The sequence below is a fragment of the Sorex fumeus genome, unplaced genomic scaffold (assembly GCF_029834395.1).
Source record: "Sorex fumeus unplaced genomic scaffold, SorFum_2.1 ptg000167l, whole genome shotgun sequence".
Lineage (NCBI taxonomy): Eukaryota > Metazoa > Chordata > Mammalia > Eulipotyphla > Soricidae > Sorex > Sorex fumeus.
The window spans coordinates 995,328-1,067,416 of NW_026606224.1; the positions used below are offsets into that span (position 1 = coordinate 995,328).

Sequence of the window (72,089 nt, forward strand, 5' to 3'; positions counted from 1 at the left end):
TTTTATTAAATTATGTATCTGGTGTGGGATATGAATTCAATTCTACTTTTATTGTTGCTTTTGTATGCGGTGCTGTTTTCCCAACACCATTTGTGGAAGAGATTTTATTTGCTACACTCTATAGGATGGAATTCTTTCACAAAGATTTGCCCTAAAAGATCTAAGTTTTTTTTCTGGACTCTCAGTTTGATACTAATGGGCTGAGAGTTTATATTCATGAAACTCAAACGTTAATTTATATAGTTTTATGATATTACTTAAAGCCTGTTCCCCAGGGGATGTCACAGGCCTTAGTGAGGCACTGTCAGCACCAGAACCTAGTTTTTTCTGCTAACCGACCTCTGTCCCTCCCAGTTCCACTGAGAAAACACCCCAGGCTTTGTGGCTGTCTGAAGTTACTAGAGTCACACAGCCCTAGCTGAATAGTGTGAGGAACTTCACCATATCCATGTCCAGATGACCAGAACTTACACCCTTAGCTCTCACAAAGCACCGGGAACAATGAAAACTTAATTATATTGTTTTAATGGATGTGGACTGAATCTAGGTAAGAACGTCAGAACATCCGATATTCTGTGAGTGTGTGGAGAGCAACAATCCTCTCAGTGCTCTCTGACCTGAAGAGAATACTGACAGGGAGACTCAGGAATCTCAGTGAGAGAAGGAAGGAAACAAAGATCACTCTCCTTCAAAATGAGCTGAACGAGAGAAAGAATGGACTCCATGGCCAAATGTGGAAATAGAAATGATGCTGAGGTTGTGTGTCGTGTGTGTAACTTAGCAACTGTACTTGGTGCTGTCATGAATACCACTATGATCATCTCCACTAGTTGATGCTTTTGGGTTTCCAGGACACATATAACGTACCCAAGGCTCATCTTTGTCAAAGGGGAGGTGCTGAGCTCTGGTGACTCTCTGAAAAGGCAGTGAGGAGTCCAGAGTCGATTTTGTTCAACGTTGTGCTTGTGAAAGGAGGAACCACATTGTAGGACCTTGCTGTGTCCACAGAGGATGAGTGAAGCCCTGCGCTGTGAAGACACTTGAGGTGTGTCCCGACTTGGAACCTGCAATGACTCACCCACATTGATCACAATTCCACCCGAGGACTCACCGACTTTCTCGGCTGTTTTTGCACACAACATTGAAGGTGAGTTTGTGTTTATGACTGTGGTTGCCTGTGATACATGTTTCATGTCAACAACACGTGGTTACTTAGTTCAAACACATGGTCTATGTCTTCTTGATTCAATTTCCCTCCCGTAAACTAATTATTTTGAGTTCAATGTGAAGCCGAAGTTTCCACCCACTTCATGCTTTTAGTTTATCTGTTTTTAATGGCTCAATCATTGTAAATGAAAATATGACCAGAATCAAAGAATAACAACAACAAAAAAATCTGAGGAAAACATCTGCTCACCTCGGCTGATGTAAGATATATAAAACATATACCAAGCACTTGTAGCTCTTTTTTTTTCCCTTTATTTTATTTTATTTTTTTTAAAGTTGTAGATTTACAATATTTTTTCCTTTGGTTTCAATCATACAATGATCAGATACCCATCCCTCCACCAGTGCCCATCTTCCACCACCATGGATAATATCCCTCCCACCCCCATCCCCCCATCCACCCTGTCTCTGTGGCAGGGCAATCCCCTGTGTTCTCTCTCTCCTTTTGGGTGTTGTGGTCTGCAAAAGAGGCATTGAGTGGCAAACATGTTCAGTCTAAAGTCTACTTTCGACATGCATCTCCCCTCCTGGGAGGATCCTCCAAACATACTTTATTTGGTGCTCCCTTCTCTATCTGAACTGCCCTTTCCTCTAGGATACCCGGCTGGCCTCTAAGTTATGGAGTAATCCTCCTGGTGCTGATCTCAGCTATTCTTGGGTATTAATCTCATACTTTGTTACTTTATATCCCCCAGATGAATGCAATCTTTCTATGTCTATCCCTCTCTTTCTGACTCATTTCGCTTAGCATGATACTTTCCATATTGTACCACTTGTATGTAAATTTCATGACTTCATCTTTTCTAAGAGCTACATAGTACTCCATTGTATAGATGTACCAAAGTTTCTTTAACCAGTCATCTGTTCTTGGGCATTCAGGTTTCTTCCAGTTTCTGGCTATTGTAAAGAGTGCTGCAATGAACAAACAAGTGCAGATGTCACTTCGACTATACATTTTTGCCTCTCTGGGATATATTCCCAGGAGTGGTATTGCTGGGTCAAATGGGAGCTCAATTTCTAATTTTTTGAGAATCGTCCATACTGTTTTCCAGAAGGGCTGAACCAGTGGACATTCCCACCAACAGTGAAGGAGTGTCCCTTTCTCGCCACATCCACGCCAGCATCGGTTGCTTTTGTTCTTTTGAATGTGGGCCAGTCTCTGAGGTGTGAGATGGTATCTCATTGTGATTTTGATCTGCATCTCCCTGATGATTAATGATGTAGAGCATTTTCTCATGTGCTTTTTTGCCATTCGGATTTCTTCTTTGAGAAAGTTTCTGTTCATTTCATTGCCCCATTTTTGGATGGGCTTGGATGTTTTCTTCTTGTGGAGTTTAACCAGTATTTTGTATATCCTGGATATCAGCCCCTTGTCAGATGTGTATTCGGTGAATATACTTTCCCATTCTGTAGACTGTCTTTGTACTTTAGTCACTGTTTCTTTGGAGGTGCAGAAGCTTCTTAGTTTAAGATAGTCCCATTTATCTATCTCTGCTTTCACTTGCTCGGCCAGTGGCGTGGCATCTTTGAAGATACCATTAGCTTCAATGTCATGGAGGGTTTTGCCAACTTTATCTTCAATGTACCTTATGGTTTCTGGTCTGATGTTGAGGTCTTTAATCCATTTTGATCTTACTTTTGTACATGGTGTCAGGCAGAGTTCTGAGCCTATTTTTTTGCATGTAGCCGTCCAGTGATGCCAACACAATTTATTAAAGAGGCTTTCCTTACTCCACTTCACATTACTTGCACCTTTATCAAAGATTAGATGAGCATATGATTGAGGAGAGATGTCAGTGTATTCAACCCTGTTCCATTGGTCTGCAGTTCTGCCTTTGTTCCAGTACCATGCTGTTTTAATTATTACTGCTTTGTAGTACAGTTTGAAGTTCGGGAGGTTGATTCCTCCCATTTTCTTTTTCCCAAGAATTGCTTTAGCTATTCGTGGGGGCTTATTGTTCCATATAAATTTCAAGAGTGTTTGCTCCATTTCTTTGAAGAATGTCATGGGTATCCTTATAGGGATTGCATTCAATTTATACAATGCTTTCGGTAGTATTGCCATTTTGACAATGTTAAGTCTCCCGACCCATGAGCAGGGGATATCTTTCCATTTCCTCATGTCCTCTTTTATTTCCTGAAGTAGCGTTTTGTAGTTTTCTTTGTACAGGTCCTTTACTTCCTTAGTTAAGCTGATTCCTAGGTACTTGATTTTCTGGGGCACAATTGTGAATGGGATTATTTTTTTCATGTTGCTTTCTTCTCTCTCACTGTTTGCATATAGGAAAGCCATGGACTTTTGGGTATTGATTTTATAACCTGCAATTTTACTATATGAGTCTATTGTTTCTAGGAGTTTTTTGGTGGAAGTTATTGGGTTCTCTAAGTAGAGTATCATATCATCTGCGAATAGTGAGAGCTTGATTTCTTCCTTTCCTACCTGAATGCCCTTAATATCTTTTTCCTGCCTAATCGCTATTGCAAGTACTTCCAGTACTATATTGAACAGCAGTGGAGAGAGTGGGCATCCCTGTCTCGTCCCTGATCTTAGAGGGAAGGCTCTCAGTTTTTCCCCATTGAGGATGATGCTTGCTGTAGGCTTGTGGTAGATGGCTTTAATTATGTTGAGGAAGGTCCCCTCTATACCCATTTTGGCTAGGGTTTTCATCATAAAGGGGTGCTGGATGTTATCAAATGCTTTCTCTGCATCTATTGATATGATCATATGCTTTTTATCTTTTCTTTTGTTGATATGGTGGATTATGTTGATTGATTTCCGAATGTAAAACCATCCTTGCATCCCTGGGATGAATCCTACTTGGTCATGGTGTATGATCTTTTTGATGAGTAGTTGGATTCTATTTGCTAGTAGTTTGTTGAGAATCTTTGCATCTGTGTTCATCAGGGATATCGGCCTGTAATTCTCTTTCTTTGTGGTATCTCTGTCTGCTTTTGGTATCAGTGTGGTATTTGCTTCGTAGAAACTGTTCGGAAGTGTTTTTGATTTTTAAATTTTGTGGAAAAGCTTAAAGAGCATCGGGAGTAAGTCCTCTTTAAAGATTTGGAAGAATTCACTAGTGAATCCATCCGGGCCAGGACTTTTGTGCTTGGGGAGACTTTTTATTACCATTTCAATTTCCTTGATGGGGATAGGTCTGTTCAGGTATTCCAGGTCTTCTTGGTTCAGCCTTGGGAGTCTGTAGGAGTCTAGGAATTTATCCATTTCCTCGAGGTTTTGATGTTCCGTGGCATAAAGCTTCTCAAAGTACTCCCTGAGGATCCTCTGAATTTCTGTGGTTTCTGTTGTAATGACCCCCTTTTCATTTCTGATTCGGTTTATTAGGGTTTTCTCTCTCCCTTTCTTTGTGAGTTTTGCTAGAGGCTTATCGATCTTGTTAATTTTCTCAAAGAACCAGCTTTTGGTTTCATTGATCTTTCGGATTGTTTTTTGAGTTTCCATCTCGTTAATCTCTGCTCTGAGTTTTATTATTTTCTTGCTCCTGTTCGGGTTGTGCTCCTTTTTTGGTCCTTCTCCAATCTCTTAAGCTGTGAGGATAGGTTACTTATGTGTGCTCGCTCCTCCTTCCTGAGGAATGCTTGTAGAGCTATAAACTTTCCTCTTAACACAGCCTTTGCTGTGTCCCATAAGTTTTGGTAACTCGTGTTCTCATTTACATTCGTTTCTAGGAATCTTTTGATTTCCTCTTTGATTTCCTGTCTAATCCACTCGTTGTTCAATAGTGCACTGTTTAATTTCCAGGTGTTTGATTTAGTTTTCTGTTTTTGTGTGTGATTTACTTCTAATTTCAGCGCATTATGGTCTGAGAAGATTGTTGATACAATCTCTACCTTCTTAATTTTATGGAGGCATGTTTTGTGGCTCAGCATGTGGTCTATCTTGGAGAATGTTCCATGGACGCTTGAGAAGAATGTGTATTCAGCTTTTTGTGGATGAAGTGTCCTGTATATATCTACTAAGTCCCTTTCTTCCATTGTTTCCCTCAAATGAAGTATGTCCTTGCTAAGCTTGAGTCTGGTTGATCTATTAAGAGGTGACAAAGCAGTGTTGAAGTCTCCCACTAGTATTGTGTTGCTATTGATGTCTTTTTCCAAATCTATGAGTAGTTGTTTTAAGTACTTTGCTGGTCTCTCATTAGGTGCATATACATTTATTATTGTAAGTTCTTCCTGTTGTACAGATCCTCTGATCAATAAGAAATGGCCTTCACTGTCTCTTATGACCTTCCTCACTCTGAAATCGATGTGGTCTGATATAAGGATGGCTACCCCAGCTTTTTTATGGGAGCTGTTTGCCTGTAGGATTGTTTTCCAGCCTTTGACTCTGAGTCTGTGTTTGCTTTGACTATTGAGATGCATTTCTTGCAGGCAGCAGAATGTTGGGTTCAATTTTCTAATCCATCCTGCCACTCTATGTCTTTTAATTGGTGCGTTTAGCCCATTGACATTGAGAGAGATTATTGTTATGGGATTTTGTACCATTGTTCTGTTAAAATTTGGTATATTTGAGAGGCCTTTCTTGCCTTAAAGTAGCCCATTTAGTTGTTCTTGTAACCATGGTTTTGAGTCTATGAAGTTCCTGAGCTGTTGTTTGTCTGTGAAACTGTGTGTTGTTCCTTCTATTATGAATGAGAGTCTCGCTGGGAAAAGTATTTTGGGGGAGGCATTTATTTCATTGAGTTTTTTTACTATGTCCCACCACTGTTTTCGGGCCATGAGGGTTTCATCAGAAAAATCAGCTGTGAATTTTAAGGATGCTCCTTTGTAAGAGATTTCTTTCTTCGATCTTGCTGCTTTCAGAATTTTGTCTCTGTCTAAGGTTTTGGTCATTTTGATCAGAATGTGTCTTGGGGTATTTTTATTCGGATTTCTTCTAGCTGGTACCCTTCGGGCCTCCTGAATGTGGTCACAAGTTTTCTTCAGCTCTGGAAATGTTGTAGCAATGATGTCTTTGACAGTTTCTTCTTCATCGAGGTTTTCTTCCTGTACCTCTGGGACTCCAGTAATTCTTATGTTACCCCTCTTGGCTTCATCACGATCTTCTCTTGCCATCTGTTCCCGAATTGTGAGTCTCTTTTCCATTTTCTGCTCTTTTCTGGAGAGTCTCTGAACTTCATCTTCGAGCTCACTGATTCTGTTCTCAGCAGCTGTTACTCTGCTGCTGAGGCCTTCCACTGAGCTTTTCAATTCGCCTACGAGATTTTTCAGGTCTGACATTTCTGATTGCATTTTCCTCATTTCTGCCTTCAGATCCTCTTGTCTTCTATTGGCATTGGTTTCCATTGTTTCTTTTAATTCCCTAAGCATCCTAAGTAGCTCCCTTCTGAATTCCTTGTCAGAGAGGTTGTCTAACACTACAGTACTGTTGGTGTCATCTGGGCTAGACTCTTCAATATGAAAGTTTGGTGGGCTTTTGCGTTGCTTTACCATTGTGAGAGGTGTGGTTTAGTCCTTCACGTTCACTGTTACTATTCTGCTTTGATATGCAGTGTGAGTTAAGATAGGCTTATGAGTTATTGGCTACTGTGTTTCTAGTGGCTGAGCTAAAATAGAGAAGTTTCCATCTAAGAAGTTAGCTTATGGTTCCTATGGCATATGTTGTGGGAAAATATTTCGTGGCCGCGTTAGCGGCCGCAGCTCCGGAAAGAGTCCCTGGCACTAGGCGAGGAGTTGGGAAAGTCTCCTGTTTGGAATTGGAGCCGTTCAGCTTTGTTGCCCAGAGCTGGGCCTCTGTGCCCGTCCCACGCAGATCAGGGATTGAAAACCGGCTGTCTAGGGACTGTTTCTAGCTGCGCGTGCCCAGAGAGGGACCCGAGCCCTTGGGGGCGGGCTGTACCTGTTGGAATTGGAGCCGTTCAGCTTTCTTGCCCAGAGCTGGGCCTCTGTGCCCGTCCCACGCAGATCAGGGGTTGAAAACCGGCTGTCTAGGGACTGTTTCTAGCTGCGCGTGCCCAGAGAGGGACCCGAGCCCTTGGGGGCGGGCTGTACCTGTTGGAATTGGAGCCTTTCAGCTTTGTTGCCCAGAGCTGGGCCTCTGTGTGCACTTGTAGCTCTTACACCAAAAATAAACCCCATATAAAACAGGGATTTTAAAGAAATACATCTTTAAAATAGACTTTGATGCAGAGAACTGCATAAATAAATTCTCCCTGACACTATTCAGAGAAATGTAAATTAAAACAATTATGAGATATCACCTCAAACCAAGGGAGAAGGATGACTCATGTGATGATGACAACATTCTGCGTGTGGGTTGTCCTTGTCAATCGTGTGCCCTCCCCTCTCTCCCTCTATCTCTCCTTCTCTCTCTCCCTCTTTCTCCCTCTCTTTCTCCGTGTCTCTCTCTCCCTTTCTCTCCCCCTCTCTCTATCTCTCCTTCTCTCTCTCCCTTGACTCCCTCTCCCTCTCTCCTTACCCTCTCTCTTCTTCCACTTGCATTTCTCTAAGTAAATCTCTTTAAAGAATACTCTGGTGCATCACTGAAAAAGTCAGGGTTCTAGTCATGTGTCCAATAAAAGTTAACTATTTTATCGTATTCATTCCTACGCCCCAGGCCCAGGCCATTGGTGCCGGTGGGTGGGAAGGACACAGAGGGGCTGGATGGGCTGCTGGTACCTCTAGAGGGACCCAGCAGGGCAGGAACCGCCACAGGAAGGGAAACACGCAGCGGCCAGGCCTGGGGCGGAGGTGGGGGTAGCTGACAGCTGGGCCTGGGCCTCCCGCAGGCGGCAGTGGCCGGGCCGCTGGCCGCATGGGGCGCGTGGGGCGTCGCATGTCCTGCCCGTGCCTTTCCGCACTTTGTGTTCCCAGGAGCGCATGGGGGTCAGGCCTGGGGCTTGTGCTAAACGCGCTGTCGCTGGGGAGCCAGAGAGACTGCGACCACCCACGGAGGCCAGGGTTCAGAGGCCCGCGCCAGGCCAGTCTTCCCCCTGGTGGAGCTGAGGGAGCCCCCAGCCAGGGTCGCACGGGGACCATCCGCAGGGTCTCGCGGCACGTGCACCCTCCTCGCCACGGCCAGAGGACATGACGCCGGAACTCGCGGGCCCAGAGCCAGAGATCAGACCGGGGGCACTCGCCCCGCACCCGCAGATACTGCCCGACCCCCGGTGGGTGTCAGCTCTGGGCGCTGCAGCACGCCTGGCCAGTGGGAACATACTGGAGGGGCCAGGGGGAAAGCAGCTCCATGCTGCCCTATGAATTCAGACCCTAAAGTGCAGCTTTGCGATGAGTTTCATTCTTACTTGGGAGAAAAGGTTCACACCGGTTTATTGCCCCAAGACCTCAGATCATGCACTTTACTGGAAAAAACTGCCTGGGTGGTCTCGGGCAAGAGTTGACTGGAGCGATAGCACAGCGAAAGGGCATTTGCTTTACACGCTGCCCACCGCGTTCCGTCCCGCTAGGAGAGCCTGGCGAGTTACCTAAAGTATCTCACCCACAGAGCAAAGCCTGACAAGCTACCCGTGTCATATTTGATATGCCAAAAACAGTAAAAACGAGTCTCACAATGGGACGTTACTGGGCCCGCTTGAGCAAATTGATGAACAATGGGAAGACAATGCCATAGTGCTATTCATTTATTTACTTATATTTTTCCTATTAATGCAGTTATAAAATAAACTTGTTGGCCGCTGTGTTCGACTTATGCCTGGGTTTTGAAAAAGTCTTCATAAATTTAACCAGTTTAGTATATTGTTGTTTATATTAGACTCTTAACTTAAAGACTTAAATCCTCTTTTATTTTGATGGTTTTTATTTGAGTGAATTAAGTGCTTATTGAATTACTTTTACATAATCTCAGCAAAGAACATTCGTTGTCACCTTTCAATTGTTAGATATATAACTACTTGATTTGCCAATGAGCCTTGAATATGGCACTTTAAAAAAATCTCAGGGCTAGGACGAAGGAGACGTTACTGGGTTCTGCTCGAGGCAATCAACGAATAACAGGATGGTTGTGATCTTGTAATCTTGTGACTTGCCAATATTTTCCTAGGATGCATCTACCTGAGCAATTCCAGAGAACAGAGTCAGAAGTATGCCCTCAGAACTGCCAGGTGTGGCTCAAAACCAAAACAAAATGCCCAGAAAAGAATATGACTGTGAACAAGTCTTCTGAATTGAAGTCCCAGGATTCAATCCTGTGTTAGAGACACCAAGAGGCTAAAGCCCCTGAGAGCAGAGACTCTCCCTGCAGGGTGGGGACCGGGCTGTAGGGGGTACCAAGATCCAAGACCAGAGTTGCAGTCATGAAGGTGTGCAGTGATGAAAAGGGCTTCTCTTCAAAAACACGAATACTGTGTGACTGAAATCAAATCACAAACAGCTTTGTAAAGGTCTATCTCAGAGATTTAATAAAAAAATAATAAAAACCTTTTTAAAAACCAGAAAACTAATTTTGCTTTGTTGAGTAAACTAAAATAAAGATAAGTATTCATTCATTCATCATCCTGTTATTCGTCGATTGCCTCGAGCAGGCCCCAGTAACGTCTCTTTCATCCTAGTCCTGAGATTATATTCAAGGCTCTTTAGGAGAATGAGACCCATCATTGTTACTGGTATTTGGCATATTTGGTACGCCACGGGGAGTTTGCCAGACTCTGCCCTGTGGGCAGGCTACATTCGATAGCCTGCAAGTTTGTCCAAAGTAGGAATGAGACAATAAGATGTCATAAAAAGTTGTCCTGATAAGATGTCGCGTGGCCGCAAATGCGGCCACGTGGTTCCGGAAGCTGGATTTTATAGTCTCTGAGTCTTGGCCGTTGATGGGATTACACGACACCAGGGGGCCAGGTGGTGGGTTTTACCCCCCGTACTGGAATTTGGAGGATCTGGATGGAGGATGCTTGACTCCAATCCGAGTAGGCTTGGAGATCTCGGCCCCAGAACCCGCGTGGATTTGTCCCTCTGCCAGTACCTTCATATGTGCGGAGAGTGGTCTCAGCATGGTGGTGGCTGGTCCTGGAGGTCTTCGGCTGCCGGAGTCCTGGTCGGGGCAGGGAGGAAAGCTCAACCCGCTCCCCTCCAAGGGGCCCCGGCGAGGAACAGCCAGGCGCGGGGGCAGGAGACACAGATAAAGATAAGTATAGGACACAGAAGGTTAAATTGTGCATACTTAACCGTTTTGGGAGGAACATTTATGATATTGATAAGGCAGTAAAACCTGTATGCAGGGGGCATTTCTGGACTTCTTAATATTCCCAATGGAAATCTCTGGGGCATTAGAATGGTTTCATAGTCTCACTGTAGTATCCCTTGGGGAGTTACAGGATCCCAGAAATAAACTCAGAGCCCCGGTGTGCCCAGATTTGTCCAGACCATACAGATGTGGATCGCTGAGGGGAAGGTCCTGGAAGGGATTGGCCCTCCAAAGGGGGAGTTCTGTGTGCACAGAGTCCTGGGACAAGACAGGGTCTGATCTCCTCAAACAAGGGTCAGAACGTGGACCTCTTCACTCTCCTTGAGAATGGAACGAGTGGCTTCCACCAGCTCCTTCTCAGGTTGGACCAGGCTTTCAGCTATGAGTTCTCCCTCCTCATGAATATGCAAATTATGCGAGGGACAATGTGCTAAATACAGATGTTTTTGTGTTCTGACAACCTCAAAAAGCAGACACACTCACACCTTCAGAAGCCCCTGAGTGCCTGGTCCCCACCATGGACTGGACCTGGAGAATTCTCTTCCTGGTGGCAGTGGCTGCAGGTAATTGTCCCAATGCCCTGGGCTGAGGGAACAGGGCCAGTCAAGTAGAGTCCACCCACTCCTGTCTGCTGTCCACAGGTGTGAACTCCCAAGTGCAGCTATTACAGTCTGGGGCTGAGGTGGGAAAACCGAGGACATCAGTGAAGATCTCCTGCAAGAGGTCCAGATACACCTTAACCAGCTACTGGATGCACTGGGTGCGGCAGGCCCCGGGACAAGGGCTCGAGTGGATGGGTTACATACACCCTTACAATGATGATACAAACTACGCATCGAAGTTCCAGGGCAGACTCACCTTCACTGCAGACAAATCCAAGGACACAGCCTACATGGAACTGAGCAGGCTGAGCACTGAGGACACGACCGTGTATTACTGTGCGAGTGACACAGTGTGACAACCACATCCTAAATGTGTCAGAAAACCGAGGGGGAGGCAGCTGTTCTGGGTGAGGAGACGACAGGGACGTGGATCCTCCTGACTTCCTCCTCAGAGACTAAGGGTCTGAGACACAGAATGGGGCTCACGGGGCCAGGTTTCATCTGAGTGAAACGCTCAGGATTTCTCTGTCCTTCAGCAACAGCCAGGAGGAAGATGGCCTCTCTCTAGAACACCTGGTGTTATTCCTAATTCCTTCTAGGATTTTGTGTGGAGCACCCCAGATGATACAGGAAGAACCACATCGAACCTTGGGCTGGGGTCAGGTTTCTGAACTTTAGGTTTATCCATGGTAGAACCTCAATGTTCCACATTTTGTTTGAAATTCTGTCTCTGCAAGAAATCTTTTTCTCTGAGATGAATTCCTTGTGGTGGCCAGACGCCATTCTGGAGTTTCTGTGCCGCCCTGCCCCTTTGTACATCTTCATATCTCTATATTCCTGAGCTGGACTCCTGCCATTAGACAAGAGACAGTGGAGGAGATGACCCTATATGAAAGGTATCAGTGCCACATTTCTTCTATCACGTGGTGGTAAGGAAATGGTCAATTTCAGGGTCTGTGAAGGCCTGATGTTGGGGGCATTTCAGCCCAGCTCAGGGGAAGGTCGTGACGCAAGCACAGACACACGTTCTGGGGTGTGCCCAGTAGGGCTGGCAGTAGCATGAACCAGCAGACAGGATCTAGAGCAAGGCCGCAGGAGCCTCTCCTTCCACCATAGGGTCATGCATCCTAGCTGAGTTTATCTGGGTTTTGACGTCACCAAATGACCAATATTTCTGGGAAATATATGGTATTGAGTGAGACATCACATGGCAGATCCTGGCAAGCTCCCTGTGGTGTATTTCAATATGCCAAAAATAGTAACAATTATGGGTTTTATTCCCCTAACCCTGAAAGATCCTCCAATATGGGAAGGATGCATAAGGAGAGACTGCTAAAATCTCAGGGCTGGAACGAATGGAGGCATTACTGGTTCCCGCTCGAGCAAACAGATGAAAAACGGGATACCAGTGATACCGTGACAGTGATTGAGTGCGGCATTAATTTTGTGCATGCCTTGCAATATGGGAAAAAATAATCACAATGCATAAATTTCTCTCACTTGATATCGAGAACATGATATACATGATCATATATTCATGCACAAATGTATAGACTATATGAGTAGAAAACAGAAATATACATATGTATGTATATGTATGTATATCTCCTATCAGTGTCCACGGGGAAGCCTCACAAAGCTTGACAACGTGAGGGGCTATGATTCATGTAGACCATAGTATTACTGGGAATATACGTGTTTCCATAATTGGATTATGACCTTGACTTCTGATGCAGAATCCAAAATTCATACCTGTACTTAAAAAAACTGTTACAAATTTATCAAAATGGCCAATACAAAAAATGAGCAAACCCTTCCCATGACAGAAAAAATGCTCATATCTGATATAAGAGTATTTTCATTCCCTCTCCTAGAAGAACATTGAACACATACAAATTAGGATAACCTTCAATTCCTTAAGTCACAAAGAGCACAATATGGGCGAAAGTTCCGACCGAGGTCAATGCAGAGCACAGAAGCAGAGGCCCGACCTCAGGGCCAGCCTGGATTGTCAGTGTGGTAGAGCAGAAAGGAGCAGAAATATTTTGGGGACAGGGCAGTCCAGAAATCAGACCTCGAGGATTGTTCTCAATGTACCCTTCAGACACTACTTCCACTACCCAGCCGTCGCCACACTCCAGGACGCTTTCCGGACCCGCGTGGCAGCTCCGGCCAAGATTCACGCACAACTGAAGACCCACAAAACAAGATAAGCGGAACTCTCTGAGACCTTGGACTCCAGGCTCGGCGGACCCAGGGACAGAGCTTCTCTGCTTGCTCCCACCAACCACAGGTGACAAAGGGATTCTAATCAGGAGCCCCACACTACCCTGCACTGTCTGCTTCCATCAACCACCCAGGGATCGAATTGCGCACAGGAGACCCATCCTACCCAGATAAATACCCCACTGGCAGACTTCCACTATTGACACTACTTCCACTACCCAGCCGTCGCCACACTCCAGGACGCTTTCTGGACCCGCGCGGCTGCTTTGCGGCCACGTGACACATCATAAGACACTAAATACCCATCTTCCGGAATTGCCGTACCGTATTTGATAGGGTTCAAATATGGTAACACCTACAAGGGTGATTAGAGGCCGCCCCAAAAGCCTCTATCCCTCTCGGAAAGACTGCAAGCTACCGAGAGTATTCTGCCCACACGGAAGAGCCTGGCAAACTATCCGTTGTGTATTCGATATGCCAAAACCAGTAACTAAAACTGGTCTCATTCACCTGGCCCTGAAGGCTTCACTGACATGGCAGCACTGAGAAGGATGAGAAAGGAGAGGCCGACAAAATCTCAAGGCCGACCTAGGCTGCCAGAATGAAGGAAGACAAAAATGATCGTCTGTACTTTCAATGCACGTACGCTAGCATCAGAGGCATCCATCGAGGACCTGATGGTACAAGCGCAAATGATCAAGTACGACATCATTGGTCTGCCCGAGACAAGAAGGCACGAATCTCACCATGCCGTTTTCGACACTGGAGAAGAATTGTTCCTCAGAACATGCGATAAAAGAGTTGTTGGAGGCTTCGGTGTCCTTGTCAACACAAACTTGGCCAAGAGCATTGATTCATTCGAATGCCTAACAACCAGAATCGGACGTTTACATTTGAATAGACGTGGCTCACTGCCTGCAGTTTCTATCTTCGTTGTCTACGCACCAACATCTCACTATCATGAAAGAGAAATCGAGAAGTTCTACATGGAGCTAGAGAAGTTCTATAAAGAAGACCACACCTTCTACAAGATCATTGTGGGTGATTTTAATGCCAAGATAGTACCAAGAAGATCAGCTGAAGAACTTCACATCAGGACCCATGGCCTAGAATGGAACGAACAGGGTGAGAGACTGTCTGAGTTCATCATGTCGACCAAGACCATTCATGGTAACTCACAGTTCCAGAAGGCAGAATCTAAACGATGGACATGGGAGTCTGCCGGTGGACGATTCCACAATAAAATAGACCACATCAGATTCAATCAATGGTTTTGCTTGACTGATGTCGCTGTTGTCCCAAAATTTCGAACGGGATCGGACCACCGTCTCCTTCGTGCAAAATTCTACTTCACAGAGCGGGGAGAAAGGGCTGCAAAGTTCAAAAAGAGAACTTCCAGAATGACCACCAACTGGGAACTCTTTGGTACTATTGCGGCAACATGGGAAGATGCCATTGTTGACAACATTGACGAGGAATACGATCAACTGGTTCAGCACCTCCATGAATGTGCAAGGAACGACAAGAGAGAGATAGCCACAAAAAATCGCCTATCTTCAAAAACTCTTGAGCTAATTCGCCAGCGTGTTTCGGCGCATGCCTCAGGCAACCGCAAGCTAACATCCGAGCTCGCAAAGCAGTGCAGAGATGCGATCAAGGAAGACCTCAGAGAGAGAATAGCAGAAGTACTGGTAGATGCAGCAGAGCCGGGAAAAGTATTTGTAACTCCCGCCTGTCCTTCACCAACTACAAGACCAAGATGACTGCCCTCCGACGTCCTGATGGATCCATCACATTCTCCAGAACGGCAATGGAGAAGATTATCCATGACTTCTACTCAAATCTCTTCGATAGCCATGTCCACTTGCTGACATACCAAATTCCACAGGATGGATATGTCGTTCCCAACGTTCTCCCTTCCAAAATCCGACACGCCATTTCGTCGGTAAAGAAACAAACAGCACCCGGCCCAGACAAGGTCAGACCTGAACACTTGAAGAACCTGCCGTCAGTGCTCATCAATACACTGGCTCGGCTCTTCACTTGCTACCTGTTTGAATGCAAGGTTCTGTCCCAATGGAAAACCAGCAGGACCGTACTACTGTTCAAGAAGGGAGACATCCATTACATTGGCAAATATTGCCCGATCTGCCTATTGTCTGTCATCTATAAGTTGTTCACTCGAGTCATCCTAAATAGGATTGGCAGAACACTAGATGAAGGACAACCATGCGAGCAAGCCGGGTTCCGCAAAGGATTCAGCAACATCGACCATATCCACACGATAACCAAGCTCATTGAGGTTTCTCGGGAGTTCAAGATGCCGCTCTGTTTAACGTTCATTGATTTAAAGAAGGCCTTTGATTCTGTTGAGATGGAAGCAGTCATTGAAGCCCTAGCCAATCAGGGCATTCAAGCCCAATACATCAGGATCCTCCATGAGCAGTATTGCGGATTCACTACCAGGATCTCACCATTCTACAAAGAAGTGTTCGTTGACGTCAAGAGAGGGGTGCGGCAGGGTGATACCATTTCACCGAAACTCTTCAGTGCTACCCTCGAGAACATCATACGACGACTGGAATGGGAAGGAATGGAAGTGAAGATAGATGGTCGGCAACTACACCACCTCCGCTTTGCTGATGACATTGTTTTCATAACACCAAACATCAGCCAAGCGGCACAAATGCTGGTCGACTTTGACCGTGAGTGTGGAAAGGTATGACTACAGCTGAATCTTACGAAGACAGTGTTTGTGAGGAACAGCCTCTTTCCTGATGGCCCATTCGCTGTCAACGGAACGACCATCTCCGAATGCAACAGCTATGTGTACCTAGGTCGAGAGGTCAACATGACAAATGACCTGGCACCCGAGCTGCGCAGGAGGAAGACAGCGGCTTGGAACGCCTTCAAGAACGTCAAACTAATAGCTAAGAGGACGAAGAACCTCCGACTCCGGGCACATCTCTTTGATTCCACTGTTCTTCCTGCTTTAACATATGCCTCAGAGACCTGGGCCCTACGCAAACAGGATGAGAACGCTATTCAGGTCTCCCAAAGAAGAATAGAAAGCGCTATGCTCGGAATATCACATTTCACTCAAATGAGAGAAAGAATCCGGAGTTCTGACATCCGTCGACGATCAAGAATCAGGGACGCTGTCTCATTTGCCAAGGTGTCGAAAATCAGATGGGCTGGCTACGTAATGAGATTTAAAGACGACCACTGGACTAGAGCTGTTACCGACTGGATTCCACGGGATGTCAAAAGACCGCGTGGCCGCCCACCTACCAGATGGTCAGACTTCTTCGTCAAGATCATGAACAATCGGTTTGAGGCTCTTCATGTTCCAGGAGTGAACAGATGCCATTGGACTACACTTGCACGCGACAGGGACAAATGGAGACGTTACTGGCGCCTGCTCGAGCAAATCGAGGACTAAAGTGAAGTTAAGTGATTAAGTGATTAAGTACCCTTCAGGCGTCTGCCTAGATGGGGCTTCTTGGTGACTGAACTGCCACCTACAGTTCTGGAGTGTCAGACTGTTTTCAGTCTCCCCACTGTCCTCTGTGTGTAGTGACAACTTCAAGTGGCACTGGGAATGCCACATTCTCAAATCACCAACCACTCTCTGTAGGATAACATTGCTTTGTCCTTTCTCTCTTGCCACAAGGTGCTTAGACTTATCGGGTCACACCCATCATAGTGCTCACAAGTCACTCCCATTCCTTTGTTTATCTGTAATCACTTCTCTATGCTCTATTCCCAACCAGTTAATCATCTTTTCTCCCTAATCAGACTCTATTAATTCGTAGGACACTGAACTTGTTATTTAAGTTAATAATGCCTTTCTCCCCTCCTTATGTCTTTTGAAGAGTTTACTTTAAAGCAATGTCCTTTTTTATAGACACAAAAAGACAATTAATATGATGCTTTTGGAACATGGGATTTAATTGGCTTCGAATATTATTCATTCCTGGGCATCTGCTTTCTCAACTTAAGCCTCAGTTACCCTCTCTTCCTAACGGCCCCCAAAACAGGGTCCCAACAAGGAACTGGATCGAACTTGGGCAAGCAGTAAGCTATGTGCTAACTTGGTATCGAGATGGGCTTGGCCAAAGTGCCATATGTCTTTATTATTATTATTATTATTATTATTATTATTATTTTACTTTTTGGGTCATACCCAGCCCATGCTCAGGGGTTACTCCTGGCTCTGCACTCAGTAATCACTCCTGGAGGTGCTTGGAGGATCATATGGGATGATGAGAATCGAACCCGGGTCGGCCGTGTGCAAGGCAAACACCATACCCGCTGTGCTATTGCTCCAGCCCCAGTGCCGTAATTCTTAACTATAAGTTAAGAGTTTAATCATGGACAAATGCTGTCATGATCCAAAAGTAATGATGAGACTAGGACCCTGCTAGGAATAAGAAAGACTAATATGGTCTGAGCACTGTAGTCTGAGATCGGGATGATCCCAGGAGAGCAATTCTATAAGCTTAATGCATCTTTCACTGTGTCCATATAAAACGATTAATATTATGAATGCTTATATGTTTGTTGGACATCGAGAGAAGAAACACACCCATAGGATTCCTGCTTAAAGAGACCCTGTCCTAGAAGCAGCATCCCCTGAGGGAGAGAAGTTTAACCCTATTTTGTGTGACCACACCTATGTGGAAGTACAGCCATGCATGGTTTTGGAATTTAACTAGACTGTAAGAGTGGGCTGCAGGATCAGAGCCAGAGCAGAGCGAGAAGGAAAGGGGGTTCCAGATTGGGGCCCGGGAGAGATGGAGCGAGAGATACAGGAGTAAATGGGGATGAGAATGGAATAAACAGCATCTAATCAATCAACCAGTTTGGCCCTCGCTTCATCCACTGTCTGCCCCATGACCTGGACTGGGAGAGTGGCTCGTGCCCCCAGAATCCTGGGCGGCCAGGGGAAGAGCCGTCAGGGCCATCCCCTGGCCGCCCTTGGAGATTTTTTACAACTCTCCTAGTGCTACACACTTCCAACTGAATCCAGAAAGTCTGGGGCATTGTTCTGAAGACATTTTACTCATAAATTTACATACATGAGAAACACCTGGACAGAGTCCTAATCCTGTCTACCTTCTGTGGGCCTTACTGTGCTTACTGAGTTGAAAATCACTCGACTTTCTGAAACATAGAAAAAAAAATAGAGTATATCATGCTGAGTGAACCAGTCTGCAGAAAAGGGAGAGATAAAGCATCATCTGTCTCATAATATGGGCTTAAAGGATACACAGCAAGGTAGCAACAACAACTAAGAGCAGCCCAATAGGAGAACTGATCCACACAGTTGAGTTTTGGGGAAAGGGACTTTAACGCTGACTTCAATCTCCAAATCCTCACAACATCCAATTACCTAAACTCCAAAACTTAAACCTGTTTCAATCTCTCAGGCCTGCATCAAGTTCCAGGATCTCAGAATGGTTGTTCCACCTGCACACAGACAAGGCACTGGGACAGGAAGTGCTCCCTTGTGAGCAGAAGTGTGGGGGAGTCTCCTAGCTTGACCAACGTTTAACCATCTTTCTGTGTCCTGGGACAAACAGGAACCTCAGTTCCCCTCACTCAGTCCCTGGAGGAGACTTTCAGTTTCCTGTTTTGTGGAAGCCCAAGGCACACAGGCTCCTGTGTTCAACATCTCTACAGGGGACCCTTAGGTCACATTCTAAATGACAGGAAAAAGGAAATGTTTTGGCTGAGACTGGGGGCATTTTTTCTGCCCTTCTAGAGTCTCAGGAAAATCCTCTCCTCTCAAAGGTGTTGCGTTCAAAAATCCCAGATAGTCCGATCCATGCCCTATCTTCCCTGATGAGGTTGCATCATGAAGTTTGAAGTCTCTGTGGGACTAGGGAAACGTCCCCCTTGCAGAAGACATTGATCAAATGCTTGGACTCCCGTGTCCCTGCATGTAGTTATATCATAACCACAGGGACTCTGAGAACAAGGAGATGGTCCGTCTGTCTTGGGAAGTAGGTGCTCAAAGGTTTATGAGTGCAGCATGACTGAGACATAGCTTGCCCACGTGGGGCATAGACTCTTAGTCATACGACAGTTTATTAGGTGAGCAATGGTCCATAGAGCCTGAGGGAGGATGCCTGTGTGAACTAAGGATCAGGTGGCAGAGAGAAGCAGAGGATTGTTATGACTGGAAGAAGCTGCTGGAGCACTGGCCTTGATGCTCTGTGGCAGAAGCAAGGTTGAAGTATTTCTGACACTAGAGATGTCTCTTTCCCAAGTCTGGAGCCATTGATCACCAGCAAATCAAGGCCAATTCATCTACGTTATTCTTAGAACTGTCCGAGAAGATGGGGCTTTGGGAACTCTCTATAGGTCCAATATCCTCTAGTGGTCAAGGGGCTGTGCCAGGGAGAACTCCACACTTCCAGGCATCCAGCGGGATACTGTCTCCTTAATAATGAGATAATTCGGGGAAACAAAAAATACAGAATGAAAGGACATGAACAAAAAAACACTGCAGTCAAAGTTATGTGATTAAGAAGATTAAAAAAAAAGTAGAGACTGAAGAAAGATTTTGAAATATGTGTTGGAATTGGTTGAAATATAATCTATACCAGTGGTCTCTTTCAAGACAAAGCCCGGCCAGCCCCAACCGTAAACCATCAATCCTATAGTCAGGGTTTGACCCCTCCATACACTTTGTCTCATGGCTCCTCAGAAGCTGCCGTAGTTCTGTCCTAGAAAACAGTGGGGGCTGAGATGAACACGTCTGTCCTTTGGGTTTGTCTTGGATTCTCAGACAGGATGAGAGTTTTAATAACATCTTAGACATGAGTATTAGGCAGCCGCGCCCACCCCCACAGCTGTCTCATGCCCACTCACCCACCAGACCTGCAGCCCAGCAGCTGGAATTCACAAACACACCGACCCCGGCTGAGCACTAGAGGGCGCTCTACAAGGGCCCTGTCTCCTCTCCGCTGAAGGCCCAGTAGCTCTACCCACCCCCCACTGACCCACCACACCTACTGCCCAAGGCCTAACTTCAGGACTTCACTGAGAGTCTCCTCAGACTCATTTCCAGTCGATAGATCCTAAACTTTCTGGACTGAATGACACCTCCTCATTCCTCAGAACTGAAGTTCCAGTTGGAGCCACTAAACAAGATGAGTAAGTAACATAGAAGCCAACTAAACTCAACAATAAAACAGTAATATAGAAGGCTCAACCAGTGACCAACAACTTAGTAAATTCTCAGGCAAAGGTTCCACAACCCTGAGGTGAGATAAAACAATTTCACAAATGTTCTTTTACTAGAAGTGATTTGATAATTAATTTAATCTTTTTATTGTAATAAGGTAAAGGTAAAGGCCCTCCTGTTGTTCATCGATTTGCTCGAGCTGGCCCAGTAACGTCTCCACTGGAGATTTTTGTTGTTACTGTGTTTGGCATGTCGAATACATCATGGGTGGCTTGTCAGGCTCTGCCGCGCGGGCGAGATACTCTCGGCAGCTTGCCGGGGTCTCCGAGAGAGGCGGAGAAATCAAACTCGGGTTGGCTGCGTGCAAGGCAAATGCCCTACCGCTGTGCTATCGCTCCAGTAACAGTAACATACAATAAATCATTATGTGCCTGCTGAAAGGGCAGACTTCTGGGGTTGGTTGGGAAATGGGGACACTGAGGAAAGAAGGTCATTAGGAGAGGGGATTGGTGTTGGAATATTAAAAACCCATTATTATTAATATTAATTAATATAAATATTAAAAACTGCATTAGGAACAACTTGCAAATCTCGGTGTTTAAATAAGGGAAACAAAGTTTAATTTTAGAGTTGCTGAGAGATAGAAAAGAGAAAATGTGAACTAATTTAGGGAATTTTCATCCGTTCATCTTCTATGATTATGAAGACGAGTAAGGCATGACCCTCCTATGACCTGTTTTAATGTGCCCCATTGACCAGTGCTCAATCCACCAGACAGGGTGGGTGAGTTCAGCACCCAATGGGACAAGGAAATCCAAGGTAAGAAAGTTTCCCCTTATAACAGACTGGGTCACCTCATGAAAATCCTCTCAGGTTCTGGGGTCAAAAGTTCTCTGGGCTGTGGAGCTCACAGCTGTCTCCCCACTCAAGACTGAGTCTCTGGGGAAGGCAGAGCTGTGTTCAAGAAGAAGATGATTCTGTGGGGTCTTTTCCTCTGTCTGGTGACAGCCCGCCTGGGTGAGTGTCCCAGATGTGACAGGGTCTAGGGGAGGGAATGACTGCAGGGACTAACAGTGACTGATTCTCCTTGTCCCCAGGTGCTGTGTCTGCTCTGACCCTATAGGAGTTGGGCCCAGGAATGGTGACCTCCTCCCAGGCCCTTTCCCTCACCTGTGTTGTCTCCAGATTCTCCATTCCAACCAGAGGTTACTGTTAGCACTGGATCCGCCAGCCCCCTGGAAAGGGCCTGCTCTGGTTGGTGAGCATCTGTTATGCAAGAGGCATCAACTACGACCCCACCTTCAAGAATCCCGTCTCCATCACCAAAGACACGAACAAGAACCAGTTCTCCCTGCAGCTGAGCTCAGCGACCCCCAGAGGACACAGCCATGTATTATTGTGCAAGAGACACAGTGAGGGGAAGTCGGGGGGGGGGGGGGGGGAGCCCAGACACAAACCTGCTGAAACAGTATAGGCTGCAGGGCTCTCCAGGGCCACCAGAGGGCGCTCAGGACTGAGGGGGCACAGGGACCAGGTGGGGTCAGTAACTGGCCCACAAAGGTAATCCTAACAGCACAGTAACTAACCCACACTGTACTCAAAGAGGCCACAAGGTCATACAAGGGTCCGTGTCCTGCCATCACTCACTCTCAGGACAGGCCCATTCTCAAATCTCCCGCAAGGATCTTTATATCAATTTCCTCCAGGATCTCACACTTCATGCACCCACTGTTTCCACCCAGACATAATGGGGGTGAAGGTCTCTGACTCTCCCTTCGGCAGTGACCCCACACAATCCCCTCTTGTCTGCTCCCCGGAGTGTCTCACTCCGGTGCTCAGGGTCGCCCAGAGATGGGCTCAGCCAAGTCTCCTGTCAGGCGGTGCCTGGTCACCTGAAGAACCACCTGTGACCCCTGAGCCTCCTCGTCTTCCTCACTCTGCTGTGTCCCTCTGTGCAGGGCTAATGGAGGGGTTTCAGGAGGACTCGGGGGAAAGCTCCAGCCCATACCCCTAAGCTCACTCCTGGGCACTCACCTGCAGGGCCTTCAGGAAGGGTCCATGTCACTCACTAGTGTCTAAGGTCAGGAAGATGCTGTGGGCATCACACCTGAACTGGATTAAATTAAAACACTGATCCTCTAGCTAGAATGCTCATTGATTGCCAACAAAAATATCATCTGAACAACATGCGCAATGATGATTAATTATTCTAATGTTGTGCCCTGTGTGTGCCGGGAACCAGGAAATAAGGCGATCAATTCCTTCTCATTCTGCACCCTGAGATCCAGGGTCCCCATGGTGTGTCCTCCAGACAGGGGGGAGGATGAGCTGAGGTGCACAGAAGGAGGCAGGAAGAACGGTTCATTCCTCCTGCTTCTGATTTTAGTCCATTTGGAACCTGATTGGCCTGGATATGACACACTTTAAAGAAAAAAATCTATTTCCTTGAGAAAAAAGTGTTCAGATAAATATTCAAAGTCACTGAATTCAAAGACACTGCAAGAAGTTGTATTTCTGTTCACAGATATTTATCATTCAAATTTTCACAAGATGTCAAATACATATATTCAAGGATATTGATCCTTAGTGGAACTTGGAAATTCTACTGGCCTATGAATCAAACACCCATAGTATTCTATTGAGAGTGACATTGATTTTTACATGTTAATCGTTTCTTTCTTAGTATTTCTATCTGTACTGTAACCCTTAGCTCTCCCTTTGCAGGACTTCCCCTCTCCGGCCCTTTCTTGTAACCCAGACTTACTCTAAGGTCTCTGTGAGCTGTGATGTGATCAGGCATGAGTAACCCCCACGTGGGGGCAGGAAGGATTCCGTTCTCCATGGGCTGTGTCTGAGAACACCTCCCTGTGGAAACCCGTGTGAATCAGGCTGGGCTCATTTCCCAGTGCCGGCTTGGGGGGAGAGGGGGAACGGGGGACATACGTGGAGGGAAGAGCACATGGGAGGTGGGACTGTCGTTGGCATGGTGAAAACCTGAAACAACTGTATTGTGAAGAACTTTCTAAATCACAGTGCTTAAAGTAAGAAAGGAGAGAGAGACAGAGGGAGAGATACTAAGAGAGACAGAGAGAGACAGGGAGAGAGAGAGAAGACAGTTTTCATAAGTGACCGAGTATGAACATGTCAGTTCAGACTGAGCTCTTGCCAGGGTCTGCAGTGACAAGGGGATTTGGGGAAAGGGTCTGTCAGACGCCCTTCAGTCATCTCCAGAAATCCACTCCTCCCGGGACACTCGTTCCCTTTAAGTGTCATTGAATGTTACCCACTGCTGGAGGCACCTGATGGAGCAACAGAACCAACTGTGGCCCTGCTGGAGGGTGACAGGGTGGGAACAGCAGGACCCCTGAGCAGGGACACGCAAGCTCTGATAGAGATAAAAGATGGGCAGATATGGACAGAAGCAGAGTGACTTCAGTGGAGAAGCCCCTAGAGTTGGCGTAATATCCCCTGGGCATTGTGGGTGAGATGGAAGGCAGAGAAACCCCCAGTGTGACACTGACCTGTTCCTCTCCACTTTGAGAAAGGGCAATGGTGGAAAAATTTTTGAAAGTTAGAAAATCTACATATTCCATGAAAACTTTAAAAGAAGCATTTGGAATAGTTTAAATGTAGCCTATAACTAATGCCTGCCCCATGAGAATGCATGATATATATATATATATATATATATATATAAAATTCAAAAATCAGAGATTCAGAGTGATAGTAGAATTCATAATTTTCTTTTCTTGCCCTCGCCAGTGGGGGTATTCCCAGCATCCCATATGGCCCACCCGAGCACTGCCAGAAGAAATTCTTTTTTAAAAATTTTATTTTATTTTTTAAAGTTGTTCACAATATTTAGTTACATTTAATATTCTAACACCAATCCCACCACCACTACACCTTCCCACTACCATATTTCCATATCAAATCCCAAACCCTGCCCTCAAAGTGGAACAATAATAATTTATTTTGTATTCCTTGTTTTGAATAATCCAACTGAAAACGAGACCAAAAATGTTTCTTAGAAGAAAGTGTATGAATATTGCTGCATTTCGTCCAGGAGCCATTATTCCCTTATATAAGAGATTAGTAACATGTTGTTAAAGGTTGAGTCTTGTCTGCATATATATATATGTATATAAACGTATATATATGTATATGTATGTATAAATATATATAACACCAAGATTGGTTGCCTTCTACTTTAAACCCCATAAAATGAGGTGTGCTACTCGTCATATATTGGTGGGGTAAAGTGTGACATGTCCAGGGATAGTTTGGCTCTTGAGTGAGGCCCTTCCAAGCATGTGCCACCTTGTGCATGGCGGCAGTTGAGATCTGGAGGTTTTCGACTGCTGGGGTTGCCTCAGTTGGGGCTGAAGGGGCCTCACCCAGTCTCACGCTGGGTTGCCCAGAATGAATGAAACAGTCATTGCCCGGAGTAATTCTTCAGTGCAGAGCACACCAAACATCACTGAGTGTGCCCCCCCAATAAAAAATAAAATAAAAATAAACTCAAACTGAAATTTTCTATTAACTATATAATTTGTAAACAGTTATCAGATACAACTATGTCATAATTTCTTTACGGAAAAAATGAGAACTGGGAAGTGCAGTTTTTTGGATATTATTTTAGAGAGAGACATATATGAAACAAATTTAAGGATGATCATAGTTATGAGCTTTCTAAATGGTGCCTATATTACAAAGCTTTTTAAAAATAAACAATGCAAACAATTTTTATTAGCAACTTGAAATTGAAATGATTGTGCTTATTTTAACTTAACTTAATTTAAGACAGATTATTAAATTAAGTGAGGAGCCTTCTGTGACCTGTTTCAATGTGCTTCATTGGCAAGTGCTCAATCCACCAGACAGGGTGTGTGAGTTCAGCGCTCCAGTGGGACAAGGAGGTCCAAGGTCTGAAAGTTGCCCCTTATAACACACTGGGTCGCCTCATGCAAATCCCTCTCAGGCTCCAGGTCAAATGCTCTCTGGGCTGTGGAGCTCACAGCTGTCTCCTCACTCAGGGCTGAGTCTCTGGGGAAGGAAGAGCTGTGTTCGAGAAAAAGATGATTCTGTGGGGTCTTCTCTTCTGCCTGGTGACAGCCCCCCTGGGTGAGTGTCCCAGATGTAATAGGGTCTAGGGAAGGGAGTGACTGCATGGACTGACAGTGACTGATTCCCCTTGTCCCCAGGTGCTGTGTCTGCTCTGACCCTGCAGGAGTCGGGCCCAGGCCTGGTTGCCCCCTCCCAGACCCTCTCGCTCACCTGCGCTGTCTCCGGATTCTCCATCACAACCAATGGTTACTGCTGGAACTGGATCCGCCAGGCCCCAGGGAAGGGCCTGCTCTGGTTGGGGATTATATGTTGGGAAGGAAGCACCTACTACAGCCCGTCCCTCAAGAGCCGCGTCTCCATCACCAAAGACGCGAACAAGAACCAGTTCTCCCTGCAGCTGAAGACCCCCGAGGACACAGCTATGTATTACTGTGCAAGAGACACACACAGTGAGGGGAAGCCAGGGGGAGCCCAGACACAAACCTGCTGAGACTGGCTGGGCTACAGGACTCTCCAGGGCCACCAGAGGGCGCTCAGGACTGCGAGTGGCACAGGGACCAGGAGTGGGTCAGGCCCACAAAGGGAATCCTAATAGCACAGCAACTAACCCACACTGGGCTCAGAGTGACAACGGGGTCACACAGGGATGCCTGCCTTGTAATCGCTCACTCTCAGGACAGGCCCATTCTCAAATCTCCCACAAGGATCTCTGTACCAACTTCCTGTAGAATCTCACACTTCCCCCTGTTTCCGCCATATGGAGGTGAAGATCTCTGACCCTCTGCACAGTGACCCCACGCACTTCCCTCCTGTCTGCTCCTCGGAGAGTCTCACTCCCGTGCTCAGGGACACCCAGAGATGAGCTCAGTCGAGTTTCCTGTCAGGGTGCCTGGTCACCTGAAATACCAACTGTGACCCCTGAGCCTCCTCTTCTTCCTCACTCTGCTGTGTCCCTCTGTGCAGGGCTATGGGAGGGGCTGCAAGAGGACTGGGGGCGAGTTCCAGCCCATACCCCTCAGCTCACTCCTGGACACTCACCTGCAGGGCCTTCAGGAAGGGTCCCTGTCACTCACTGGTGTCTAAGGTCAGGAAGATGCTGTGGGCGTCACAGCTGAACTGGATCAAATTAAAACACTGATCCTCTAGCTAGAATGCTTATTGATTGCCAACAAAAATATCATCTGAACAACATGCGCAATGATGATTAATTATTCACGTGCTTTTCCATGTGTGTGCCGGGAACCAGGAAATCAGGGGATCAATTCCTTCTCATTCTGCACCCTGAGACCCAGAACCCCCATGGTATGTCCCCCAGATAGGGGGCAGATGAGCTGAGGTGCACAGAAGGAGGTAGGAATAACAGTTTATTCCTCCTGCATCTTATTTTAGTCCTTTTGGAACCTGATTGACCTGGATATGACACACTTTAAAGAAAAAAATCTATTTCCTTGAGAAAAAAAAGTGTTCAGATAAATATTCAAAGTCACTGAATTCAAAGACACTGCAAGAAGCTATATTTCTGTTACAGATATTTATCATTCAAATTTTCACAAGATGTCAAATACCCAGCCTATATTAAAGAATATTGATCCTTACTGGCCCTTGCAAATTCTACTGGCCTATGAATCAAACACGCAGAGAATCTACTGAAAGTGATATTGACTTCCACAATTCTTTTTTTCTTCCTTAGCATTTCTGTCTTTGTACTGTGACCGTTTACTCTCCCTTTGCAGGACTTCCCCTCTCCAGCCCTTTCTTTGTAACCCAGATTTACTCTAAGGCCTCTGTGAGCTGTGATGTGACTCTGGCATGAGTGACCTCGACGTGGGGGTGGGAAGGATTCCCTTCTCCACGGGCTGTCTCTGAACACACCTCCCTGGAGAAACTAGTGTGAATCAGGCTGGACTCATTTCCAAGTGCTCAGATTTCCTTTTCCCCTGGGTTCTCAGGACAGACTTCTTCTATTCATATTTGAAATTGGGGGACTCAGACCACAGGAGGGGTTTCAGGGGCATGGCCGACTGCCAGAGGGCACTATGGAGCCACCCCAGAAAAGGCCTCAGCTCCACCAGGGGCAAAGAAGGTCACCATGTGCTAGAACCCCACATGGGCCAGGCCAATATTCTGTCACAGCACAGAGGCACTCAGCCCCCATCACCCCCCCCCATTCCCATCTATGCCCAGTTCCAGTGTCTTTCCTAGGACCCTTCCCCATCGCTCCCAGAGCAGCTCCACTTTCAGTGACACCCTCACACTCCCAATCACTCCCTGTGATCTGTCCTCCCTGTCCCCGACACTCACCCCACCAGACCCCCAGGACTCCAGTGCCTTGCAGGGTGAGTATGAATCAGAACAAACTTTCCTGTTTGTTATTTTTTATATAGCTTTCTCTTTGATATTCATGTAAGATGTAGAACAGCTTTTTCTCATTTTTCTCCCTCCTTTTAGAAAGCTTGTTTTACCTGTTCTAAAGGTCCAGGACTGAGAGTAATCTAAGACCTCTTTAGTCAGGAATAAAAACCCATAACATATCCCTAGAATGGAAGGCTATTGAGAGTGAGTCTCAATCATCACAACCTACATACACTTACAAAAACAGGAAGCATTGCAGAGAGCATGAGGGAGGGATGAGACATAGGGGAAGGAATACCATGGGCCAAGGGGAAACACTGGGGTGAGGGGTTCATCCACTGTTTTGGGTGTGATGATCTCAGCACAGGTGCCCATATATGACAGCGCTCATGAAACATTAATGAAGTATAAGTCAGTATTGTGTGTATGGCATGACCTCTTGTGGTTTTTATTGCTAATCAAATATTGACGTGGTAAGAAGGAGACGTGGAGTTGGCTGATATGAAGTGTCACACCCCATGCATCTCCATGCACACTAGTCTCCAACATCCTCCAGGTAAGAGCAAAATTCAGAATAAATACAAATTGTTCTCATTACAGGGAAGAAGTTCTTGGCAGCTGCTAGCCAATATTTTGTTTGGTGTTATTTGTGAGTTTTTTTCTGGTTTTGGGTATATACCTGACGTTTCTTAGGGATTACTCCTGACTCTGCTCTCAGCAATTACACTTGAGATTGCTGGGAGAAGCATATGGGATACTTGAGTTCAAACCTGGGCCAGCCATGTGCAAGACAAGCGCCCCACCACTGTGTTATGCTTCAGTCTCTGTTGGTTTGGATTTGTTGTGTCCCACTCTGGGTATACAGCTGGCTTTGTACTCAGGGGTGACTCTAGGTGGGGGCATGGGAAACCATAGGAAGTGAAAGGAATAAACCTTGATCACCCAGAGCAAAAGAAGAAGATTACAGCTCTGCTGCCTCTAATCTGTTGTTACTGGGCACCAATTCTGGTGAACAAGAACAAACCATGGGATGCTGTGAGTATTTTAAGGACAGACTTAAGAGAGAAGGAGTAGAGGGTCAGGGGACTAACATGCTCATGGACCGAGAGCTCCTAATGCCCAACACAGTGAGAGTTTTCACTCAGAACGAGGAATCATCAGAAAAACGACATTCTTAGGTCAGCTGCCTGTCTTAGTCTATAAAAGAGCCTTACACATCCGACAGCCTTCGATATCAGGACAAACATCTCCAACCTCAAAGATTGAAGGGAGAAACAGCAGAGACAGAGCAGACACAGGATCCTGCCTCAGGTTTCCCAGATACCAGGGCTATGCTATCTGGCCATTCTGCTTTACTCCTGATTCTGTTTTAATTTTGGGTTCCCAACACATTAATAACTCGGAGTAATTGAGTGTATTACTTTTGTCTCAATAATCGGACCAACTCAGGAGTATGGTGCTGCTAGCAGGTCAATCTGTACGTATGAGGCGAGTACAGCAGCAGCCTGATAGTGCCTTCGGACTTCTAGATACTTCAAAAGAGCTGCAGTATCTTTGGCCAGACCCCAACAACTTAGGGCCAAGTTTACTAAGAAATTAAATGGCCAAAAGTTAGGCATGTGGGAGTCACACCCATAAACCATCTCTGGCTCAGCTATATAATTAGAGGCAAGGCCTTTCTGGTTGCTGATTTGTTGATTGAGCTACTTAACGCCCATGATCCCAGAGACTCAGAGGCAGGTCTCTGAACCCAGCGACTTTTGGAGAAATATGTCTGTTCCTCACAGTAGTTTACCGGCACCTGGTAACCCCGGGGGGAAAAGGTGTTGTCCCTCCACCTGCTCCCTCTTGGTGGCTCAGTGGGTGCCAAACCTCCAGAGGCCATTGGACAGTCAGGTTTCGGCCTGGAGTGATGGAACACACGAGGCCTCATGGGGTGGGGGTGGAGCTGACCCTTTCCTCCCCCCACCAATGAGACCCTGAGTCATGCACCCATGAATGGCCTCTATGGCTCCTGATCAAGCTCCTTAATTTCCGTGATCCCAGAGACTCAGAAACAAATCTCGTTACCCAGCAGCTTTTGGCAGAAATGTGTCCAGTCTCCACAGTAGGTTACTGGCACCAGGCCACCCAGGTGGGAATAGGTTTCATGCCTTGGGCTGTTCCCCCTGGCAGTTTGGTGGCCACCACCCTCCAGAGGCCATTGGACAGTCAGATTTGGGACCGCAGTGACGAGACACTCGGGGTCTCATGGGAAGGGGGTGGAACCAGCACTTTCCTCCCTGTTCCAATGAGACCCTGGGTTGCCGCCCACGAACAGCCTCTCTGGCTCCTGATCAATCTGCTTAACAGCCATAATCCCAGAGACTCGGGAATAAATCTCAAAACACAGCAGATTTTAGCAGAAATCCCTCCAGATTTAATTGTTAAAATTTCAGAATTCCAAAATCATGTGGCCATTACTGCAGCCATACAACATCATTGTTATTCATGACCAGCACTGGAAATCAAATTGTCTCTGGTTGCCTTTTTTGGCAGGTCTGAGTGTTGGGGTAAAATCCCAAATAATAATGGTGGGCTTGGTGTCAAAATATTGATTGTAATCAAAATATAGAGACAGTAATGTGGAAATCATCTTTTCCTCCTCAGGGTGGGGGAGAATGTGGGATAGGGTGTATTCTGTTTTTTTTTTTTTGGTGATGGAAAATGGTCACTGGTGAAGGGACAGATGTTTCATCATTGTGAGACCGAAACTTAGACCCGAAAGCTTTGTAACTGCCTCATGGTGATTCAATAAATAAATTTATAAAAAGGAAAAATAAAGTAAGGCAGAGTTCATGCTCAATTCAATCAGCCTAATCAATGGCTGAATAAATAACAATACTCCTACATTTAAAAATAATAATAACAGGACCAATTCTTACAATATGTTATGAGAATATTGTATAAAGTATTTAAGCTTTTCTGTGACAAATGATGCATGAAACAGAAGTATGACTATAAATCTTACATGATAGTCATCAAAATAGGGACAAAATATCACAAATTAAATTTGTTGTCATATAACAATTGCATGACAGAATCTTTTCTGGGTCAAAAGTCACCCCCAGAAACTGACACTTGCTCTGCAGTTCTTCACTTTCTCTTTAGGTTCAAGCAGAACATTTTATGTAAGGAGGAGGATATGCAAATTAGCGTCTCCCTGCTATGATGAAAAGAGTCCAGCCCAGCCTCAGCTCCAGGAGAAGCTTCAGTTCAGGGGTATCCAGGGGCTCCATCCTGACTCACACAGAACCAACATGGCGTGTGGGCTGAGCTGGCTTCTCCTGGTGGCTGTGTTAGGAAGTAACTCATGGGCAACAGAGATATGGAGCACAGGAGAGATGGAAGAGGCAGATCCTTTGTCTGAGGAGAGTTTCCTGACCAGGATGTCTTTGTTTTCGCAGGGGTCCAGTGTGAGGTGCAGCTGGTGGAGTCTGGGGGAGACTTGGTGCAGCCCGGGGGGGTCCCTGACACTCTCCTGTGCAGCCTCTGGATTCGACTTTAGCAAACATGGGATGCATTGGGTTCACCAGGCTCCAGGGAAGGGCCTAGAGTGGGTTGTAGTCATTTATTATGATGGTGGTAATAAATACTATGCGGACTCTGTGAAGGGCCGATTCACCATCTCCAGAGACAACAGCAAGAACACGCTCTCTCTGCAAATGAGCCGCTTGAGGGAGGAGGACACGGCGCTGTAACACTGTGTGAGACACACAGTGAGGGGAAGGCCCTGTGGTCCCAGACACAAACCACCTTTAGGAGGAAGCAGGGTGAGCTTCAGGGGTTCTGAGGACTCTCCCCTGAGGAGACATTGGTCATGACCAGATGGATCATGTTTCTGTAGAGATCAGGCCTGACCTGCCCCTCAGCTCTCAGATGACCCCAAGGGCTCCTTGTCCTGTGGGTTGTGGTACTGATTCCTCCATCCCCATTGTGGGCAGGAAGGAGTTTGTCTCACTCGCTCCCTCATGATGGTAGATTTTACTAATGGGACCATGACTTCCCTGGGGCCTGAGGGCACATTATTGTCTTGTAGAAATTAAATGACCCTGTGGAGATTATTTATCATCTCCTAGTAGAAGTCACTTCATCTGTAGCACTGTAGCACTGTCCTCCCGTTTTTCACTGATTTGCTCGTGCAGGAACCAGTAACATCTCCATTGTGAGACTTGTTCTTACTGTTTTTGGTGTATCAAATACTTCATGGGGAACTTGCCAGACTTTGCTGTGCAGGTGAGATACTCTCGGTAACTTGCTGGGCTCTCCAAGAGGAGCAGAAGAATAGAGTAGTAGTAGTAGTAGTAGTAGTAGTAGTAGTAGTAGTAGTGGTAGTAATAATAACAATAATAATAATGCTAATAATAGTAATAATAATGGGTCTAGGACCAGGAAGAGAGTACAACAGGGAAGTCACTTGCCTTGCATGCAGCTGACCCAGGTTGGATACCCGGCACCACCTCCAGTACCATGGCACCTCCAAAAGTGACCCAAGGTGCCAGAGAGATAGTACAGTATGTAGGGCATTTGCCTTGCATGTGATCATCCGGGGTTTGATCGCTGGCTTCCCCTGAACACCACCAGGAGTGATTTCTGAGTGCAGAGCCAGGAATAACTCTTCAGCACTCCCGAGTGTGTCCCAAAAAACTAAACCAACGACAAAGAGAGCAGAGCCAGGAATCAGCCCTGCACACAGCTGGCTGTAGCCAGAAGCAAAAGGGTTGCACTGCCAGGGAGACAGCTCAAAGGACCACCGCACAGTCTTCACACGCAGGAAGCCCAGCGCTGGTTTCAAGCTTATGTCATGACCTCCCCAGCACTGCAGAGAATGACTCCACGTAACCAAGCTGGGAGTAGTCTCTGAAGACCCCGAGTGTGGCCCCCAAACCAAAATCAAGCAACTAAACAGAACAAAAACAAGGTTCCAAGATTTATTTTTTTGTCCTACTGCAGCAGGAGCCCAGATTCACTGAAAGGGGCCCAGCCCAGGGCCTGGGCTAGCCGGAACACATACACAGACCCCAGAGTCCTGCGCAGGGCTCTTGGATGCTGCCAGGAGCTCTGGGTGTCAGGAGCACGACAGTCATCCCTCAGGACCCAGTGGGAAGGGCCAGACGCAGCGTGCAAGCACCTGCGGCTTGCCTCCACCTCTTTTCCTGGGCCGACCGCTCCTCCTAGCAAATCTGGGTCAGTGATTGCTCGAGAGCAGGTTTCCTAAACCAGGGGGCCACAGAGCTCCACAGCCGGAGCACACGCCTGGAATAGCCCCTGGGCAAGCCTGGGCTGACTCCCTAAGAAACAGAAAAGGAGCGTCCCCCAAGCCCGGGCCAGAAAAGCTTAAGAGGCTTTCTCAGCAGGCGCCCCAGAACCCGAGGGCCCACCTGGCTTCAGGTGAGCAGGCCTGGGGGCCATGACCCATGGCCCAGTTGAAAATGTGGGGGATGGGAAGGCAGGGGCAGACAGAGATGATAGGAACCAGAGGGCCCTTGAGGCCCAGACCCTGGTAGAGGAAAGAAGCACCATCCCCCACAGAGGAGCCAGGCAGATAGCACGGTCCTCCCGCCTCCTCTCCACACTGCATCTGACTTTACTGAAATGCTCAATTCTCAATTTTCATCAACCCCACGAGAAGCAAAACTTGCCCTTCGGCCACATTCTTCACTGAGACAGGGCAAAGGCAAGAGAGGGAGGACTGCCCCGACCTGTCTGAGGCACAAAGAGGGCCTCAAGAATGAATGACCAGGGCTGGAACGATAGCATAGTGGGAAAGGCATTGGCCATGCATGTGGTCAACCTGGATTCGATTTCCAGCATCCCATAGGATTCCCCAAGCACCACCAGGAGTAACCCCGGAGCATTGCCAGGTGTGACCCAAAAGAGCCAAAAAAAAAAAGAATGAATGATCTGGGGTTACAGCAAAGGAAAATGGGTAGAGCATTTGCCTTGCAAGTGGCTGACCAAGGCTGCAAGGGTCTATCCACTTTCCTCCACTCCACCCCCATATCATTTTTTTTTGGCTTTTTGGATCACACCTGGCAATGCTCAGGAGTCACTTTATCAGAAAGAGAAATCCTGGTGTCCACTCAGCTGTGTGTTGGCTCCTTCCTTCTGCTCTCAGACACACAGTCTGTGCTCACTGACCTCTACCCTCTGACCTGCACCCAGGTAGTATACACCTGGTCACCCCATACCTGGGAGTTGTGCTGTCTGGCATGGGCTGACCTATAGTCCCTCATCCACTCACTAAATGAACATTCAAGTTTCCTCATTCCTTCTTTACCCCTCAGCCATTGTACAGCAGAAACCCTGTCCAATGACACCTGCAGCACTGACCCCTTCACAGTGAGACAGAGGAAAGAACCAGAATATCGATGCTCTCCCTGAGCCCCCACTCTCCCGGCACCCCCAGATACACCACATCCAAGAGCCTAAAGGGTCTTCCTTACAGTGAGGCTCCATACTGAGACCATTGCAGTTGTGACTCTTAATGAGTTTCTCATTGTAGATCAATCTTAGTTTCCTGTCTGCCCTCCCAAGATAGAGAAACCTGGAGATTAAAATCTATATTCCTCCCTCCCCTCAGAGGGTGACATCACTGGGCACCTCTTCTGTTTGGGGGATCTTCCAAAGTCACTTCTTTAAAATCGCAAGTGCACCATTAGTTCTTCACTTAGGGAACTCAAAGAATTTTGAAGGCACAGTATTAATAATATAGACTAATGTTGAACGTAAATTTCCTATTAGAAATTACACTCTCAAAAGAAAAAAAGAAATTACACTCTCAATGATGATTGCAACTGGCTAATTTGGAATTAAACGAAAGGATTCAAAACCATTATGAAAAATTGTACTATTCAAATATGGACATTCTGTGTATTTTAGTTGTTGGGCCACCTCTAGGAGTACTCTGTCTGTGTACTGGTCTCCCTTATAATCCTTAGGGATCAGGCTAGTTGTGGAGGAAATTGATCATGTGCAAAGATGCTCCAATTCCATCGATCCTGCCCAAGTTGCTGTGAAAAACAAAATTTTAAAGTGTCTGTCACGCCAGGAGTGTCTAACAATGACAAAATATGGAATGAATATTCTAGATTTCTTTCCTTTCTAATTTGGTTCTTGCACTATTTCTAAAACATTACTAATTATAAACCAGAATATTTTATTTATTCTCCATCTGAAAGGGTGAAACAGCTACAACATGAGCCAAGAAAAGGAAAAGAAATATGTCTAATTTGATAAGATGAAAATATAAACAAAATTGTTAATCTACAGTTAATATTGGTGTGTGAAAACAAGCTCTCCTAAATTTAAGAAACTGTCCTGTTGGTCTTGCTGCAGCAGCTTCAGGAAATATTCCCAATATTCCCCAGGCACTCTAGCATCCTTCCTGAGGTCTGGGGTCCCGGCTCTCCTGGAAACTGCTGACTATGGAGATACAGAGACAGCACAGGTGGGTCAGGTCTGTGAGGATTCACTGTTATGGCTCTCCAGGAGCTCTGGGACAGGACACCTGAGGGCAGACAGAGTGAGTCATGTGCTTATACACGAGAGTGACTATGAATCCTATAGCCACCGGTATGTGAGGTGCAACAACATCCATCTGAATCCTCACGTTGCCTGCGTTGGTGTTTGTGTGTCTCTGTGTCTGTCTTAGCAAATTTTGTGGAACCTGCTGTATGTGTAGATTACTTTTGATCCTTAATGCTGAGCTTTTTAAACATCAAATTTTAGAGCATATTTTCTGGCCCCTTCGATTGAACTCAGCCTTAGGGTGCTCCATGTAATTACGGGGTATACGTATGTGACACAGCCTGTGTCCAGGTTCCATGCATTTGGGAGGGGGGTAGAGGGCAGTCCGCTCCTCAGGGCCAGCAAACTTGTGCCATTGTAAAATGTGAGTCTGAGCACTAAGACCAGGTTCCAGTTTGTGGCTTAAGGAGGACTCTCCATGACCTCTTTTCAGGCACCCGATGGGGCTAAGATTACGCAGTGATGACCACAATAACAGGGTCCTGAGGATCATGGTCACCTTCTGGGTGCTGAGTTACATACAGGACAGAGCGGGTTGATGTGCTCCTGACGACCAGGCCAACCACACCAGGAAGGTCACAAGGCAAGGAATCTTCCTTGTCCCTAAATAGACTCAGCACCAATAAGAAAGAACAAATCCATTCTAATAACTGCCTTGAATATTTCAGAGTGGAGCTGCTCAAGGAAAATGAATTTTTATCCAAGTTAGCTGAACAAATAAATGTGTGAAAAAACTTAGCCCATATTCCATGAAGCACCTGGGCTGAGTTAAGAAAAAAACTGTGAAATATGAATGGCATGGATTGGACCAGGATAAGTCAGAATTCACAGGGAAAATGACATGGTCTGTTGGGCCCCGGGATTTGCATTCACAGTGGGAGAACAGGAGCCACCACAGGTACACAAAGTGGCCTGTCAATAGGGTAGAGGTCCTGGAGGGGCTGGGTTTGGTTATCAGAGACCTGAGACATGGGGACTCTCCTCCCCAGCTGCCATTTCCCCCAGAGCAATTCTGTTTCCTGAGAGCTCCTCAGCATGTTTCCTGTGTGGGAGGAAAAGGCCCAACTCTGACAGGGCCCCAGGGACAGGCCGGAGTGCTTTGAGCCACAGTCAACACCTCCTCCCAGGGAGCCCACACACCAGCCTCCACGGGTCCCCTCCTTTCTCTACAGAGGCTCCCCCATGCAAATCTGCACTCGTGACCCAGGATTAAAACCACGTTCACACTCACCCCAATTCGACCTCCCTCTCCCCTGACACAGTGTCTGAGATGATGGATCTCGTGGGCAGAAACGTGCATCAGCGGTGGTTCCTCCCCTTTCTGGTGGCAGTTCCCGGATGTGAGTATCCCCTGGACAGAGGCTCAAAGGTGGGGATGGGTCCTCTGAGCCCATGATTCACTGTGGGTCTCTGTCCCCAGGTTTCCGGTCCCAGGTACAGCTGCAGGAGTTAGGACCAACCTTGGTGACTCCCTCACAGACGCTGTCCCTCACTTGCTTGGTCTCTGGATTCTCTATAACCAGCAATGGTGTAAACTGGGTCCGCCAGACCCCAGGAAAGGGGCTGGATTGGTTTGGTGCGATATGGGCTAGTGGAAACACATACTGTAAGCCAAGTCTTTTGTCCCGACTCAGCATCTCCAGGGACACCTCCAAGAACCAAGTTTACCTAAAACTGAGCAACTCAGTACCTGAGAACACAGCCATGTATTATTGTGCAAGACACACAGTGAGGTCAAGTCCCTGTGAGCCCAGACACAAACCTGCTGAGGAGACAGGGGAGTTTCAGGGGTGCCTGTGACAAATGGGGGGAGCTCTGCTCTTGTGACACCAGGGCTGTGCTCCAGGAGCAGGTGGCAGGAGCAGAAGCTTTTAAGGGGGCCCAGCTTCACTGTTTTGTTGAAATATATCACTGTAGTTTGCTGCAGGTTGACTTTAGGTTGACCTTGTGACCACTCACTACTTTCGGAGAGCACTGTAGCACTGTCTTCCCATTGTTCATCGATTGGCTCGAGCAGGCACCAGTAAAGTCTCAATTGTGAGATTCGTTGTTACTCTTTTTGGCATATCGAATACCTCACAGGCAGCTTACCAGGCTTTGCTGGGAGGGCAGGATACTCTCGGTAGCTTGCCGGGCTCTCTGAGAGAGGTGGAGGAGTCGAACCCAGGTAGAATGCCCTACCCACTGTGCTATCGCTCCAGCCCTTGTTGAAATATAGAACAAAATTTAATACTTCACTTATAGACATTTTAGTCATTACTTTCCTATTACAGATTTGTTCATTCCTCTTCCTGTCTCAGAGTCCACTAGAGACAGTTACGTCCTACTAGGTCAGGTGAGGTTGATTTTTCTTCCAATGAAGATCACTCCTCTTCACAGAAAGTAGAGGTTTCTCCCCTTACCTTTTTGATTGTCACTGAGGGAACATGATGACAATAGTCTGAGTGTTGATGCTTGTGGGTTCCAAACTCCCTGTGCTTCTCCCAGCACCAAATCCTCACAGACCCCCACACTCTGCTGTGGCCCCTGTGCTCAGTCTCTTCTTCCCAGTGATCTAAGCCCCCACCCGACTCCTCAGGGAACCCCAGAGTGTGGTTAGGGTGCAGGGGCCATTATCATTGGATTCTGTCCATCATGACGCTTTATTCTCTCTGTACCACAATTAATGAGATTGTCTGAATTGGTCCTTACTCTCTGACAAACTTCGCTTAATCTGATATTCCCTAGTTCAATTCATGGTGCAGAAAACGCTGATATTTTGACTTTTCTTGTAACTGCACAGTATCCCATTGTGCATATACACCAAAACTTCTTATCCATGAAACTTTCATTAGGCATTAGAATTTTTCCCATGCCCTGACCATGATACTAAATGCCATAGTGGACATAAGTTTACATATATTTTATCAAATTTATATTTTTATTGATAGCACAGTGGTAGGACATTTACCTTGTGCGCAGCCAGCCCAGCCAAGCCGGATTCGATTCCTCCACCTTCTTGGAGAACCCAGCAAGCTACCGAGAGTATCTCTCACACAGAAAAGCCTGGCAAGCTACCCATGACGTATTCAATATGCCAAAAACAGTAACAACAAATCTCAAAATGGAGTCGTTGCTGTGCCCGCTCTAGCAAAAATTGATAAACAACGGGAGGACTATCTTTGTTTTTGTTTGCAGTGTGCTCAAGGGGTCAAATATAGAATCAGTTGTAACTTGGACATTCTATTTTTACTTTTTAGAGAAATCACATAGTGCTTTCCATAGATGGGCTCCCATAAACATAGAAATGGTGTTTCCATTGACAACCTTCTGACATTGGTTCTTTCCAGTAATTTTTATATAAGCCATTCTCACTGGGGAGAGATGATTTCATTGTCCTTTTCATTTCATTTCATTTTCATTTCATCATCCTGTTATTCGTCGATTTCCTCGAGCAGGCCCCAGTAACGTCTCTTTCATCCTAGCCCTGAGATTATATTCAAGGCTATTTAGGAGAATGAGACCCATCATTGTTACTGGTATCTGGCATATTTGGTATGCCACGGGGAGTTTGCCAGACTCTGCCCTGTGGGCAGGCTACATTCGATAGCCTGCAAGTTTGTCCAAAGTAGTAATGAGACAATAAGATGTCATAAGAAAAAGTTCTGATAAGATGTCGCGCGGCCGTGAATGCAGCCGTGCGGTTCCGGGATCTGGACTTTATAGTCTCTGAGTCTTGGCCGCTGATGGGATTACACGGCGCCAGGGGGCCAGGTGGTGGGTGTGACCCCCGCCTACTGGAATTTGGAGGATCTGGGTGGAAGATGCTCAACTCCAATTCGAGTAGGCTTGGAGGTCTCGGCCCCGGAACCCGCGTGGCTTTGTCCCTCTGCCAGTACCTTGCTGAGACCACTCTCCGAGACCTCCAAGCCTACTCGAATTGGAGTTGAGCATCTTCCACCCAGATCCTCCAAATTCCAGTAGGTGGGGGTCACACCCACCACCATTGTCCTTTATATTAACATTTCCCTCAGAGTGAGTGTTGATAGAAAATATTTCATATGCCTACACAGACCATAGGAATGTTCCTTTAGGAAAGTATCTGTTTATTCCCACCACCATTTTATGTTAGGTGATTTGTTCTAAAATTGACCTTGGTGACTTCTATAAATATCTTAGATACTAGTTTGGATCTGATGTTTGGTGGGTACACATTTTCTCCGAAGAAGTAAGGTATCTGAATTTTAATGTCATTTATATTGTCCTTCAAAAATTTTAATTGATTTAGTCCCATTTATTTATATTAATTTCTCTTATCTCTGCAATAGAGTGAAATGAGCCTTCTAAGATTGTTTCATGGAGAGAACTTCTGAGGTTTTTCCTCTGTGTATTTTAAAGATTCTGCTGTCAAAGCTAGACCATAAGTCCACTTTCAATTAAATTCTGTATCTGGCGTTAGAGATGGATTCAATTCTGTCTTCTATGGTTGTTTTTGTATGTGGTTTTGTTTTCCCAGCACCATTTGTTGAAGAGATTTTCCTTGCTTTACTCCTTGGGATTGAATCCTTTTCCAAAGTTTCACCATAAAAGATCTAAAGATTTATTTGGGCTCTCAATTCTATACACTTGGACTTAGAGTTTATGTTCCTGAAACTCGTGGGCTTAATTTCTAAAATTTCATGATATTGTCCCCTGGGGAATGTCACAGGACCTGTCAGCAGCAGAACCCACGGTTATTTCTGCCACCTGACCTCTGGCCCTCTCAGGCCCACTGAGAAAACACCACAGACTTTGTCGCTGCCAGAAGTTCCTAGAGTCACAGCCCTAGGTGAGTAGAGTGAGAAACTTCACCCAATCCATACCCAGACCACCGGGCACTTACACGCTTAGCTCCCACAGAGCAGCAGGAACAATGAAAATAATTTTATTGTTTAATGAATTTAGACTGTATTCAGGTAAGAACATCAGAACATCCGATGCTCTGTGGGTGGGCAGATAGCAACAATCCTCTCAGTGCTCTCTGATCTGATGCAAACACTAACAGGGAGACTCAGGACTCTCAGGGAGAGAAGGAAAGAAACAATGATCACTGTCCCTCAAACAGAACTGAAAGAGAGAAAGAACGGACTCCACGGCTGAATGAGGAAACACAGACAGAACTGAGAGCTGCAGTTGTGTATTGTGTGTACATCTTGGCTACTGTACTGCAGTGAACATGACTGTGATCATCTCCACTAGTTAATGCTTTTGGGTTTCCAGGAGGCACATAAAGTACCCGAGGCTTATCTTGTCTGATGGGGAAGTGCTGAGCCCTGGCGACTCTCTGAGAAGGCAGTGGGGAGTGAGTCCAGAGCTGATCTTGTTTCGCTTGTGCTTTTGGAAGGAGGAACCACATCCTAGCACTTCGCTGTGTGCACAGAGGCTGAGTGAGGCCCTGCTCTGTGAAGACATGTGAGGTGTGTCCCGACTCTGGATCTGCAATGATTCACCCACACTGTTCACAATTCCACCTGAGGATTCACCAACACTCTAGGCTGTTTGTGCACCCAACATTGAAGGTGACTTTGTGTTTGTGATTATGGTCAGACGTTGACAAAACGTTTTGTGTTGCCCACAAGCAGTTACTCTCTGCTGAGTTCAAACATATGGTCTCTGAATTCTTGTTTCATTTTTCTTCATGTAACCTAATAATTTTGGAATGAACGTGGAGCCAAAGTTTTCACCCATTTCATACTTTTTGTGTTCTGAGTCTCTCATTTTTAAATGACACAATCAATGTAAATGAAATGATTATAAGAATCAAAAGACAACCAAAAACCTGGGGAGAAATATCTGCCCATGCCTTATCTGATGTAAGATTAATAAAACATACATAAAGCACTTATAGATCTTATCAAGAAAAATAACTCCCATCTGAAATGGGAGTTTTAATAGATAACATCTTTAAAGTAGACTTTGAGGCAGATAATTGAATGAAGAAATTCTCCACAGCTCTTATCAGAGAAATGCAAATTAAAACAATAATGAGATATAACCTCATACCAGGGAGAAGGGCATACATCACAAGGAACCAAAACATTCTGTGTTGGCATACATGTGAGGGAAATCTAATATTTCTTCTCTGCTGGTTGTAATTAATCAAAGGGATAGACCTCTTTGGAAAAATCTTGGATACTTCCCAATATATGTAGAATTGACCTTCCATATGACCCAGAAATTCCACTGTTTGTATCGACTCCAAAGGACCCAAAATACTAATTTGGAAATATATTTGCACACCTATGTTTACTGCATCACAATATTGCATTCACAATACCCAACTAAGAAAAAACCAGAGTGTCTGAGAATAGACAACTGGATGTAATACAGTATATCTACATAATGGAATACTATGTGGCCACCAGGGATAATGAAATCATGAAATTCGCTTATAAATGGATGGACATGGAGATTTCAGGCTGAGTGAAATGTCTCAGAAGGAAAGGGATAGATACCGAATAATTGCACTCTTCCGTGGGATTTATACTTTTCTAAGAGATTAATATTAAGTGCCAGGATACACAGAGGCCTTAATGACTAGTCAAGGGTTGGAAACTTGCTTCAAGTGTGTGGGGGCTGAAGGACAGAGAAGGACTAGTATGACAGGAATAGGTATATAGGGTCACTCTGGACAAGAACTGAGTGTTGAAAGTAGGAAAAGGGATATACATGATAACCTTTCAGTGTGTGTATTGCAATTCATAAACCAGAGAGAGTGAGCGAGCAAGAAAGAGAGAGACCGAGACAGGGAGAAAGAAAAAGAGAGATAACCCATAATACAGGTTCCTAGAGATCAATAAAGGAGGAATGATGTCTCACATGATGATGACCAGATTCTGTGTTTGGACTGTCCTTCATGTCACAATCTCTCTTTGAGGTCTTCCTTTATTGCTTCTCTGCACTACTTTGCGAGCTCAGTCGTTCCTTTGCGGTTGCCTGAGGCTTACACCAAGCCACGTTGGCAAATAAGCTCAAGAATTTTCTAAAACAGTTTTTTTTTTTTGTGACTATCTCTCTCTTGGCGTTCCTCGCACAATCATGGAGGTGCTGAACCAGTCGATCCTATTCCTCGTCAATATTGTCAACAACGGCATTTTCCCATGTTGCCGCAATAGTGCCAAAGAGCACCCAGTTGGTGATTGTTCTGGGAGTTCTCTTCTTAAACTTTGTAGTCCTTTCTCCCCACTCCGTGAAATATAATTTTGCACAAAGGAGTTGGTGGTCCGATCCCATTTGGAATTGTGGAACAACAACGACATCGGTCAGGCAAAACTGTCACTTGAATATGATGTGGTCAATTATGTTGTGGAAAAGTCCAACCAGAGACTCCCAAGTGCAACGTTTAGATTCAGCCTTCTGGAACTGTGAGTTACCATGGATGGTCTTGTTCGACATGATGAACTCAGACAGATTCTCACCCTATTCGTTCCATAAGTAAATTATTTCTTATTTACTTACATGTGTCGTATTAATTCATATATATAATAAATTTATTTGGGGGTATGGTGCCTCTAGCAGGTCAACCTGTACCTGTGGGGCGATTTCATCAATAGCATGATGGTGCCTTCAGGCTTCCAGATACCCCAAAATTGCTGCTGTGCCCTTGGCCAGACCCCAGCAACTTGGGGCTATGTTTACCATGAAATTAAATGGATAAATATTAGGTACGTTGGAGCCACACCCACAAACCACCTCCAGCTCAACTATATAAGCTCATTTATTGGCCTTATTTCAGAGACCCACAAATCTTGAAAGAAAAGATGCAGTTAGGGCTGTGAATGAGATCTCCAAGCCACTTGTATTGGGACTGGGCCTCTTCCCCCCAGGTTCCCAGTTTTCCAGTAACTTGTATGTACCCCAGACAGGGGTCATATGAGCTGAGGTGCAGAGAAGGAGGCAGAAATAAAAATTTATTCCTCCTGCATCTGATTTTAGTCCATTTGGAACCTGATTGGCATGGATATTCATTTCATTTCATTTCATCATCCCGTTATTCGTCGATTGCCTCGAGCAGGCCCCAGTAACGTCTCTTTCATCCTAGCCCTGAGATTATATTCAAGGCTCTTTAGGAGAATGAGACCCATCATTGTTACTGGTATTTGGCATATTTGGTACGCCACGGGGAGTTTGCCAGACTCTGCCCTGTGGGCAGGCTACATTCGATAGCCTGCAAGTTTGTCCAAAGTAGGAATGAGACAATAAGATGTCATAAAAAAAGTCCTGGTAAGATGTCGCGCGGATTTGCGGCCACGCAGTTCCGGGATCGGGATTTTCCGTGTAATCCCATCAGCGGCCAAGACTCAGAGACTATAAAATCCAGATCCCGGCATGGATATGACACACCTTAAAGAAAAAAAAATCTATTTCCTTGAGAAAAAATGTTCAGATAATATTCAAAGTCACTGAATTCAAAGACAGTACAAGAAGCTTTATTTCTGTTCAGAGACATTTATCATTCAAATTTTCACAAGATTTCAAATACCCAGCCTATATTCATGCATATTGATCCTTACTGGTCCTCGCAAATTCTACTGGCCTATGAATCAAACAGCTGGAGTAATCTACTGACAGTGATATTGATTTTCACAAGTTAATTCTTCCTTTCTCAGCATTTCTGTGTTTGTAGTGTGACCCTTTACTCTCTCTTCGCAGGACTTCCTCTATTCGGCCCTTCGCAGGATTTCCCCTATCCGGAAACTGGTGTGTCAGGCTGGACTCATTGCCAGTGCTCACACTTCCTGTCCCTGATGGTGCTGAGGACTGTCTTCTTCTATTCACACTGGAAATTGTGGGACTCTGAAGGACCCCGCAGACAATAAGAGGGGCTGCAGGGACTCTGCCGGCCACCAGAAGGCACTAGGGAGCCACTTCAGAAAAGGCCTCAGACCCACCAGGTGAAAAGAGGGTCATCATGTGCTAGAAGCCCACATGGGGCAATATTCTGCCACAATACAGAGACACTCAGCCCCCATCACCCCACCCATTCCCATACATGACCAGTTCCAGCGTCTTTCCTAGGACCCTTCCCCATCACTCCCAGAGCAGCTCCACTCTCAGTGACACCCTCACACTCCCAACCCCCTCCCTGTGATCTGTCCTCCCTGTCACCCACACTCACCCCACCAGACCCCCAGGAATCCAACGCCCGGCAGGGTGAGTATTAATCGGTGCTTTCCTGGTTGTTTTTTTTTTATGGATTTCTCTTTGATATTCATGTAAGATATAGAACAGCTTGTCCTCATTTTTCTCCCTCCTTCGAGAAAGCTTGTGTGACCTATTATATTTTATTTTATTGTTATTTTTATTTTTAGTTTCCTAGAAATTATATTCTATTCATAAAATCAATACAAAACAAATCATCTAGCATTGCTTTTTTCAGCAGGTTTGAGTGGTGGTGGGACTGACGTTGAAATATCAAATGTAACCAAAGTAGAGAGAGTATATGGGGGAAATTGTCTGCCACACAGACAGAGGAAGAGTTGGTAAAGGGGCCGGGGGGAACACTGGGAATTTTGGTGGTGGAAAATGTGCATTGGTGAAGAGATGGGTGTTTGATGATTGTATGACCAAAGCTCAAACATGAAAGCTTTGTAACTGTATCTCATGGTGAATCAACAAAAAAAGAAGGAATAAAAATAATGATAAAAAGTAAAATAAAATTAGGATTCTGAATTTTAAAAAATCAATGTGGAGTTCATGACCAATTCAATCAGCTTAATCAACTGCTGAATAAATAGCATTACTCCTACTTTATAAAAAAAAGTAAAAAATTATGATAAAATTTTTGGCATCTGTACTAGACTCAAGCTTGGTTTTTGAAAACATCTTATAAATTTAACAAATTTAATATAGTTTTGTTCAGGGGAGCGATAGCACAGCAGGTAGGGCATTTGCCTTGCACGCAGACAACCCAGGTTTGATTCCTCCATCCCTATCGGAGAGCCCGGCAAGCTACCAAAAGTATCTCATCCACACAGCAGAGCCTGGCAATCTACCCGTGGCTTATTCAAAATGCCCAAAAAGTAACAAAAAGTCCCACAATGGAGACGTCACTGGTGCCCGCTCGAGTGAATAGATGAACAAAGGGAGGACAGTGACAGTGCTACAATATATTTTTGTTTATATTAAAGTCTTTACTTAAAGACTTAAATCCTCTTTTAGTTTGGTTTTTACTATTCTTATTTGAGTGAATTAAGTATTTCTTGTATTATTTATACATAATCTCAGCAAGGAACACTCACTGTCACCTTTTAATCCATATATATATATATATAAAATTACTTGTTCTGCCAATATTTTCCTATGATGCATCTATCTGAGTGATTCCTGAACACAGAGCCAGGAATAAGCCCTCAGAACAACTGAGTGTGGCTCAAAACTAAACCAAAAAGCCCATAAAAAAATATGACTCGTGAACACGGCTTCTGAAATGAAGTACCAGGATTCAGTCCTGTCTGAGAGATGCCAAAAGGTTGAATCCCCTGAGAGCCCAGAGGCTTTCCCTGCAGTGTGGGGACCAGGTTGCAGGAGGCGCGAAGTCCCAAGAGCACCAAGTTTCAGGCTAGAAGGGGTGTAGACATGGGAGAATTGGGTGCAGAGATGCAAAAATCTCCTCAGCATGGATTTCCTTCTTCCATAAATCTAAATTTTGCTTTCTCAAGAAAATCAAGATTAAAATATGTATAAGACACAGAAAGTTAAATTGTGCACACTTTCGTTTGGGGAGGAACATAAGGCAGTAGGACCTGTATGCAGGGGGTGTTTCTGGATTCTTATTATCTCCAATAGAAACCACTGGGGCAGTAGGATGGTTTTGTAGTGTCATTGTAGTATCCCTTGGGAAGTTATCCCTTGAGTAGTATTCTTTGGGGGGAGAGATACAGAGAGAGAAAGGATCCCAGAAATAACCTCAAAGCCCAGGTGTGTCCAGATGTGTGCAGGCTATACAGATGTGGACGGCCCTGAGGGGAAGGTCCTGAAAGGGCTTGGCCCTCCAGAGGGGGAGCTCTGTGTGCAGAGGGTCCTGGGACAGGGCAGGGTCTCATCTCCTCAAACAAGGATCAGAATGTGGACCTCTTCACTCCCTTTGAGCATGGACCCGGTGGTTTCCACCAGCCCCTTCTCAGGTTTGACCAGGCCTTCAGCTATGAATTCTACCTCCTCATGAATATGCAAATTACACGAGGGACACTGAGTTAAATACAGATTTGTCTGTGTCCTGACAACCTCACACACCAAGCACACCGACACCTTCAGAAGCCCCTGAGTGCACGGCCCCCACCATGGACTGGACCTGGAAAATTCTCTTCCTGGTGGCAATGGCTGCAGGTAAGCTTCCCCATGCCTTGGGCTGAGGGAACGGGACAAATCAAGTGGAGTCCACCCACTCCTGTCTGCTGTCCACAGGTGTGAACTCCCAGGTGCAGCTGGTACAGTCAGGGGCTGAGGTGGGAAAACCTGGGACATCAGTGGATACACCTTAGGGATGGTGGTACAAACTATGCACAGAAGTTCCAGGGCAGACTCACACTCACTTCAGACAAATCCAAGGACACAGCTTACATGGAACTGAGCAGGCTGAGCAGTGAGGACACTTCCTTGTATTACTGTGTGAGATACACAGTGTGACAAACACATCCTGAGTGTGTTAGAAACCTGAGGGGAGGCAGCTGCGCTGGGTGAGGAGATGACAGGGACGCTGATCCTCCTGACTTCCTCTCAGAGGATCAGGGTCTGAGACACAGAATGGGGCTCACAAGGCCAGACTTCATCTGAGGGAAAGGCTCAGTATCTCTCTCTGTACTTCAGCAACAGTCCAGAGGAAGGTGCCTTCTCTTCTGGGTGGGAAGTTATATAGAGGGCAGTGCAGGTTTAGGTGCTCCTTGACAGGCCAACCACACCAGAAGAAGGTCATCTAGGAAGAAGCACTTCCTTATCCCAACAGACTCATCACTAAGGAGAATTCACAAATCCAACCCATAGATACTTTGTATATTTCAGAATGAAGCAGCTCCAGTGAAAGAATTTTCATCAAAGTTGAGCATGTGAGTAAACCTCTAAATTTTATTGACCATGAGTTGGACCTAGCTCTTTCTGAATTTTCTGAACAAACAATGACTGTTTGCCTAAAAGTTAGATCTTACACAGGGACAATAGACGTGAACACACAGGGACACGGAGGGTCAGGGGTCTGTCTAGAGAGTAGAGGTCCTGGAAGTGCTGGGTTTGGTCCTCAGGGACCTGAGACACGGGGACTCTCCTCCCCAGCTGCCGATTCCCCCTCAGCAGTTCCTGTTTCCTGAGATCTCCTAAGCACATTTCCTGTACTGGAGGAAAAGGCATGACTCTCACAGGGCCCCAGGAAGAGGCCTGAGTGTTCTGAACCACAGTCAGCACCTCCTTCCAAGGAGCCCACACACCAGCCTTCCCCGAGTCCCCTCCTTTCTCTGCAGAGGCAGAACAACATTGGGAATGACATATCCATCCTGCGGAATTTGGTTTGTAGGCAGATGGACATGGGTCTCAAAGAGATCTGAGTAGAAGTCATGGATAATCTTCTCCATTGCCTTTCTTGAAGGTGTGATAATTCCATCAGGACATTGTTGGGCATTCATCTTGGTCTTGTAGTTGGCGAAGAACAGGCGGGTGTTATGAATGCTTTTCCTGGATTCTGCCACATCTACCAGCACTGCTGCTCTTCTCTCTTTGAGGTCTTCCTTGATCGCATCTCTGCACTGCTTTGTGAGCTCAGACGTTCGCTGGCGGTTACCTGAGGCATGTGCCAAACCATGTTGGCGAATAAACTCAAGAGTTTTTAAAGACAGTTTTTTTTGGTGGCTATCTCTCTCTTGACGTTCCTCGCACAATCATGGAGATGCTGAAACAGTCGATCCTATTCCTTGTCAATGTTGTCAGCGATGGCATCTTGCCATGTTGCAGCAATAGTGCCAAAGAGCTCCACTCAGTTAAAATGAACAACACGGAAGACTCAACCAGCCCACCAGTCCCATAAACTTCCAGAGAGGGACTATAGTCCCATCAGGTTGAGGATGTTTTATGAGGACGGAGCAGGGATTGAGTGGATAAATCAGCACAGGAAAGTCTGAGAGTGAAAATCGATTTTCTCAAGCAGGCCCAGTAACATCTCCATTTTGAGACTTGTTACTGTGTTTGGCATATCGAATACATCATGGGTAGCTTGCCAGGCTTTGCCGTGCGGGCCAGACACTCTCAGTAGCTTGCCAGACTCTCCGAGAGGGGTGGAGGAATCGAACCCAGATCAGCCAGGCTGGCTGCATGCAAAGCAAATGCCCTACCGCTGTGCTACCACTCCAGTCCAAGAGAGTGGAAATGAGAATCCTAATTTCAGAAGTTTCTGGCCCCTTCCCTTTTGTGTCCCTGTGTAGTGGCTCCTGTTCTCCCACTGTGAATGCAAAACATAGGGTCTAAGAGACAGTGTAATTTTCCCACTGTGTTCTGACGTGTCTGGCTCCAATTCATGTCAACTCTATTTCACAGTAGATTATTCATTTACATACCTTGGGTGAAAATTCCTTCACCTGGAGCAGATATACTCTTAATGATTTAAGGTCATTCTTAGAAGGTTTGTTCTTACTGATGAGGGGTTTGAATTGGGACAGGGATGTGCCTCTGCCTACTGACCATGTCCCTGGTATCAGTGTCCTGACCGGGGGATCCTAAGCCTTGTCTGTCCTATGTATGATGCAGCACCAAGCACAGTGTTCCCGGTGTGTGTCCTGGAACCATACGGCTGTTGGTATTGGACCAGCACCAACGGCCTGCAATGCAAGCACCTTGACCTCTGAACTATCTACTTGACCTGAAGTTCCATTCATTTTTTTCGGTTCATTATTTTTTTCTGTGTCACTTCAAACACTTGGCACCTCGAGGAACCACCTACAGCAATGACTGAGGAGGACCACATACACTGACTCAGCAGGACCACGTACAGTGAGTCAGCATGAACTCCTACTATTACTCAGCAGGATGCGTCCATGACTCAGGAGGACACGTATAGTAATGACTCTGTCTTTAGTTGAAGCTGTAGCATGAGGGAGGCTGAAACTGAACAGAGGTGGAGATCTTTTCTACTACAAGGCAAGTACCGTGCATCTGAACATTTCTCAGCATTCCCAGGATTCTCGTCTCACATCCCTGACCAACTCTCTGCTCAACTTTCCCTGCCTTGTCTTTTGGGCATCACTGGATCTTTCAGATATATTCTTTGGCAATACTGTAAGAATGCATATAATTATTCTCCATTTGATTTGTCTGAGGACAGGAAATATTCCACTATGGTCATGTTCTAAGCGGGGAAGCAATGTAATCACAGGCCTACAAACTCTGGATGGCTGAGATCAGAGCTCAGCTCTGAGAGTTTGGGAGGTTCCTCAGCAAAGCGCTAAAGACCAGGGTCTCCCTTGGACCATGGTGCCATGTAAAAGTCACTGGGAGTCAGAAAGGCACAGAGACCCTTGGGCCTGTCCTTGCCTGGGAGATCTGCTTGTCTGATCATGGGCCAGCAGGGACCACATTTGGAACCACCCGAATTCACTCCCACCTGCCCACTCTCCATTGGGTGAGGGTCCTCACACCCAGAAACCATTATTAATATGGTCTTGACTGCCCTGAGTTGGGTCAGTTCTCACAGTGACTCGGGGTTACACAGAAACTCGCACTGGGGCACACGATCCTGTTGACCTGTCATAAGAGTGTTTCTGGTGCTGCTGCTGTTCCAACAGGAACTCGGGACCCTGGAAGAGAAACCCTCCCAGCCCTGTGCTCCTGCTCCTGGGCTACACCTCTGCTGAGTGGGTGTGAGCGCCCCCCGCAGGGCAGCCCTGGAGCCGCCACAGTCACAGTCATTTGGTCCTTGGGTGAGACTGTGATTCACAAGAAGAAACAGTTTCAGTCTTGTCACTGATATTGAACCATTATACCACTTTCAATTTAATCAGACTTAGTGGTGAACTTGTTGTTAAAAGTGACTTTGAAAGGTCACCAGGAGAGCAGCTTCAGGGGGTCAGCCATTGTTTGAGGGTAAACATTGAAATCCTAATCCCCCAATTCGCTACTTGGGTGGGGCGAGTGGAGAGTGAGGTCAATGGACTGTGGCAGATGCACTCCGAGGCTGTATGTACCCTGGCCTCCAGGAGCTCAGGGTAGGGTTCTGTGTGATGAGACTCAGAGATTCTGTGCGTGCTCAGACACAGACTTGCCACTTGGTCCTTCCGCACACCCGCCCCATGCATCTTATTGCTCTCACTCTCTTTAATCTTCTGGCAAACACATCAGCAATGAACAATAAAAGAGACCTTTTAAAGTTCTATGAGCAACTTATCAAAGTAATCCGACTTGCAGTTTAAGAAATGAGATGAAGAAAGCCACCGTTGAGCACAGTTTAAAGAGCACTGAGCAGTCTGAGGATGAGCTCATGGGCATGAGTGACTGTTGGAGACACATTGTATGGAACCCAGTTCTGAGAGAGTCAGACTCATCCCTGAGGAGAGGTGGATTGTCCCACTGCTCAGGGTGTCTCCCTGTGGGCACTGGAAGCCCGTGTCAGGACTCACCCAGGACTACTGTGGTGCAGGAAGGGATGTGGGTTCCCATGGGTTCTCCCTCTTGTCTCACTGAGCAGGGTCAGAGTTGCACGTGCCACAGGGGCTGGTTTGTCCACTACAATGTCTGAGGGGTGCAGAGGGAATGGAAACATTGACTGTCCATCTCAAGAACAGATGAGGAGACAAAGTTCAAACCATCCCAGAGAGCAGGATTCCAGGGATAGTATAACGAGGTAGAGGGAAAGGTCAGTGTGGATGAAGTCTGTGTGTTTGAGAGCAAAGTGTGATGTTCGCCTCGACCACAGAAAAACAGCTCATCTGGTTATGACAAACGTTTCCTCAGGGGAGAGTCCTCAGAGCCTCCTAGGGGCCTGAGCCTCTGAAGCTTACCCTGCTTCTGCCTGCAGGTGGTTTGTGTCTGGGCCCATAGGGCCTTCCCATCACTGTGTCTCTCCAACAGAAGTAAAGGGCCGTGTCCTCCTCCCTCAGGCGGCTCATTTGCAGATAGAGCATGTTCTTGCTGTTGTCCCTGGAGATGACGAATCGGCCCTTCACAGAGTCAGCATAGCTTGTAAAACTACTATCAGACCTAATGTATGAAATCCATTCCAGGCCCTTCCCTGGGGCCTGGCGAACCCAGTTCATCCCTTGGTTACTAATAGTGAATCCAGAGGCTGCACAGGAGAGTCTCAGGGACCCCCCGGGCTGCACCAAGTCTCCCCCAGACTCCACCAGCTGCTCCTCACACTGGACCCCTGCAAACACAAAGACATTCTGGTCAGGAAACTCTCCTCACACAGAGGATCTGCCTCTCCTGTCTGTCCCACGCTCCGTGTCTCTGTCACCCATGAGTTACCTCCTAACACAGCCACCAGGAGAAGCCAGCTCAGCCCACACGCCATGTTGGTTCTGTGTGAGTCAGGATAGAGCCCTTGGGAACCCCTGACCTGACTCGACTCCGGGAGCTGAGGCTGGGCTGGGTTTTCGTCATGACAGAGAGAGGCTCATTTGCATGTTTTCCTTCTGTATAAAAGGTTCCTGTTTTGAACATGTACACAGTGTAGGCCTCCAGAGCTTTTGTTGGGATGTGGAGTTGATTTGACATGAAAAGTTCCAGATAAACCTGATACTATACCATGAAATTACTATGTGATAATTGTCACTGTCACTCCTGTTGTTCATTGATTTTCTCGAGCGGGCCCAGTAACGTCTCCATTGTGACACTTGTTACTGTGTTTGGCTTATCAAATATGTCACGGGTAGCTTGCCAGGCTTTGCTGTGCAGTGAGATACTCTCAGTAGCTTGCTGGGCTCTCTGAGAGGGGCGGAGGAATCGAACGCAGGTTGGCCCAGTCAGCCATGTGCAATGCAAACACCCTACCCACTAGGCTATCGCTCCAACCCGGTGATAATTGAAATAATATTTTTTCATGTTCATATTTCGGATAAATCATGCAATATATTTGATAGCATGTCTATTACACAGTGTATATTAACAGGGAAAACCTTGGATATTTGTATGTAGTGCTGATAACAGGTATCTAGTGAGAACAGGCACTGATACCCAGACCAGTGACTCCTCTGAACAACCCAGTTAACAGTGGCCTCAGTGTGGAGGCAGTTTAGGACTCAGGGGCTTGCCCTGCGCCGAGCTGACCTGGTTTGATCCCCTACACTGATAGTCTCCAAGAGTAATGCCAGGAGGGATCCCTGACCACAGTGTCAGGATTGTCTCTTAGCAATCCTGGGTGTTCCCCGAATTACACACCTAAACCCTCATGAAAAACAATGGTCTGAGGAATGAAAGGTTGTAAACAATTTGTGTTTTCTATGATTTCTATGCTTCCCTGGAGTGACTGGGGCCCAGGGATCTTGGGGTTACCTGGACTGTGACTCTCCCCAGCAGCCCGGCCCCATCTCTCCTCTTCACCAGGTAAGAGTTTGTTTAGTTGTGAAGATCACACAGGCTGAAACCTGCTCAGAATTCTAACTTTCAGAGCACTTCTTTTTTAGTTTGAGTGCCATACCTTGTGGTGCTAAGGAATTTCTCCTGGCTCTGCACTCAGGAATCCCTCCTGATGGGGCACAGGGGAGCATATGGGATGCTGGGTATCAAATACAGTTCGACTACATGCAAGGAAAGAGCCCGCAGTGCCGTCTCCTTCCCGCACTAGGTGACTCTGACAGGGATCTGACAGGTTCCTTGATATAAAGCCTCTTACTCGCATGGCCCCTGTCCCCGGGTCTGTCCAGGAACCTGCGAGCCCAGTACGTGAATCCTCGCAGACTCGCATGCCTGTCTCTGTGTCCACCTCAGTCAGCAGTTTCCAGGGAGTTCGGACCTCAGGATAGGGATGTGTATGTCATAAGTCATAAAGCAGACCTGAAGGACCAGAAGTAGCCAAACAACCAGGACCTAGCTTGGAAGGAAAACAGAAAATGAAACAATTAGGAGATTAAAAATTAGTAAATACATCAATTTCTCTACTGCACTGAAACAGAATGTGTCCCCAAGAGATTTCCAGCAACCAGGTCTTCTCAGTCCCATGTAGTCCACACTCTCCATCCACAGCTGCCGTCCACACTGTTCCCTGCAGAGCCAACACTCGGCTGCTGCATCCCCTCAGACCAGGGCACACAGCTTCCCCAGGGTCTGACAACATCTCACACAGCCCACCAACAGCATCTGTCCCCACACTGCTGCCCACCCGCAGGACCAGGGTGGGATTGACTTCAACCCCCATTGGAGACTTTTCTAGCCCTTGCTCCCCTGCTGATCACTGCCCCACCACCTGAGAAATCCAGGGGAACTACCTCAGCACATGGCACCCCAACAATTCCCTCTTTGTCACCCTAAGGTGCCTCAATCTAGGGCTTGAGAGAAGCCGTGTCCGCCCAGAGACCACGTAGAAAAGAGGCATCTGGTACCAGCTTCCATCAGACCTGGGGCTCAGCATCCCCACACTGGGCTGCACACAAGCCCCATCCCCCCATGGAGTCACACGGCCCAGCACAGCTTGTGCCCACCTGCCACAGTCTTGGAGACCATAGTTTCCCACTGTTGTCAAACGCCTAACAAAGATGTGGGAGATATGTGTCTGTGTGGGGAACAAAGGGTAAAGTCAGAAGGACTAAGGACAAGGACAAGATGAGGATGATCTGCACTTTATAGGAGGTGAGGCAGCACCAATGCAGAAAGCTGCTGAGAAGAGGTGGGGGGTCCTGTAAAGACTTTATCTCTCCTCTTTCAAGAAGAAGCACTCCTCCACGTGCCCGTCAGGTGCTTACATCTACCTCAGCCATTCTCTAATGTTCATGACAAATACTTGTGCTCACTGAGCACAAGCAACTCAAGTGAAAACTTTCTCCATTCTCTTTAGGACAGAACATCACCAGTACATTCTATGTCACCGAGAATTAGGACTTCATCTTTGTGATCGTTCTCTTCAGATCCCTTATCACTTAACGGCTGTACACATTTGAATCATATCTTACCAGGTGTATTGGAAAGTTCTTTTATTTGTTTGTTTGTTTGCTAAGTTTTCAAGTTATTGCAACTTAATATGGAAAACAGTGCAATGGCGAAAGGAACGGGAGCAAAATTATTATACTCTACTTGTCTAAAAAGGAGGTGTTTTTTTTTGATATGTTGAAGAATATACACCATACACCAAATGTCATCCAGTTTAGTAATGGGCACAAGTTTCCTAAAGAATAAGAACCTCATCAGTAACCAGTAGCTGCTCATCGAGCTTTATTACTACCTAGACTTTGGACTTTGTTAAGTTAAGCCAACAGAGGAATTGCTGTAGGAGATAAAAGGGGAAAGTTGCTGAGGAAATTAAACAAAGCACTGATAGTACTGTTCTGAGCAGTTAGATCATAAAGGTATTGTTACACTTTTATTCACTGGAGTATATCAGTTTTGAAACAGTTTAATGATAGCGGGTTGTGCGATGATTCTTTTTGCTGTTTGCATCAAAAATACTATGTGCCAATTCAGCCTAATGTAATCATGTAATTTAGGTATTGCTTTTGGCTAATTATTTTTCTTTCTTTTTTCTCCCCAAAGAGACCCCATTTTTAAAGTAGGACTTATCTTAAGAATAGTTTCTCTGAATGTGTGTTTGAATTTCTGAATTAAAATAATTGCTGTAAGTGAAAAAAAAAAGAAGAAGCACTCCTGAGATAAACCTACTTTAGCGACGTTGCCCCTCAGTCCTGCTGTGCAGAGACCCTTGACAGGGAGCAGCTTCCCTGGGTGGTGAGCAGGTCAATGTCTGTAGTTGCCGCCCCTGCGCTTCTGATGGCCATTGGTGTAGAGCAGTGAGAAGGGGCGAGTCAGAACTCAGTTCTCGAGCCTGTGGTCCCCCATCCAGTGCTTCTCTCTCGAGTGACTGTCTTGTTTTCTTAGTCCTGGTGTTGACCCTGCTTCAGCTCAGTTCCCCAGGGGCCAGTCCCTGGCAGATGTGAGATGACACTCTGCGGGGCCTGCTGACCACGTCCCGTTCTCGGCCTGCAATTGAGATGCAGGTCAGTTCTTCACTGCAGTTGCCTGTACTGCTGCAGACCTGTCCTGGGGACTGACCCCACTGTCCCTCCACATGGTTCCGTGTGCCCTGAAGGACAGGAACAAGATTCTTTGCTCAGGAGCAGAGCAGGGGAGGCACAATACGCCCAGGTCTGGGGTCTATGTTGTGACTCTCTCTTCATTCCTTGACACCACCCATGTCCCCAAGTGTCCTTGGCCCCTGCCCCGTTGGTCCTAATCTATCTCCTCTCCACTCCCTCTTCACGCTGTTTCTTTCCTTCTTCTCCATAAACTCTGAGACCAAGGGGGAACTGGGCATCCACCTTTTACACCATTGCATTTCCTCAACCAGTTACCCTAAACAGCACATACCCCGTGTTTATCTTTCTTCTTCTCACTTGCTTCATTTAACGTAGTATGTTCCAGTTCCATCCATGTTGCAGCAAATTGCATATTTCATCATTCCTTGCTAAAATTTTGAAGCTTTTCTGTTTTGTCAGAGGTTAATAATGAGAAAATACAAAATGAATGATGCAGACTTTCATTCATTTCTAATTTGCTTTTTGTCACTCCTTTTTATAAATTACTAATTCTAATACAGGGTATTTTATTTACGATAAAAATATTATAAAGAGGTAATTTTATTTTCTGCCCCCACGCCTGGCTGTTCCTCGCCGAGGCCCCTTGGAGGGGAGCGGGTTGAGCTTTCCTCCCTGCCCCGACCAGGGCTCCGGCAGCCGAAGACCTCCAGGACCAGCCACCACCATGCTGAGACCACTCTCCGCACACATGAAGTTACTGGCAGAGGGACAAAGCCACGCGGGTTCCGGGGCCAAGACCTCCAAACCTACTCGGATTGGAGTCGAGCATCCTCCACCCAGATCCTCCAAATTCCAGTAGGCGGGGGTCACACCCACCACCTGGCCCCCTGGCGCCGTGTAATCCCATCAACGGCCAAGACTCAGAGACTATAAAATCAGACAGAGTCTGGCAAACTCCCCGTGGCATACCAAATATGCCAAATACCAGTAACAATAATGGGTCTCATTCTCCTAAAGAGCCTTGAATATAATCTCAGGGCTAGAATGAAAGAGATGTTACTGGGGCCTGCTCGAGGCAATCGACGAATAACAGGATGATGAAATGAAAAATGAAATCTTATTTAGTCTTTATATGAAGGCGTGGAACACCAAAGAAATGAATCAGGAATAACTGAAGAAAAAATATAGTAATTTAATGACATGAAAATAGAGCAAAGAAAATGTTAATAAAGTCTTAAGTTAAAGTTGGTGGTTGGAAACCCGTTTTCACAGAGTTAAGAAGGGTCCATTGCTCTGTTGCTGTGGCTCTAGGAAAGGTCCCAGTCCCTGTCATCTCTGTTCACTCTACTGTCTTTCCTGGGGTCCGAACTCCCTGGAAACTGCTGACTGAGGTGGACACAGAGACAGGCATGCGAGTCTGCGAAGATTCATGTACTGGGCTCGCAGGTTCCTGGACAGACCCGGGGATAGGGGCCATGCGAGTAAGAGGCTTTATATCAAGGAACCTGTCAGATCCCTGTCAGAGTCACCAAGTGCGGGAAGGGGACGGCACTGCGGGCTCTTGCCTTGCATGTAGTCTCTGCTAATAACATAGGAAGCCACCTAATGCAAATTCCTCTCAGGCTCCTGGGTCAAACGCTCTGGCTGTGGAGCTCACAGCGGTCTCCTCTCTCAGGGATGAGTCTCTGGGGAAGGCAGAGCTGTGGTCGAAAAGAAGATGATTCTTTGGGGGTCTTCTCCTCTGCCTGGTGACAGGCCCCCTGCGTGAGTATCCCCGATGTGACAGGGTCTAGGGGAGGGAGTGACTGCAGGGACTGACAGTGACTGATTCTTCTTGTCCCCAGGTGTCCTGTCCCAGGTGCAGATGCAGGAGTCGGGCCCAGGATTGGTGGCCCCCTCCCAGACCCTCTTCTTCACCTGCTCTGTTTCTGGATTCTCCATCACAACCAGTGGTGCCTGCTGGGAATGGATCCACCAGCCCCCAGGGAAGGGCCTGCTCTGGTTGCGGCGCATATGTTATAATGGAAACACCTACTACAGCCCGTCCCTCAAGAACCACGTCTCCATCGCCAGAGACACGAACAAGAACCAGTTCTCCCTGCAGCTGAGCTCAGTGACCCCTGAGGATACAGCTGTGTATTACTGTGTGAGACACAGTGAGGGGATGCGAGGGGGAGCCCAGACACAAACCTGTTGAGACAGGCTGGGCTACACGGCTCTCCAGAGTCACCAGAGGGTGCTTAGGACTGAGAGGGGCAAAGGTCTAGGAGGGGCTCGGCGCACAAAGGGAACCCTAACAGCACAGTAACTAACCCCCACTGTACTCAGAAGGACCACGGAGTCACACAGGGGTGCCTTCCCTGCTATCATTCATTCTCAGGACAGGTCCACTCTCAAATCTCCCGCAAATCTCTCTACCAACTTCCTCCAGGATCTCACACTTCCTGCATCCCCTGTTTCTGCCCAGCCATATGGGGGTGAAGGTCTCTGACCCACCCCGCAGTGACCCCACACACTCCCCTCCTGTCTGCTCCCTGTAGAGTCTCACTCCGGTGCTCAGGGACGCCCAGAGATGGGCTCAACTGTCTCCTGTCAGGGGATGCTTGGTCACCTGAAGAACTACCTGTGACCCCTGAGCTTCCTCTTCTTCCTCACTCTGCTGTGTCTCTTTGTGCAGGGCTAAGGGAGGGGCTGCTGGAGGACTAGGGGGGGAAGCTCCAGCCCACGCCCCTCAGTGCACTCCTGGGCACTCGCCTGCAGGGCCTTCAGGAAGGGGCCCTGTCACTCACTAGTGTCTAAGCTCAGGAAGATGCTGCGGCTGTCACAACTGAACTGGATCAAATTAAAACACTGATCCTGTAGCTAGAATGCTCATTGATTGCCAACAAAAAGTATCATCTGAAAAACATGCATCAATGAGGATTAATTACTCTCTGTTCCTGTGTGAGCTGGGAACCAGGAAATCAAGTGATCGATTCCTTCTCATTCTGGACCCTAATACCCAGGGCCCCCCATATTGTGTCTCCCACACAGGGGGCAGATGAGCTGAGATGCCCAGAAAGAGGCAGGAATAACAGTTCATTTCTCCTGCCTCTGATTTTAGTTCATTTGGAACCTAACTGCCTTGAATAGTGTCACACTTTATAGAGAAAATCTATTTTTTTGAGAAAAAAATGTTCAGGTAATATTGAAAGACACTGAATTCAAAGACACTGCAAGAAGTATTTGTGTTCACAGATATTTGCCATTCAATTTTTTACAAGAGTGATAGCACAACAGGTAGGGCGTTTGCCTTACACGAGGCTGACCTCTGCCCTTCTTGGAGAGCGTGGCAAGCCACCGAGAGTATTCCGTCCACACAGCAAAGCCTGGCAAGCTCCCCGTGACATATTCAAATGCCAAAAATAGTAACATTCCCAGCTTATATTTCTGGATATTGATCCTTAATTGAACTTGCAAATTCTACCGATCTACAAATCAAACATCCATTGTAAACTACTGACAGTGACATTGATTTTCACAAGTTATTTTCTTTCTTAGCTTTTCTGTCTCTTTGTACAGTGACCCTTTGCTCTACTTTTGCAGGACTTTCCCTCTCTGGCCCTTTCTCTGTAACCCAGACTTACTCTAAGGTCTCTGTGAACTGTGATGTGACTTAAGCATGAGTGACCTTCACGTGGAGGCAGGAAGGATTCCCTTCTACATGGGGCATCTCTGAATACACCTCCCTGGGGAAACTGGTCAGTTTTAGTGTCAGTCAGGCTGTGCTCATTTCCTAAGTTCTCACACTTCCTGTCCCCGGTGAAGCTGAGGACTCCTTTCCTCTATTCACACTGGGAATTGAGGGACTCTGAAGGACCCCCAGACCACAGGAGCGGCTGCGGGGCCGCTGACAACCACCAGAGGGCACTCGAGAGCCACCTGGGAAAAGACCTCAGCCCCACCAGGGAGCAAAGAGGGTCACCAAGTGCTGGAAGCCCACATGGCCAATGCTCTGTCACAGCACAGAGACACTCGGCCCCCATCAGCCCCACCCAATCCCATCCATGCCCAGTTCGAGCGCCTTTCCTAGGACCCTTCCCCATCGTTCCCAGAGCATCTCCATTCTCAGTGACACCCTCACACTCCAAACCCTCTCCCTGTGATCTGTCCTCCCTGTCCCCCACACTCACCCCACCAGGCCCCTAGGACTCCAATGCCTGGCAGGGTGAGTGATAATCAGTGCTTTCCTGGTTTGTTATTATTTTTATAGCTTTCTGTTTGATTTGCTCGAGTGGGCCCAGTAACGTCTCCATTGGAGACTTTGTTGTTACTGTGTCTGGCATATCGAATACTCTCGGTAGCTGGCCGGGCTTACCTTTACCTTAATCTTTACCTGTTTGATATTCATGTGAGATGTAGAACATCTTTTCCTCATTTTTCTCACTCCTTTTAGAGAGCTCGTGAGACCTATTTTAAAGATCCAGTCACTTTCAGAGTCACTGTCCTCCCGTTGTTCATTGATTTGCTTGAGTGGGCCCAGTAACGTCTCCATTGTGACACTTGTTACTGTGTTTGTCATGTCAAATACATCACGGGTAGCTTGCCAGGCTTTGCTGTATGGGTGAGATACTCTTGGTAACTGGTCGTGCTCTCTGAGAGGGGTAGAGGAATTGAACCTGGGCCGGCTGGGCTGGCCATGTGAAAGGTAAATGTCCTACACGCTGTTGCTCCAGCCCAAAGATTTAGGACTGAAAATAATGCAAGACGCCTTTTGTCATGAGTAAAAACCTATAATATATCCCTAGAGTGGAAGGCTATTGAGAGTGAATCTCTGTCATTACACCCTACATACACTTATACAAACTGAAAGCACTACAGAGAGCATGAGGGAGGGGTGAGGTGTGGAGGGAGGATTACCATGGGCCAAGGGGAAAAACTGGGGTGAGGGGTTCATCCACTGTTTGGGGTGTGATGGTCACTGCACAGGTGTCCACATATGCCAGCGCTCATGAAACATTAATGATCTATAAGTCAGTATTCTGTGTAGGGCATGACCTCCTATGGTTTTTACTGCTAATCAAATATTGACAAGGTAACAAGGAGACATGGGGTTGGGCTGATGTGAAGAGTCACACCCCATGCACCTCCATGCACACTAGTCTCCAATATCCTTCTTCAGGTAAAGGCAAAATTCAGAATAAATACAATTTTCTCTCATTACAGGGAAGAAGTTCTTGACAGCTGATAGCCCATATTTTGTTTGGTGTTATTTGTGAGTTTTTGTCTGGTTTTTGGACTATTCCTGGTGTTTCTCAGGGACTACTCATGACTCTGCTCTCAGCAGTTACTCTTGAAATTGCTAGGAGAAGCATATGGGATATTAGAGTTCAAACCTGGGTCAACCATGTGCAAGGCAAGCGCCCCTCCACTGTGCTATCCTTCAGTCTCTGTTGGTTGGATTTTTTATTGTGCCACTCTGGGTATATTGCTGGCTCTGTACTCAGGGGTCAATCCTGGTGGGGCATAGGAAACCATATGAACTGCAGGGAATGAAACTTGTTCTGCCACACACAAGGATAGAAGCTTATCCCTCTCTGCCTCTACATCTCTTGTTACTGGGGACCAATCCTGGTGGACAGGGACAAACCATGGGTGCTGTATTTTAGACATACTTAAGAGAGAAGGGGTGGGGGGCTAGGGGACTAACATGCTCACATACCGAGAGCTCCAAATGCCCGAGACAGTGACAGATTTTACGTAGAACCAGAAATCATCAGAAGAACGACATTCTTAGGTCAGCTGCGTGACTTAGTCTATCTGAGTTAAGCTTTTACACATCCAACGGCCTTTGATATCAGGACAAATATCTTTACCTTAGAGATGTTTCCTCAGGGAGAAACAGCAGAGACGGAACAGACCCAGGATACTGCCTCAGGTTTCCCAGATATCAGGGTTGTGCTATTCGACCATTCTGCCTTACTCCTGATTCTGTCTTAATTCTTGGTACCCTACTCACTCATAACTTGGTGTGATTTAGTGGATTACTTTTGTCTCAATAATTGGACCAACTCCTACAATGTGTTATGAGAATACTGCATAATGTATTTAACTTTTTGTGACAAATGATGAATGAAACAGAAGCATAACTGTAGATATTACATAATAGTCATCAAAAATAAGGGCAAAATATCACAAATTAAAGTTGTTGTCATATAATAATTGCACAACAGAATCTTTTCCAGGTCACAAGTCACTCCAGAACCTGACACTTACTCTGGAGTCCTACACTTACTCTTTAGGCTCAAACAGAACATTTTATGTAGGAGGAGGATATGCAAATGAGCCTCTCCTTGCTATGATGAAAATGGTTCAGCCCCGCCTCAGCTCCAGGAGAGGAGTCAGTTCAGGGGTTTCCAGGGGCTCCATGCTGACTCACACAGAACCAACATGGCATGTGGGCTGAGCTGGCTTTTCCTGGTGGCTGCGTTAGGAGGTAACTAATGGGCAACAGAGATATGGAGCACAGGAGAGATGTGAGTGGCAGATCCTCTGCGTGAGAAGAGTTTCCTGACCAGGATGTCTTTGTGTTTGCAGGAGTCCAGTGTGAGGTGCAGCTGGTGGAGTCTGGGGGAGACTTGGTGCAGCCCGGGGGGTCCCTGAAACTCACCTGTGCAGCCTCTGGATTTGACTTTAGCAAATATGGGATGCACTGGGTTCGCCAGGCTCCAGGGAAGGGCCTAGAGTGGATTTCATACATTAGGTCTGATAGTAGTTTAATAAGCTATGCCGACTCTGTGAAGGGCCGATTCACCATCTCCAGAGACAACAGCAAGAACATGCTCTCTCTGCAAATGAGCCGCCTGAGTGAGGAGGACGCGGCCCTGTACTAGACACAGTGAGAGGAAGGCCCTGTGGTCCCAGACACAAACCACCTGCAGGAGGAAGCAGTGTGAACTTCATGGGAGCAGGCTTCCAGGAGGCTCTGAGGACTCTCTCCTGAGGAGACGTTGCTCATGACCAGAGGAATCATGTTTCTGTGGAGATCAGGCCTGACCTGCCCCTCAGCTCTCAGATGACCCCAATGGCACCTTGTCCTGTGGGTTGTGGCACTGAGTCCTCCATCCCCACTGTGGGCAGGAAGGAGTTGATTTCACTCTCTGCCTCATGATGGTACTTTTTACTAATGGGACAATGACTTCCCTGGGGCCTAAGGGGCACATTATTCTCTGGTAGAAATTAAAATGACCCTGTAGAGATTATCATGGTGTCCTAGTAGTAGTCACTTCATCTGTAGCAATGTAGCACTGTCCTCCCGTTTTTTCATTTATTTGCTCTAGTATGCACCAGTAACACTCCATTGTGAGACTTGTTCTTACTGTTTTAGGCACATCGAATACGTCATGGGGAGCTTGCCAGGCTTGCCATGCAGGCGAGATACTCTCGGTAGCTTGCCGGGCTCTCCGAGAGGAATGGAGGAATCGAGTAGTAGTAGTAGTAGTAATAATAATAATAATAATAATAATAATAATAATAATAAAATGGGTCTAGGACCAGGAAGAGAGTACAGCGGGGAAGGCACTTGTCTTGCATGCAGTTGAACCATATTGGATCCCCGGCACCACCTCCAGTCCCCCAGCACCTCCAAGAGTGACCCATGGTGCCAGAGAGATAGTATAGTGGGTAGGGCATTTGCCTTGCATGCAGTCATCCGGGCTTTGATCCCTGGCTTCCCCTGAACACCACCCGGAGTAATTTCTAGGTGCAGAGCCAGGAATAACTGCTGAGCACTCCCAGTGTGTCCCAAAAAAACAAAACCAACCACAAATAGGGCAGAGCCAGGAATCAGCCCTGCACACAGCTGGCTGTAGCCATAAGAAAAAGGGTTTACTGCCAGGGAGACAGCTCAAAGGACCACCACAGAGGCTCCACATGCAGGAAGCCCAGCTCTGGTTTTCCAGCATATGCCATGACCTCCCCAGTACTGTGGAGAGCGACTCCACATAACTGAGCTGAAGTAGCCCCTGAGGACCTCGAATGTGGCCTCCAAACCCAAATCAAGCAACTGAACAGAACAAAAACAACGTCCCAAGATTTTTTTCCCCACTGCAGCAGGGAAGATTCCAACCTTAGATTCCAGCCGGGCCTAGGGCCCGGGAGAGCCCAAACACACACACAGACCCCAGAATCCTGCATGGGGGGTCCCGGAGGCTGTCAAGGGGTCTGATTGTCAGGAGCACGACAGTCATCCCTTGGGACCCAGAAGGGAAGGGCCAGATGCAGCGTGCATGCACCCACCACTTACCTCGACCCATTTTCCTGTGCTATCCCTCCTCCTAGCTAGGCTGGGTCAGCGATTGCTTGAGAGCAGCTTCCCCAAACCACAGAGGTCGCAGAGCTCCACAGCCGGAGCACAGGCAGGCAGGCCAAGAGGCCTAGGTCTGACCCTGACACACGGCCTGGAAGCTGGAAGGCGGGCAGGCCAGCGGGCCCGGTCTGACCCTGACCCATGGCCTGGAGTAGCCCCCGGCAAGCCTGGGTTGGCTCCCCGAGAAACAGAAAAGGAGCGACCCAAACCCAGGCCGGGAAAAGTGAAGGGACTTTATCAGCAGGCGCCCCAGAACCTGAGGGGCCGACCAGCCTTCAGGTGAGCAGGCCTGGGGGCCGTGACCCATGGCCCCGCTGAAAATGTGGGGTCATGGTGGGGGGCAGGGGAAGACAGCAGAGATGATAGGAACCAGAGGGCTGTCGAGGCCCAGACCCGGGTAGAGCAGTGAGGCACCATCCCCGACAGAGGAGCCGGGTAGAAAGCGTGGTCCTCCTGCCTCCTCTCCGCACTGCATCTGGCTTTACTGAAACTACCAATTTTCATCAATCCCATGGAGAAACAAAACTTGCCCTCCGGCCACCATCTTCGCTGAGACCGAGCAAAGGCAAGAGGGGGTTCCATCGCAACCTGTCTGAGGCACAAAGAGTGGCTCAAAAATGAATGACCTGGGCTGGAGCTATAGCACAGCGGGGCATTGGTCTTGCACACGACCTACCTTGGTTCGGTTCCCAGCATCCCATAGGGTCCGCCGAGCACCACCAAGAGTAACCCCGGAACATCGCCAGGTGTGACCCAAAAAAGCCAAAAAAAAAAAGAATTAATGATCTGGGGCTGCAGCGAAGGACAGTGGGTAGAGTATTTACTTTGCACGTGGCGGACCACCCCCAGATCATTTTCTTTTCTTTTCTATCTTTTTTCCTTTTCTTTTTTGGCTTTTTGGGTCAAACCTGGCAATGCTCAGGAGTCACTTTATCAGAAAGAGAAATCCTGGTGTCCACTCAGCTGTGTGCTGGCTCCTTCCTTCTGCTCTCAGACACACACTCTGTGCCCACTGACCTCTACCCTATGACCTGCACTCAGGTAGCCTCTACCTGGTCACCCCACACCTGGGAGTCCTGCTCTCTGGGACGGGCTGACCTCTAGTCCCTCATCCATTCACTAAATGGACATTCAGGGTTCCCCATTCCTTCTTCACCCCTCAGCCATTGTAGAGCAGAAACCCTGTCCAGTGACACCTGCAGTGCTGACCCTTCACAGTGAGACAGAGGAAGGACCCAGAACATCGATGCTCTCCCTGAGCCCCCACTCTCCGGCACCCCCAGATGCACCACACCCCAGAGCCTAAGGGTCTTCCTTACTCTGAGGCTCCTTACTGAGACCACTGCAGATGTGACTCTTAATGAATTTCTCATTATAGATCAACCTTAGTTTCCTGTCTGCCTTCCCAAGACAGAGAAACCTGGAGATAGAATCTACATTCCTCCCTCCCCTTACATGGGGACATCACTTGGCAGCTCTCCTGTTCTGGGGACCTTTCGAAATCACCTCTTTAAAATCACAAGTGCAACAATAGTTCTTCGCTTAGGGAACTCAAAGAATTTTGAAGGTTCAGTGTCGATAATAAAGACTAATATTGAAGGTAAATTTCCCATTAGAAATTACACTCTGAGTGATGGTTGCAACTGGCTAATTTGGAGTTAAACTAATGGATACACAGCCATTCTGAAAAACTGTATTATTCAAATATGGATATTCTGTTTTTTTTTTTTAGTTGTGGGGCCACCCCTCGGAGTACTCTGTCTGTGTCCTGGTCTCTTCTGTAGTTCTCAGGGATCAGGCTAGTGGTGCAGGAAAATGAACATGTGCAAAGATGCTCCAATTCCATTGGTCCTGCCCAAGTTTCTGTGAAAAACAAAATTTTAAAGTTTCTGTCATGCCAGGAGTGTCTAACAATGACAAAATATGAAATGAATATTCTAGATTTCTTTCCTTTCTAATTTGGTTCTTGCACTATTTCTAATATATTACTACTTATAAACCAGAATGCTTTATTTATCCTACATCTGAAAGAGTGAAACAGCTACAATATGAGGCAAGAAAGGGAAAAGAAATATGTCTAACTAAATAAGATGAAAATAAAATAAAAAATGTTAATCTACAGTTGATATTGGTGTGTGAAAATAAACTATCATAAATTTAATTAGGTGTCCTGTTGGTCTTGGTGCAGCAGCTTTAGGAAATATCCCCAACAGTCCCCAGACACTCCAGCGTCCTTCCTGAGGTCTGGGGGCCCAGCTCCCCTGGAAACTGCTGATTGTGGAGATACAGACACAGCGCAGGTGGGTCAGGACTCTTAGGATTCACTGTCTTGGCCATGCAGGAGCTCTGGGACAGGAACCTTGGGGACAGAAACAGTGAGTCAAGTGCTTATACACGAGAGTATTTATGAATCCTGTAGCCACCTGGTCCCTAAGGTGTGACATCATCCATCTGAATCCTCATGTTGCCTGCGTTGGTGTTCGTGTGTCTCTGTGTCTATCTTAGCAGAATATTCTAGAACTGTTAGGTTTGTAGATTACTTTTGATCCTTAATGCTGACTTTTTTAAACATCAAATTTCAGAGCATATTTTCTGGCCCATTCGATTGAACTCAGCCCTTGGGTGCTCCATGTAATTACGAGGTACACGTATGTGACACAGCCTGTGTCCAGGTTCCATGCATTTGGGAGGTGGGTAGAAGGCAGTCCACTCCTCAGGGCCAGCACACTTGTGCCCTTGTAAAGTGTGTGAGTCTGAGCACTAAGACCATGTTCCAGTCCCAATAGTTTGTGGCTTCTCAATGCCTCTTTTGCAAACGACAGCACCCAAAAGGAGAGAGAAAACAAAAGGGAATGCCCTGCCACAGGGGTGGGGTGGGATGGGGGAATGGGGGTGGGAGGAATACTGGGAGCACTGGAGGTGGAAAATGGGCACTGGTGGAGGGATGGGTACTCAATCATTGTATAACTGAAACCCAAGAACAAAAAAAGTTTACAACTGTGCCACATGGTGTTTCACTAATAAAATTAGTTAATTAAATAATTAAATAAAACACAAACAGGAAAAAAAAATAGTTTGCGGCTTGAGGACTCTCCATGAGCTCTTTTCAGGAACCTGATGGAGCTGAGATTACGCAGTAATGACCCAAATAACTGGCTCCTGAGGTTCACGGTTATCTTCTGGGTGCTGAGTTACATACAGGACAGAGTGGATTAAGTGCGTCTGACGACCAGACCAACCACACCAGGAAGGTCACTAGGCCCCAGTTGTTTTGGATTTGTTATTGTGCCACAACTGGGTATACTGCTGGCTCTGTACTCAGGGGCCACTCTTGGTGGAGGCATGGGGAACCATATGAAATGCACGGAATGCATCTTGATCTGCAACATGCAAGGGAAAAAGCTTATCTTCCTTAGCTTATCTCTGCTGTCTCTACATCTCTTGTTACTGGGGAACGAACCTGGCGAACAGGGACAAACAATGGCATGCTCTGAGTATTTTAAAGAAAGACTTCAGAAAGAAGGGGTTGGGGGTCAGGAGACTAACTTGCTTGTGAGATTAACCAAGAGCTTCTAATGCCCAACACATTGAGAGTTTTCACTTAGAACCAGGAATCATCAGAAGAATGGCATTCTTAGGTCAGCTACCTGACTTAGTCTATATGAGCTAAGCTTTTACACACCCGAGGGCCTTTAATATCAGGACAAACATGTTTAACTTCAGGGATGTTTCCTCTGGGAGAAACAGCAGAGACAGAGCAGACACAGAATCCTGCCTCAGGTTTCCCAGTTATCAGGGCTATGCTGTCTGGTCATTCTGCCTTACTCCTGATTCTGTTTTAATTCTTGCTTCCCAACTCTCTCATAACTCGGTATCATTAAGTGGATTACTTTTGTCTCAATAATGGGGCCAACTCTTACAATGTGTTATGATAATATTACATAAAATATTTAAGCTTTTCTGTGTAAAAATGATGCATAAGACAGAAATATGACTGTAGATATTACATGGTAGTCATCAAAAATAAGGACAAAATATCACAAATCAAACTTGTTGTCATATAACAATTGCATGACAGAATCTTTTCCGGATCACAAGTCACCCCCAGAACCTGACGTTTGCTCTGGAGTCCTTCACTTACTCTTTCGGTTCAAACAGAATGTTTTATGTAGGAGGAGGATATGCAAATGAGCCTCTCCCTGCTATGATGAAAACAGCCCATCCCAGCATGGGCTCCAGGAGAGGAGTCGCTTCAGGGGTTGCCAGGGGCTCCATTCTGAGAGTGACAGAACCAACATGGCGTGTGGGCTGAGCTGGCTTCTCCTGGTGGCTGTGTTAGGTGGTAACTCAGGTAACTCATGGGCGACAGAGACATAGAGCATGAGAGAGATGGGAGAGACAGATCCTCTGTGTGAGGAGAGTTTCCTGACCAGGATGTCTTTGTGTTTGCAGGGGTCCAATGTGAGGTGCAGCTGGTGGAGTCTGGGGGAAAATTGGTGCAGCCCGGAGGGACCCTGACACTCTCCTGTGCAGCCTCTGGATTCACGTTTAGTGACTACATGATAAGCTGGGTCCGGCAGGCTCCAGGGAAGGACCTAGAGTGGGTTTCAAGCATAAGTAGTAAAAGTAGTTATGTATACTATGCCGACTCTGTGAAGGGACGGTTCACCGTCTCCAGAGACAACAGCAAGAACACGCTCTCTCTGCAAATGAGCCGCCTGAGGGAGGAGGACAAGGCTCTGTACTACTGTGCGAGACACACAGTGAAGGGAAGGCTGTGTGGGTACAGACACAAACCACCTGCAGGAGGAAGCAGAGTAAGCTTCAGTGGCACAGGCCCTCAGGAGGCTCTGAGGACTCTCCCCTGAGGAAACGTTGCTTATGACCAGATGAATCATGTTTCTGTGGAGATCAGGCCTGACTGCCCCTCAGCTCTCAGATGACCCCAAGGGCACCTTGTCCTGTGGGTTGTGGCCCTTAGTCCTACATTCCCGCTGTGGGCAGTAATGACTTATCATACTCTCTCTGTCCTGATGAAAAGTTTCCAATGACAGGATCATGGGGCCTAAGGGACACATTATTCTCTTGTAGAAATTAAAATGACCCTGTAGAATTATCATTATCTTCTGTAAGAGTCACTTGATCAGAAAGGGAAATTCTGGTGTTCACTCAGCTGTGTGCTGGCTCCTTCCTTCTGCCCTCAGACAGACTCTGTGCCAACTGACCTGGTGCCTGGTAGACTCAACCTGGTCACCTTACACCCGGGAGTTCTGTTCTCCTGGACTGCCTGACCTCTCGTCCTCCATCCACTCACTAAGTGGACATTCAGATTTCCCCAATACTTCTCCACCCCTCACCCCTTGTAGAGGAGAGACCAGGTCTTGTGACATGGGCAACGCTGACCCCTTCACAGTGAGGCAAGATGCAAGGACCAAGAGCATGTCCCTGAGCCCCCACTATCCCGACATCCCCAGATATGCCACACCCGAGAGCCCAGGGTCCCTTCTTACACTGAGGCTCATACAGAGACCATTGCAGGTGTGAGTTTTAATGAATTTCTCATTGTGAATCAACCTCAACCTCCGTTCACCCTCCTGAGACACTGAAATTTGGGGATTAGGATATACATTCCCCCCTCCCATCATATGGTGACACTACTGAGGCAACTCTCCTGTTTTTCTGACCTTCCAAAGTCACCTGTTCAACATCTCAAATGTGCAATTAAATCCTCTTCACTTTAAAAATAAAAAGTTTCATAGATTCAATGTCAATAATAAAGTTAAACTGTGAAGATATATTTCTTATTAGAACCATATTATCAGCCCAGATACACACGAATAAATTGGGATAAAATGGACGAGTATCTAATCATTATGAAAACCTGTTCTTATCCAAATGCAGACAATATGTGTTTTCTTTGGTTTGGGGGCCACATTTGGCATTCTCCATGTTTACTTCCTGTCTGTGTCCTGGTCCTCCCTGTAGAGCTCAGGGTATCAGTTAGTGGTAACAGATAAAGTCTTGAGACACTCTTGAGCTATCACGTGCAAATTCCATTGTACCTACACAAATTGCTGTCAAGAACAAAATCATGGAAGTGTTTCTCTCATGCCAGGAGTGTCTTATAATGAGAAATGCAAAATGAATGATTTATGGTTTTATTCATTTCTCTCATTTTTTAGTAAATTACTAATTATGATCCAGGATGACTTACTTTATATGTGTAAGGAATAAAAAACGCATAAAATGAGTATGGGAGGATTGATCAAAGAGATATATTTTCATTAATGTACTGATTATAGAGTAAAGCATGTTAAAAAATCTTTAGCTAAAGTGAGTTTTCATCAGTTTAAGATCATTTTCATCTCCTTCCCCCTTCCCCAATGGGACTCTGAGGTGACACCCACATATGGCCACTGTCTATTTAAAGTCCCACATGGCCATGATCCAGACACATACACATGAATCTCTGACCTGAACAACTTGCTGCAGAGATGTCTCTTGATTTTGCCATAGTCCACTTTCACTGGGCCACTCCAGACAGGGACAGGTGTCATCCCTCCGCCTGTCCCCTATGAATCCAGACTTCTGCCATCTTCTAGAACTCAGCAAAAAGCTCCAGGTACAAGGTGGCAGTGATGGGAAATGCCAGGCCTCACAGGACAGGGGAGAAGTTGGCCCTTCTCCTTCCCCCCACCCCGATGGGACTCTGAGATGATGCCCACATATGGCCACTGTGTACTTACGCTCCCAAACAGCCATGATCCAGAGACACACAAATGAATGTGGTCTGGGGTCTGAGGACCCCAGTAATTTGCTGCAGCGATCTCTCCAGACCCTAATTATTCATTTTTTTTAAATTTCTAGAGCATATGAAGCAATACCAAATACATTAGCATTGCTTTTCGAAGGTAGGAGTGGTGGGTGGTGGGACTGGTCTGAAATATCGAAGGTAACCAGAGTAGAGAAAGAGAGTACTGTGCAAATTGTCTGCCACACAGCAGGGGAGGTGTGGAATGGTGGTGGTGTGTGTGAGTGGGAGGGGGAATGATACTGGGGATTTGGGTGGTGGAAAGCGTGCACTTGTGAAGGGATAGGTGTCTGATGATTGTGTGATTAAAGGTCAAACATCAAAACTTTGTTACTGTGCCTCATGGTGAATCAATAATAAAGGGGGGGAGGAGATAATGTTACCAGTGTGTTTTAGCGACGTGGTTTAGGAAATGTTCCCTTCATTATGCATCTCCTGTTTTCTCCATTCCTTCCTGAGCTCTGGGGTCCAGTCTCCCTGGAAACTGCTGGTTTGGGTGGAGCATGGGGAGACAGCACAGGTTAGGGCAGGGCTGTGAGGATTCTGGGTCCTGGGCTGCAGCTGTGCTGGGACAGGACCCCCGGGACAGAGCTACAGCGAGTCGTGTCCTTTGTACATTAGAGAGTCTATCAATTGTCTCAGCGTTACACCCCATTTTGAGGAGACAGCAGGAATATTGAAATGGCAAAGAGAACTTCAGCCACATACTGGGCTCTGTTGGGCCAAACAAAGATGAAGTTTGTCCCAAAGACTTAAGGGCCCCACATGTGCACACTATTTAGGTTTGTCTCTAATTACTTACTAGTCTCTGGACTTCTCAAGCAACCACCTGGACGGTCTCCCTGATCAGGTCCAAGGAAGTTTACTCCCCGCCCTCTGAGTTGTGTAAAAGAAATTGTTTTCTCCCATTTGATCACGTGAGTGAAAACATATCTTGGACGCCACATATCTGGGCAGGATGTGAGACAGTTGTTTCTTTTACTTATTTTTTTTAACAAAACACAAGAGTTCATCTTGTCTGTTTTTCAATACATGCTGGGATGTAGTTTTGAAGTATAAATATGAAAGGAGTTTTGAGGTCCTTGATGGAGGTTAGAGGCTCTGCCCCACAGTGTAGTGATGGGAAGACAAGTAACACTTCTTGTCTCTGTCTCCTGTTTGTCTCCGAGGGCTCTCACTGAGCTCAGGAGAACTCGGGGGCCACATTAGAGCTACCGTGGACGTGAGGGGGAGACTCACCCACTCACGCTGTCTTACTTGTTTGTGCATTTGTATTTATTTCAGTCCAATTTTGTTAATTTGCGTGTTAGGTTTCACCCTTGACTCTTAATATCATATTCAGACCATATTTTCTGGCTTCTT

The 72,089-nt window shown here is 46.6% G+C and overlaps 1 gene segment (V, D, J or C); it reads left to right on the top strand.

Moving 5' to 3' along the window:
* Positions 1–25,449: 25,449 nt before the first annotated feature.
* On the top strand, positions 25,450–57,766 carry LOC130016777 (immunoglobulin heavy variable 4-30-4-like). The segment is given in 2 exon segments: positions 25,450–25,531; positions 57,414–57,766. Coding segments are annotated over 2 exon segments (399 nt in total).
* The last annotated feature ends 14,323 nt before the right edge of the window (positions 57,767–72,089 follow it).